Source organism: Vigna radiata, chromosome 10 (genome assembly GCF_000741045.1).
Source record: "Vigna radiata var. radiata cultivar VC1973A chromosome 10, Vradiata_ver6, whole genome shotgun sequence".
Taxonomy (NCBI): domain Eukaryota; kingdom Viridiplantae; phylum Streptophyta; class Magnoliopsida; order Fabales; family Fabaceae; genus Vigna; species Vigna radiata.
The window spans coordinates 6,006,260-6,069,948 of record NC_028360.1 but is presented as its reverse complement, the minus strand read 5'-3'; the positions used below and the strand labels follow the sequence as shown (position 1 = coordinate 6,069,948).

The following is a 63,689-nucleotide window of genomic DNA, read 5'->3' as shown; positions in this document are numbered from 1 at the left end:
ATATATATATATATATATATATATATATATATATAAAATCCATATTTGATAAAAGAATCAAGTTAATGGTTATCCTTTAATACAATTAATTAGTTATATTGTAATTTTTCAACCAACACATTATTAATCTTCATAATACTAAGCATAGTTTCTTTAAATACTAAACTTAGTTAACAACATAATTAATCAACACTCCATACCAATATCATAGTTAAAAAAAATCTACAAATTTTCATATTCATGTAAAGAACTTACTTTCACAAGAAAAAAAGTAATGATAATAAGCATTATGAACAACTTGTTTCTTTTTGAAACAGTTCAGAAGAAAACAAGTTTTTCCATACTTTTTTGCTTCAATAATTTTTCATTATAATAATAATAATTTAAAATGATACATGGTTTAAGTTTTAGACGAATATGATTTGTGAATTTTATTTTAAAATTTAATTATTTTAAAGATTAATATATCTAATTTTAGGTCATTATAAGAGAGTAAAAGATTCTTCTAAAGAAATTATAGACAAAAATAATGCAAAAGGTTGGAGTGTAGTCCTTTCGGTTTTGTTACTTGGAATCATGGTTTCAAAAGCAACTACTGCACTAAATATTATTAATATTATATATATATATGAGATGTTTTTCAGTTGATATATTTTAGCAATGTGTACCGGATTATAATAGACAAAAATACTCTCATATATTATGGATTTAAAGTCAAAGATATTTATCTAATTTTATCTAATTTTCACAAGCATAATGACATAGGAAAGAATTGGTAATTCGCTTGGAAAAAAAAATAGAAACACTCGCTATTAAACAATTTCTTACAAAAAATGATTTTATAATGAGTTTTCATTTTATAATTTGTCTTATCTAATAATTTTATCTAATTTTCACAAGCATTATGACATTAGAAGGAATTGATAATTGGCCCGAAAGTTTTTTAAAAGATGATGATTCAACCTCTGCAGATGATGAAATTAGAGAGGTTAGTGAAAATGATGAAATTGAAGAGATTTTGAATGAAGCTTTGCTTGAAAACGAATATGCCAATGACTGTAAATTGTTTAACTACGAGTATTTTTCAGTTGGATCTACCATAGGATGACAAAGAAAATGTTAGAGTGAGAGAGATGAAAGAGAAATGGTTGAGAGAAATGAGGGAAGTAAATAAAGGTTTGGTTTTTTTTTTTTTTTTTTTACTTTTGAGAAAGAAAATTATTTAAATATCCTTGACTTTAAAACTTAGAATTCATAATATATGAGGGTATTTTTATCTACTATAATTCGGTAAACATTGCTAAAATGTACCAATACATTTTAGCAATGTGTACCGGATTTCAATAGACAAAAATACCCTTATATCATGAATTCTAAGTTTTAAGGTTAAGGATATTTTAATAATTTTCATTCTCAAAAATAAAAAAAAATAAAAAAAAAACCTCTCAAACCCTTACTCACCTCTCTCATTCCTCTCAACCCTTTTTCTTTCATCTCTTTTACTCCAAACCTTTTCTCTGTCATCCCTACTCTAACCTCAATTGAAAAAAATCAGAAACATTTGCCTTATTTTAATAATTTTCATTCTCAAAACTAAAAAAAAAAAACCAAACTCTTACTCACCTCCTTCATTCCTCTGAACCCTTTCTCCTTCATCTCTCTTACTGAAACATTTTCTCTGTCATTTCTGCAGTAGCCCCAACTAAAAAAATATTCATTATTAAATAAAATGGTTAGAGAAAAAACAATACTTACATAAATAAAAAAATTAAAGCACCTAATTTTTTCTTTATATAATTTTAAATAAAGTTTCAAAATTTAGAATTTTTATTGTTTGATTTTATCGTTGAGAATTTTATTGTATTTTGATTTGTTTTTTCTTTAGTAAAGGAAAACAAGTTAATGAATTTCTACCAAAAAAATTAAATGGCCACGGAGCAAACCCAGTAGTCTCAGAATGTAAAGGAAGGATGCTCATAAGTCTTGGTGCAAGTTGTGCCCGTCAGTTGTAATATATATAGTGAAGATAATGAAATTAAAGAAATTATGAATGAACTTTTCTCGGAAAGTGAATATGTCAATGACTCAACTCTTTCAAAAGTAAATTGTTTAATAATGAGTGTTTTTTTAGTTGGAGCTAGTGCAGAGATGACACAGAAAATGTTTGAGTGAGAGAGATGAAGGAGAAAGGGTTGAGAGGAATGAAGGACGTGGGTAAGGGTTTGGGGTTTCTTTTTTTAGTTTTGAGAATGAAAATTATTAAAATAAGGCAAGTGTTTCTGATTTTTTTCAATTGGGGCTAGAGTAAGGGATGACAGAGAAAAGGTTGGGGTGAAAGAGATGAAAAAGAAAGGGTTGAGAGGAATGAGAGACGTGGATAAGGGTTTGGGGGTTTCTTTTTTTATTTTTTTAATTTTGAGAAGGAAAATTATTAAAATATCCTTAACCTTAAAACTTAGAATTCATGATATATAAAGGTATTTTTGTCTACTGAAATCCGGTACACATTGGTAAAATGTACCAACTGAAAAACAGGCGTACGCAAATTAGCAAACCCCATATATATATATATATATATATATATATGAGATGTTTTATTATTAAACTAATCCTATTTATTATAAATTAAAGTAATTTAAATCGAAAACAAACTTTAAATTCGTATTTTTTTAAAAAAAATAAAAATAAAACTAGTTTGAATTGTTATAAATCAAAGTCTAAATAATTAGATTTAAATTTATACTTTTTGAAATCAAATAATTTAAATATTTATAAGCCAATTTTGATATTAATTTCAAAACTGTGTAGATATAAAACAAGTTAAAATTAAGAAGGGTTAAATATGTTTTAAGTCCTTATATTTTGTGGCGATTTTGTTTTTAGTCCCTCCTTTAAACGAAGGTACAATTTAGTCTTTCAACTTTAGAAAACTCTGGTTTTAGTCCTTTTTACCAAATTTTTTTAACTTTATTTGCTGTTTTAAGCACGTTTCATTATAGCATTTGGATTGTTTACACTGTTTGACACATTTTTGCTTCAATGTTAACTTAGAAACGTGTTTGAAACAACAAATAAAGTTAAAAAAATTTGATAAAAAGGACTAAAACCAGATTCTAAAGTTGAAGGATTAAATTATACCTTAGTATGAAAGAAGAACTAAAACCAAAATCGCCTCAAAGTATAAGGACTAAAAACATATTTAACCCAATTAAGAATAACAAATATGTTTAGTAGATATTTTATTTAATATAATAATAAGCAAAAAAATATTATGAACATTTAAAAAAATAATGATATTTGTTGTGAAATGTTTATATGAAATTTAAATATATAGCTAAATAGAAAGTATATGTTTGAATATATATATATATATATATATATATATATATATATATATATATATATATAAAAAGTGATTTTTCAATTGGTATATTTTAGAAAAGTGTATCAAATTTTAGATTACAAAAATATCTCTATTTAAAAAAAACATATTTCAAATAAAAGGATACTTTAGTAATTTTAAAATTTAATTTAAATAAAAATGAAGAAAAAGGTAGTTATTCATGAATTGTTTTTTAAAATAAAAAATATTAAGAAAGATAGTTATTTTTCACTATTTAAGAAATATTTTTAATTATAATATTTTAAATAGATATAATATTTATAATTACTTGAACCCTTCTGGGTTTATAGAACCCATATGAGTTAAAAAAACAACTATATTTTATTTTATTTATTTTAAAAAACAACTACCTTTTATTTATTTTAAATTAAATTTTAAAATTATTAAAATACCCTTAGATTTAAAGTTGATCTTCTTTTTTAAGAGAGATATTTTTGTAACCTAAAACTTGGTACACTTTATTAAAATGTACCAACTGAAAAACCTCCTTACGTAAATTAACAAACCCTATATATATATATATATATATATATATATATATATATATATATATATAATATTTTCTCAACTAATTTAAATGGATAATTATAAGCAATATTTGCAACAATATAAAAGAGATGTCTTGTTATATTCTTAATTTATCTTTAACTATATTTAAAAATTAAAAAAATAAAGTTAAATTATCCAAATTGTAAAACTAATTTTACAAACATTTTAACAACATATCACACTCTAAATTACTTACATACCTTAACGGTCAATAAATTTTCTTTATGCAACTACTATTATTAATTTATTTTGATCTAATATATATTTTGGTCCCTCTTTTCAGAGGTTTGTTCAAAGTGGTCATCCTTTTTTTAAAAAATTCACTAAAGTCCTACTTTTTGCAAAAACTGTGCAAGACGCGTTAATTCTGCTAACGATAAAACTGCCAGCTGGCAAATATTTGATGACTTGTACAAATAAAATTCGTTGTAATCCTCATATTGGTTTAAAATTTTTTATCGTGGTCCTCGTGTTGGTTTAAAAATGTTATATTGTGGTCCCCCTTTAAAAATGTTTATTGTGGGTGTTTTAGCATCATGCAACCATGTTGGAATGCTCGATCAAGCGCTCAACTATTTAGAGACAGAAAGCGGCTTCACAAATTTGTCAATGGAAAATGCTCTTGTGGAAATTTTTGTGGTTTTCTCTAAAAACAGCAGCTAAAATTTCATGTGTTGCAATCCAAAACTGATGAGTTCTTTTTTCTCATCTCCACACTTACTAATATAACACGTGAAACTACACTGATAAACTTCAAATTATTGTGATTGTAGTTTCCCAAAAAAGTTAGTGCATGGATTACTAGATCACGCGTAAAATCTTTAACATGTATTAAACAATGTACAAGTGGCTTACCTTTCTAAGATGACATGATGATCTTGGCTCCGCAGAACATGTGAGACATCAGATTTCTTTAGTTTACTGATATGTTTTTTTTAGTAAAAGAAGACCACAATAAACATATTTAAACCACAAGGACCACACTAGACATTTTTAAACCAATATGAGGACTACAACGAATTTTATTTGTACAAGTCATCAAATATTTGGCAGTTGACAATTTTGCCGTTAGCAGAATTAACGTCGTTAGCAAAAAAGACTAACTTACACAGTTTTTGCAAAAAGTAGGACTTTAATGAATTTTTAAAAAAAAGGAGGACCATTGAACAAAACCCCCAAAAAGAGGGACCAAAATAGGTATTAAACCATTTATTTTCTTAAAAGATACTTAAGCGTTGTACCAAACTCTTTAGGTAATTTCTTTGTTGCATTTCTTTGATTTGGTGTGAATAAAAAATATAAAATGAAAATAAAAAAGTATACTTTCATTTTAAGTTTTCTTATATTTCCTTTTTACAACTCTTAATAAAGTTGTATAAAAATCCAAACTCATTTTTAAAAGTATATATATAAATTTAACTTTAATCCAATTATTCTAATTTAGATTAGACTTGGAAATTCAATCCATATCTATCACTGTACACTTTTCAATAACAAATTCTAAAAACTAATACAATTGTCTCTTATTACGAAGTGGTGTTTACTATATATTCAAAGTGACAGATAATTTAAATCTAAAAAAATATAATGAATTAAAAAAAAAATGTTAAGTGTACACGTTGCTGGTTTTAACTATGTGATTTGGTTAAAAGAAGCTTTGAATCTCTATTAAAACTTTCAAACAAGGATATGCTATTAAAATCTACACAGAAAAGAAGGGTTATAAATGACTTAGGATTAAGACATCTAATAATAGGATAAGTTTTTCATGGAAATCGATTTGGAATATACAATCATCTCCTGAGAATTTGAAGATGTTAATCTAGTTAGACTGTCATGATTCTGAATTTGAAGGTGTCATGATTCTAATGCATGATGTACTTGACTCAAAATTATTTCACAAGACACAATCTTGAAGTGAGACCCAACATTTCAAAAGAACAGATAGAAAATTATACAGAGATAGCTACACGTATAACTCGATGAGTTCACCATTAACCACTGATGGAGTAAGAACACCTAAATCAGTGAAAAACAGAGTGAAATACTGAGAAGGAATATAACTACTATTACCATGTTAAACACTAATATTTTGTGTTAAACTCACTCGGTAGTCATAAAAATTACTGTGTTAAACAGTGTATTCTAATCAAATTCTCACTGATCATCATAACTACTATGCATAAGGATGCCAGCAAACGCACCTAGTAGCTTTCAGCAGTCACATAAACTGGCTTGTTCATACTCTTAGCTACCATTGCAATTTGGCAAGTCCGCATCATGTTGATCATACCACCACTTTCAACAACTCCATCCGCCCCAACAAAAACTATGTCAACCTCATCCACGGTATACGCCATTACGTAGTCTATAACAAGCTTCACAGGCACATCATGCTTGGCCAACTCATTGGATGTTAAAAAATAAGATGTATAAATACTGGCTGCCATAAAGTGCTATGATTTGTGACAGACCACCGCGGTGCAAGATAAATCATAATCTATACTCCACAAATTCAACTCTTTGAACCATTTCCTAATTGAATCCAGCTCCATCTCAGTTGACCAGAATACCAACTTTTTATCAACACGAAAAGATTCACTCACGTTACCAGAGCCAATTTTCGTGGCCAAAGAATTCTCATCAACTCTTCTAATCCTCGCACCTTTCTGTTCCAATAATTTTGTAACAATGTGCACAAAGCTTAACCTATAATGGGCTTCGGAATCTTTTCCTGCCAAAGACTCCACCTCAGCTACAATCTTCGAAACAAATCCATCAACCCAGATTTTCTCACTAGAAGATGAGCTTTTAGCATAAAAGAGTTCAAAATTGTTCGCTACAAAGAAGTCGTCATTGGGATTTTCTGACTCAGAAAAGAGGTCTGAAGTGAGAAGCATGTTCCCATCCATAACCCACGTGTTATATTTATTCTCGATACACTTCTTAATTGCATATATCTTTGCCAAAATACTCTTGATGGAATCAGAATTTGAACCTTGCCAAGTATGTTTAGACAATCCGACACTACTTAAAAATTGGTCAACGTTAATTACAGGATGTCCCCTCCTTGCCAGATCAAATAAGGAGTCAGATGGAGGGCCCATAAGTATATAATTCCTGATATTTAGCCTCTCAAAGTGGCAGAGTAAGTTGCTTGCTATAGCATCCGATACCCCAAAAAGATTTACTAAGACACTATCCCGCTTCTGCCGATAGTGAAGCAACAATCCAAGTTCTTCTAGGTTTGTGACAACCTTTCCAGGATGTACTTCTCTAAAACAAAAATCAAACCATTTTAAACTACTCAAAGGTTGCATTTCCAAAATATTGAAGTCCATATATCTTTTCTCAAGTAATTTAGAATCAGGTCCAGCAGTTTTCCCATAGTTTACTCCAGCATCTCTGTAAGAAACACTTAATGCTCTCTCATGCAGAAAATTTGTGTATATATTGAAGTAACCCCGGGACTGAATAAACTTAATGAACCAAGGTGTCCAAATCCTCTCTCCCAATTTCTTATACCATCCCGTAGTCACCTGGAAAATTTTCAGATGTAAAATTAGGAATGAACTGAACTGCTGACATGTATAAAAGAACAAAATTGAGAATTACATGAGTAAAGAACAGGAGATTTTTTTCTCTTTAAAAGCATTTTATTACCATCCCCTCAAGAAAAGGCCGATTGCCCTTTGCCTTGTTTTCTTCATACCACAGCCTGAACTCTTTCCATGGCTTTGGAAAGAGAATTTGACCCCATGTGCCAACTAATTGGTATAAGAAAAGCCTTGTCTTGTCATCCAACTGTAATTTGTTCCCATGTTTACCTGAGGTCAGAAACCAATTATATTATCAATAAACAGTAACAGCGTATTGAATAAGTAGAGTAAAACTACTATGACAACCATATAGCCCACTAAACACGACTACTAGACACACAAATATATATTGAACATTTTTATAAATTATTTAAACTGACAATCAAGATTATATTCAGAAACATCTATAAAAAAGTTAGTCAAATATAACAATCTGAACATATAATTTCCTAATAAAAAAAAAGGATCTAATTCATTTACATAAAATCTAAAAAGTGAAAAGAGAGTCTAATTCATTTTAAGACATTTCAATCCTTGTTGATCATCATCATCAAACAAGACCCTATAAGTTAGCTTCTAAAGAGAAATTTAAATATAGAAGAGGAAAACCAAGATGTAAATGTGAAATAGATAGTTGGTTTTCCAACTTCTTAAAAAATCACTTTGTTTGCCCTCATTAGCATTCAATCGGAACCATATCGGAGCCGTAAACAAATGTTTTTTAAATTCAATACTTTAGGGAAGTACGCGTGTAGTGTGAGTGTTATACACGACACAATAGACACGGCATTGAAGACATATAACACAATAGACATAAGCTCCACGAAGTTGATTTGCAAAGAATTTATGCAAATCTTAAGTTGATCATATCCACTTTCAGAATCATGATAACACACAAGCCAAAGTTGAGATTGGTGGCCCTGGCATTGCTCCTTAACAAAGGCCAGGATCCATTGTTTTATCATGATTATGGTCATAAAGAGTTTCCAGCCATTTCTGAATTCTTCATACCTCAGAAGTTGGTGGGATCAGAATAGGATAGCCAGGATAATTTATAAACTCATGAGGCTAGCAAGTTTTTCGAGTTCCAAATCTGCCAAAGTTGTTCGCCTGGTTGTGCCATGTGGAAGAAAAAATGCATCCAATGGGTCTTTTTATAACATCATCTAACCGAAAAACAATTTATTTCAAATGTGGGAAAAACAGAGAGCAATAATCAACTAACTTTAACCATACATCAAACGGAAACAGCACATGACTTCAATCTATACAAGCAACCAGATTCGCCTACCGAATAAACTAAACCTCACCAGCTACAAAAAACAACTGACGTATATTATTAAAGCAGTGATGAATAAACAAACAAGAGAAATCGGTACCTGGAACAAACCTTGCTCGCTGCAAAGAAACCCCGAAGATGGAAGGGCTATAATTGGAGGCATTGTAGTAGAAATTGAGAATCACCGCCTTAACGAACTGATAGTAAAGCGAGGAAACCTCCAAGTCATCCTCCACCACGAAGGCGAACTCGTGATCGGAAGTGGGCCACCAGGCCTCCAACCACTGGGCCTGCAGGCCAACATTGCCCGTCCTGTAATGCACAACCTTCTCCCCGAACTTCCAATCGAACGCGTCCACGAACTCCAAGATCCGACGTGCCTCCCGGAGTTTAGGGTCCACGCTCGATGCTTTGTCAGAGACGAAGTGGTCGATGTGGAGGTGGAGGTGGATGCGGTCGCCGAGGTAGTCGGCGGCGGCAAGGGAGCGTAAACAACGGGAGAGTGAGGCGAGGCGGTTGAAGGCAAGGACGTTGATAACAAAATTGAATTTGGGATGGATTAGGGTTGGAATCGGGTCTGGGAAAGTGGATCTGTGATTTGATTCAGCAATGGCTGGCGAGAGAGAGAAGTGGTTGAACGTGTAGAAGATGAAGGCGGCGAGGGAGATGAGAATGAGAGGGAGGAAGTGGCGCTTGGGTCCTACCATTGCAATAGTGAAGCAGGGTTTTATACTTCACGGTTGCACAATTCTTGTTCACTGTTTCTCCGGTGTGGTATTCAGATTCTCAAAGAGTCTTCCACATAGCTTCTGCTCTCTCTAAACCATTACAACCTTTTCTTTTCTTTTTTAACTAGTGCCTAAATAGTGAAAATATAATTCACCACTTTAATATCTTAATTGAATTTTTTTTCTAATAAACCCAAATAACACAGCAGAACAATAAACTTAATACTTAATTTCATTCGAATTTTTAAAAATTCTTAGTTTTTTATTTGGTCCTCTCGAATAATTTAGATAATTTTGTTGAGGTAACAATGCAATGTTTAAATATTGTATAGAAATGGAGGATGTGACTTGGTATACATGTTTTTAGGAATGAAGCATCTGAAAGTTGTCTTAATTAAAGGTTCATTATTTTGATTTTAGGGTTTTGATGTTATGATTAAGTCTCTTTCATCTTCATCAACTTTCATTTTAGTGTTTCAGGTTAATTATAGTTAGGTCTCCTTAATCTTTATTTTGTTCATGCAATGGGTCAGGTGAATTATGACAAGGTTTTTTTCATCTTTTTCTTGTTCATGCAATGTATCAGGGATGCAAAATTATAGCATTTTCTCTTGTGGTGTTAGGTCGAGGAATTTTGATGTAATACTTATTTGTAATTACAAAGATTTACTATTTTGAAATAAGAAGATATTCAGTATAAAAGAAAGATGTTAAATTGTTGAAGAAGTTAGTAAATGTGTTCATAGCTATGGTTTGTATTTTTATATAATAAAGGTGATCCTAGTGATAATGTTCATGAGAATTATAAAAAAAAAATTATATAAATGTGAACGAAAAAATTGAAATAATATGTTTCATGTGTAGTATCTAAGTAACTTGTTATGCAATATAGCATATACTAGTTTGAAATCATACATTTTGCTTAGGAATTAAGAGAGTCAAAGGTGGTTTTTGGATATTATGTTTGATTTTCCTTGTTTTGACAAGATGTAACTCGAATTGGATGAATGATATTGAAGTAGGAAGGAGTTGGACTCAAGAAGAGATAGAAAAATGAACAAAAGAAGAATCCTAGCCAGCGTTGAGTGCTAAGCCACCGCTGAGCGCCAGCCTTGCTAAAGAAGACTCTGTCAGACGCTCAAGCGCCAAAGCTGAGGGGAGAAGATAGAATCGCGCTCACTGCTGAGCGTCAGATCCAGTGTTGAGCGCTAGCCTCTTAAGTAAAAGCACTGCCAGATCCCTGGGCGTGAACATTGAGCGTCCATCTTGAGTGTCGCACCTACCACTGAGCGGTGAACCCAACGCTTAGCGCTGTACTTTGGGCGTGGGCCTGTATTTTGTAATTTTTCACAGTGTTTATACATAGATTAGTGCGACCCTTAGAGGTCATCTTTTGGCAGAGGAAACGCAGAAACACCTTTCTTCACCCCTTGGAGGCGAACTTTGGATGCGGAAGCTCCATTCTACAAATCTAGGGTTTTATCTTTTCATTCTTTCATTCAATTTCATCTAGTTTCACCATGTCCATGGTGAACTAAACTCCATTGTTGTTGGGGAAAACAATGTAATCCTTTGATACTCTCATATATTGAATTGTTCTTCATTCACATGCTTGATTTTATTAATAGTTAGAGTTTTTCTCTATTATATTTACATGATTTGGTTTAAGACATTATTCAATTGCATGCTCTTTGATTATATCTATATGGACACGTATGGGTAGATCTAGACCTGGGGAACTCTCTTGGGAGCAATATTACCTAGACATAGGGATAGGAGGACCAATTGCCTTAACACTAGTGGAAAAAGGTGTTTAACGTCACCCCCATAGACGTCGGTTGTTCCGTCAATTGACATTAAACGATGACCGGTGGCAACTTTGTAATTAAGTAGGGCAACTAGACGTTGGGCAAAACTCCAACCGATGAGTGAAGAACTATAGACATCGGGGACCTTCAACTGTGACGTCTAAAGGTCTTCCAGATAAGGTGAAGAGTCGAGCTACAGACGTCACAATGACAAACACCGACGTCTAAAGGTCTCAGAGGTGGTGAACAGTCGCGAAATAGATGTCGGTGGAGACACACAGACGTCTACAGGCTGACAGGTGGTTGAGTCTCATTAATGGTCTTAGACATAGACGTCGGTGCCCCATGGTAACCGACGACTATGTCCTGACAGTTAGGTGAAACTGTCATGATTGTTCTGCTACCTAGACGTCGGTTGCATGGTAACCGACGACTATGTCCAACTAAACGTCAGTTGCTCAGATACCTGACATCTATAATCCGCGCCAATATTAATATTTAAATCATATAGACATCATATTAGTGATAGGACCGACGTCTATAACCTGACAGACGTCAGTCGCGATAGCTAACCGACATCTATAGTAACATAGACTTCAGAACGCGAACCCGTGAGCAGTTACACCACTATTCATCGTCTTCTTCCTCGCGCTTTCTGTTGCGGCATAGCTTTCAGGTTCATTTTCTCGCTTTTACACCGTTTAAATTCAGTTTTACTCCGATTAAGTTACTCTTTGCTGAGATATCTTCCATTTCAACCGATTAAATTTCGTCTTCGTTGCGTTTTGATGCAGTTTGTGATGTGTTCTTGGGCGACGTTTTTGACCGTTTTTGNCCTNTATTTNTGGGNGTGCAGTCCTCNAATTCCCTCCATTGNTGTTTGAATCTGCTAAGAAGGTTAGCTTCAATGTTTAAAACTTTTATTGTATGTGTGTTATTGTCTTNTGTGTATGCATGTTATTGGCTTTTGCGTTTGNATGTTTTTGGCTTTTAGGTATGCATGTGTTATCGGCTTTTGAATATGTATGTGATAAATTTTAGCTGTGTTATTATAATTGGCATGTTAGATTATAAGTATGAAATCACTGAGCGAAACTTAGTTCCCATTTGAAATTTAACACAAACAATTAATATAGTATGGATCGAAGCTGGATAAATACACGTTGCATCTCTGAAGAATATGAGAAGGGTGTTTCGGTGTTCTTGCAATATGTTAAAGAAAATGCAAAGTCTGTGAACGGGACATATTGTTGTCCTTGTGTTCGTTGTGCTAATCAAATACGACAAGACTTGGGCAATTTGCATGATCATCTATTCATGTTCGGCATAACGAGATCGTATACCGTTTGGACTTGGCATGGAGAAGTACTGGACCAGCCTATGACGTCACGAGGAACAAATTATGTGGAAGAATGGATGAGTGATCATTTAGAGGACATGATACGTGATGTTGGTGAAGATAACTTTAGAAAAGCTAATTTGTACGATTCTCTTATCAATGATTCTGAGCAACCGTTGTACCCAGGCTACACGAACTTTACACGTTTGTCTGCAACTTTGAAGTTGTTTAGTTTAAAAGCAGGGAACAAATGGACCGATAAAAGTTTCACGGAGTTGTTGGAGTTGCTGAAGGAGATGCTTCCAGAAAATAATACTCTTCCTATTCGTAACTACGAGGCCAAAAAAGTTTTATGTCCAATGGTCTTGAATATCAGAAGATACATGCTTGCCCCAATGATTGTGTTTTGTACATCAAAGAGTTTGCTTCACTAAACTATTGTCCAACATGTGGTTTAAGCCATTTTAAAAAGAAATCTGACAAAAACACTGAAAAAGGTAATGATGGTGCACTTGGTAAGGTCATGTGGTATTTGCCTATAATACCTAGGTTCAAACGTATGTTCTCTATTAAGGAGGATGCAAAGAACCTTAAATGGCACGTTTTAGGAAGAAAGTGCGATAATCTTCTTCGACACCCAACAGACTCACCATAATGGAAGAAGATTGATGAAACATTTCCAGAATTTAGTGCAGATCCAAGAAACTTAAGACTTGCACTTGCAACTGATGGTATGAATCCGTATGGGAATTTAAGTAGCAAACACAGTTCATGGTCAGTTATGTTGATGATATACAATCTTTCTCCATTGTTATGCATGAAGAGAAAATATGTCATGTTGTCAATGATGATATTTGGTCCTAAACAAACTGGCAATGACATTGATGTTTACTTGAAACCTTTAATTGATGATTTGAAATTGTTGTGGGAAGAAGGTGCCGAATTGTTTGATTCAGATGTTGAAGAGAAATTCCGTTTGCGTGCAATGTTGTTTTGGACTATAAATTATTTCCCAGCCTATGGAAACTTGAGCGGTTATAGTGTTAAAGGACATTTTGCATGTCCGATTTGTGAAGAAAACACTAGTTTCCTTCAATTGAAGCATGGTTAGAAGACAGTTTATACAAGACATCGGAAATTCCTTCCTCGCAATCACCCTTATCGTAGATTGAAAAAAAATTCAATGGAAGTGCCGAGGATGAGGTTGTGTGCAGACCCCGCAATGGTAAAGAGGTGTATAACGAAGTCAAAAACATTAACATTGTATTTGGAAAACATCGTAAAAGTACCTATGCAAAAAATGTTTGGAAGAAACGATCAATATTTTTTAATCTTCCATATTGGTCTATACTTGATGTTCGACATTGTATTGATGTGATGCACGTAGAAAAAAATGTTTGTTACAGTGTCATCGGAACTTTATTAAACGTGAAAGGGAAGACCAAAGATGGGATAAAAGCAAGACAAGATTTGGCTGACATGGGAATTCGAACAGAGTTACATCCACAGACAATAGGTAGACGCACTTATTTGCCCCGAGCCTGTCATACTCTTTCTAAAAAAGAAAAACAAAGTTTTTGTAAGTCTTTAAGAAGTGTGAAGGTTCCACGAGGTTATTCTTCTAATATTAGTAATCTTGTTTCTATGCAAGAGCTGAAGTTAGTAGGTTTAAAGTCTCATGATTGTCATATATTGATGCAACAATTGTTAGGGGTTGTTATTCGAGGCATATTACCTCCTTCTGTTAGGGGTATTCTGACACGTCTGTGTTTGTTTTTTAATGCCATTTGCAAGAAAGTTGTTGACCCTCGATGTTTAGATAAATTGGAAAATGAAGGAATAAGACTACTATGTGAATTGGAAATGTATTTTCCACCTTCTTGTTTTGATATCATGGTTCATTTGATTGTTCATCTAGTTCGAGAAATTCGAATATGTGGGCTGGTTTACCTAAGGTGGATGTATCCTGTTGAAAGATACATGAAAATCTTAAAGGGATATGTCAAGAATCAGTATAGACCAGAAGCTTCAATCATACAGTGATACATTGCAGAAGAAGCCATTGAATTTTGTTTAGCTTACATGCCAAGTTGTGAACCAGTCGGTCTACCTGAGAGCATAAATGAAGGAAGATGTGAAGGTAAGGGTCGTGGTGTGAGGATTCAATGTGTGAGTAGAGAAGAAGTTGATCAAGCTCATTTGTACATCTTAAACAACACTGGTGATGTTATTCCTTACATTTCTGAACACGTTAATGAAATAAAGGCAATACACCCAAGAATGAGTGAAAAATGGCAGCTTNATGAACATGTCAAAACCTTCTTACCATGGTTTAAGAAAAAGATTTATGCGACTCCAAATGTTTCTGAAACTCTATTAAGGCTATCTCGGGGGCCGAACACAGAAGTCATTAAATATGGTGGGTACTATATTAACAATATCTCTTTTCAAACAAAGGAAGAAGATGATAAAAGTAGAGTTCAAAATGGTGGGGTTATACTAAAAGCTAAGTCAGTGCACTTCTGTAGTTCTAAAGACAAAAATCTAATCACTGCAACAATTAGTTATTTTGGAGTAATACAAGAAATATGGGAGGTGGATTATGTCAGGTTTAGAGTCCCTGTTTTCAAGTGTAAATGGGTTGATNTAAATTCTGGAATCATTACAGATGGCTCTGGTTTCACATTGGTAGATCTGACAAAGATGAGTTTCACTGATGAACGATTTATTATGGCAAGTCAAGCAAGGCAAATATTCTACGTCAGCGATCCAGCGAATGAAAAATGGTCAGTGGTTTTGGAAGGGAAAAACATGCACGGTTTTGATGATAAAGAATCTCTTGATATTCTTGAGACAACATGTAGCACATCAAGACCCATTGAAGACTCTATTGATGACGTTGCCGATGACATACATGCAATTCGTAGTGATCATGATGAAGGTTTCTGGGAGAAAAGAATATCTTAATAAGTAACGTCTTTATTTTTGTTTAGACTTTATATGAATTTTTATTTTGATGAATATTTCAATTTCAATTCATACTAACCTTGTATATATTTTTCAGGTATGTGGACCTCAGACTCAACATCAGCACCCACAGACGTACACGAGGAGCGACACGTTTGCCAGAAGCGGCATTCGGACAGGTTCCTGGGCAGAGGATACATGTTCATCTTGACCCAAGAACCGGTGTGGCATCCTGGCCAAATGCTGATAGATTTAAAAGTCATCTAGGTAAGATAGCCAAAAATTATGTTTCTATCCTTCATCCAACTTGGGATCACGTCCTAGAGGTGGAGAAGAACCTCTTATGGCAAGATGCTCAGGTATATATACTTACTTCAAAAAAAATTGATGTATTCATTTCTTTGATCTTATTATGTTACTAACATTTTTCTTGTTTTAAACAGCTAAAATATGATATTCTAGATATAGTTTAGATGAGGAGGAAAATCTTAACACAGATATGTAAGATGTGGAGAGATTTCAAGACAAGGCTAACAAATCTGTATGTATTTGGAGACAGACAACATGAGAATCCATCTAAGAAATATTCATTCACAGAAGAAGAATGGGTTCAGTTTCGTAAAACTAAAGAGACTGAGGAATGAAAGGTATTTATCTTAACCAACAACGTCTTCAAAGCAGTTTTTATTATTATATAGTTATGCATAAAAATTGTTTTACAGGGTAAAAGGTTAGCCGCACAAGAAAGGCAAAGGCTAAATGATGCACCACACGTGTTATCACGAGGTGGTTATGCGAAACTGGAGGAGAAACTTAAGAAGAGTCGAGCGGATGAGTTGGGGCTTGAGTCCCTGGACCTAGCACCTCCACCTATAAGGTACGAGATGTGGAAGGCTTCTCGTACGAAATCTGATGGGAACATGACATCTACCTCAGCCGTAGCGATCTCACAGAGAATTGTAAGTTCAAATTTTAAACATTACTTTATTATATTTTATTCATATCTTGCAATTTAAGTAACATAACATTTTTAATGTGCAGGATGAGTTGGTTGAGCAGCAGACGAAGGGAACATTTACTCCCTAAGGTAGGGAGGACATATTAACAACGACCATTGGAAAACCAGAGCACCCAGCACGTGTACGTGCAGTTCCTGGGTCCATTGGTCTTCGTGAGTACTTTGGTCCTGTACAAAAAACAACTCAAACACCACAACCAACAAATCAGGAGGCATTAAGGCAGATGGATCTTCAGTGGGAAGAAAGATTTCGTTAAATGGAGCAACGATTCAATGAGCAGATACAAGAACAAAAACAAATACAAAGAGCGCTTGAAGAGAAGCTGCAATCCATGACGCAGGGCACCCTGGGTGTGCCAACTGAAACTCCTACACCCCCTCCTGCCAACACCAAAGGATCCTGCTCTATTGTTGAACCTACTGACTACAGTGGTCAGTATGACTTGTTGGTTGAAGGGGATCCCGCACGCATTGTGGCTGTTGGACGAGTAGTTGAGGGAGGAGTCACTATTCATGGTGTTCCCATAGCGCCCCAGCACGTGCATGTCATGATTGATGAGGTTCGGGATCCCCAGGCTCAGGTTCCTGTACCCACTCCAGAAGTTCAATTTGTGGGAGAGGCCGTGGGAACTTTTTTAGCTTGGCCTAGAGCATTGGTTGTCACACACATTGGGACACAACAGGTATAATATTTGTATCATTGGCTATTTTATATTATAATTTCAAAATATTTGTTAATAACTTTGAAAATGTTATCTTCAGTTCACACGTCCTCAAAAGAAGCCGATGAATGAGGTACCAATACCTGAATATGATGATGCTGATGACATGGCTGAAGTGGAGGATGATCCCATATCAAAACTAATGGCAAGATGTCCCAGGTTTACCAAAGGATCAGTAGAAATATACTGGGATTTAAGAGTATTTGTTCTTCCTCCCACTTGCTAGTATATATCACATTCAATGATGTATCAGAGATCATTTCGAGAGACAAGTGGTTGAATATTTCCGTTATTCAACTCTGGTGCATGTAAGACAGTTAATTTTGTGTACCATATTATTTTAATTTAGATGCCTACTTTGTAATAAGTTAACTTTGTTGTTATAGGTACATGGACACAATCATTGTAGATCAAGGTCGGTCTTCCGTTTACGGATTTGTTGAACCTCAGACCACCCAACGTTGTGGTAACACAGATGAAGTGAAACAAAATTATTTGCAAACGTGGATGCCTGAGTCAAACAGAGACATATACCTTATGCCATACATTGACGGGTATGCCTTGTTTTATGTAAAAGGTAATTAAAGTTTACTTAATTAGGTTACTAACTATTTATGATGTTCCAAACAGGGCTCACTGGCAACTGATAGTCCTCATTCCCAAAAAAAAATACAGTTGTCTTCTTATGTTCGCTGCATAAGAAGATGAAAGATGATTTGAAAGTCCTGCTTCAAGGGTAAGTGTTTCGCTAAAAATGACTTTTAATTTCATGTTGGCCTTAATTTTTAATGATTTCATACTTAAATTAATATTACTTTCTGTTTTAATGTAAATAGAGTAATGGGTACATCTCGAGGTCAGCTAAATAAAGTTTTGTATCCCAAGGTTTGGTGCATTTATAGTTTTAATTCATTTACTTTGTTTTTCAATGATCTTAATTCTTGACTACATTTACTTTGTCATTTTAGTCTAACAAACAACTTGATTCATGGGAATGTGGGTACTATGTAATGTCTTGAATTAAGACCATCATTCGAGCTGCCATTACAGATAAGTGGAATGAGGTAATAATCAGGCTTACTTTGAAAACATCAAAAAATCAATTAATTCTTTTGAACATATATCAAACCATAATCAATATTTTTTAATTGTGCAGAACTTCAACAATTCATCTACTCTAACCGAAGGCATGATAAGGCAGATAAGGGAAGAGTGGGCAACTTATGTTATTCAAAACTGGAACTAGAGCAAGACTTATTTTTGTTGTTTTCAATTACTTAGGTTTAGTTTAAGTTTATAATTTTTTTTTATTGATTTTGGATTGAATTATATTTATTTATAGCTCAAACAAACAATAATTTATTATAAACAATTGTTCTGGGAAATTTTTCTGATTTTCAGGTGTGGTTATATTTGAAAAATAAATATTTATTAAAAAAAAATTGCCCAGTAGATGTCGGTTAAGGCAAAATCTGACGTCCACAGACATCAGTCAATGCACAAAGCGACGCCAATAAGTAACAGTGCACAAAACGATCCAGCACGTTCATACGTCTATTTTGTTGACCATTAACGTCTATGGTAAAGTCTATTGTTACTTCGCGTGACGTCTAATTGGATGTCGGTTGTGTTCAAAACCGACGTCTATATAAACGTCTGTCATTACCTGACTCATGCAAAGTAACATCACTGGAATAGACGTCGGTTACGAAACTGACGTTAAAAGCCCAAATTAGCCGACGTTAAACAACGTTTTTGCACTAGTGTAAGCTTCTGTGCGAATTAATGTAATTGATGATCAATTGCTAGGGAGATTAGACATAGTAAACTAGTAATTAAGAGTAGACTCTTTTCACCAAGACATTGGGATTAGGGTAAATTAGAAAGTGGTATAAATATTAATGAAAGAGTAGAATTCATAAAGATATATGAGAGTGGATTAGGAGGAGTCGGAAACCCCAACAACACAATTCATCCATACCATTTAACTCCATTTATCCTTTGCTCAATTTCTACATGCATATTTGATTTTTGTTCTTTGCATTTAAAAACCCTAATTTTCGTTCTACAAGTCTTATATAATCAACAAATCACATGAAATTCTAGAACTTTGAGTCTCTTGGGAAACGATACTCGGTCTTACCGTTTATATTACTTGATAGGATTGGTTACACTTGTTGGAGTCTTAACTAGTTTTTAGCACCGTTGCTAGGGACTCGTGGTTTAACTATTCAAGTGGTGTGATTATTGATTAACTTTAACTTAATTTTGTTTTATTTTAGTTTTTTTTTTATATAAAAAATTGCTTTTTAGGGTTTTGTTTCTTGTGTATGCAGGATAACATTAGGACTAGAAGCAAGAAAACATCGAAACCTCTTCTTGACGATTTGAGTGAAAGTAGACGGAGAAGGAAAAATCGAATTTCTAGAGAACTATTTCCTCCTCCGGAGACATTGTTACAACCCTCACCAGAAAGAGATAACCAGAGTACAGAAGAGATGGTTGAGGAAAACAATAACAGGAGACGTACTCTAGCGGATGCCACTAATATTGTTGGCCTTCAACACTTTAACAACATAGCAATACTGAGGGTCACAACTGCAAATATGGAGGTCAAGCCGGCTTTGATACAATTGGTGAAGAGTCATCAATTCAATGGGCTATCTAATGAAAGTCCATATGAGCATCTCACCACATTCAATGAGATATGCAACACGGTGAAGCTCAACGGTGTGTCGGATGACACAATCAGGCTAAGCTTGTTTCCTTTCTCATTGAGAGGCAATGCCAAGCTTTGGTTGAACTCTTTCCCAGAAGGAAGCTTTATTGACTAGAATTTTGTGGTCTTAAAGTTTTTGAGCAAATATTTCCCTCAATCCAAGGTCAACAAGGGAAAGCAGGAGATTTCTTCTGTTAGGCACGACATGGAGGAAACCCTAGGTCAGGCTTGGGATAGGTACAAAAGCTTGCTGAGAAAGACACCTATGCATGGTTTTGATGACACATCAATGGTCTTGAAATTCCTTGCAGGACTTGGTGCACAAACCAAGCTTATGCTAGATGCCTCAGCTGGAGGTAACATTAAATGCAAGACTGCAGAAGAAGCCTATGAGTTGATAAAGAACATGGCGGTTAATGATAATGAAACTCATAGTGAAAGAGGCGTGTTAACCCAACAAAAGGTAGTGCTTCAATTGCCTACTCAAGATGCCTTGCTTGCTCAAAACAAGCTTATAACTCAACAGTTGGAGAGTTTAACAAAGGTTCTTACTCAACTCCCTATGCAATTGAAAAGTATTTCACAAGTACAGCAGCAACTCCGTGAAAGCTGTGGTGGTGACCATATCAATGGTCAATGTGCTTATTCAGAGGAGGCCCAAGAAGAAGTCAAATACATGGGCAATCAATTCCAATTCCGCCAAGGCAATTACAACCAAGGGTGGAACCCTAACCCTAACTTGGGTGAAGGTCAAACTGGACAATCTGGAGGTGTAGGAAGCCAATTCAATAGATCACAACAGCAGCAAGTACCACTATGGCAACAAGTATCTGCGTTAAATAGTAGGAATAACAGGTTGGAAGATATGTTCCAAAATTTTTTGGAAGATAATGAATCTACAAGGAAGAGGAATGATGCTAGCTTTAGAAACTTGGTGATGTAGATAAGCTAACTAGCTAAAAGGTTGGAAGATAGGGCAAAAAATCAATTAGGGGCTAATACTGAAGTTAAACCTAAAGAGGATTGTAAGGCCATAGTGAGTGTTAAGGAAGGGAAAGTAAGAGATGAAAAGGAAAATGTTGAGTTAGAGGGGGGAGAAAAAGAAGAAGAGAAAAATTGTGAGGGTGAGTTGAAAGAAAAAGAAAAAGAGAAGGGGGGAGAAGAAAAAAATAAGAAAATTGAAAAAGAAAGAGGTGAGGATAATCTTCCTTATCCTAGGGGGCATGGAGTAGGAAGAAGGTGTGAGAGCTTTAGAGAAATCATCGATCAATTGGAGATTACATTACCGTTGATTGAAGCACTTCAACAAATCCCTATCTATGCTAGGCGGATAAAGCAATATCTTGGAGAAAAGGTTGACCTAGATGAAAAAGTTAATGATGAACAGGAAGGTTGCAGTGACTTGTTGAAGACATCATGTCCTCTTGAAGCCAAAGAAGATATCTTTACTCATGGCGGATGGATCATCAAAGAAGCCCTATGGTGTGGTGGAGCATGTGATGGTTTGAATAAATAGACTAAAATTCCTGGTGGATTTTGTAATCTTGGAGATGAAGGAGGACGAAAAGATCTCTATCATTCTTGAAAGGTCGTTCATGAAGGCGGCTACGGTGATCATCAATGTGGATGATGGATTAATCACGCTCAAAGACCAAGAAGAGGAAGTGATCTACGATGTCTCTAAAGATAAGCAGATCTGAGTCAAAAAGATAAGTCACAAAACTTCAAGGAAGGATGCATCAGTGGCTAAACCTAAATCTGTGTTGGGGCAAATCGGCAAGTGTACCGAGTCACACAAGTAATATAAAATGGTAAGACCAAGTATCGTATCCCAGAGGACTCTCGGCGCTGAACAATTGTGTGACAACAAGATTAATTGAGACTTAAAAATAAAAAGAGATCATTGGGTTTGAAGGCAAAAATAATACAATAAAATAAAATAAAAGTGATCAATGGCAAATGAGCACAAATATGAATGAAGGTTGATTTATATGAGACAAATATGTTGTTGGGGTTAGATTTCACCAAGTTCGCTCTCATGTATATAAGAATTCTTCTTTATGCATTAATGCCAACATCCCTCACTAAATCACTTAAACCTGATCCCTCGGTATATAAGTTTATCCCTAATTACCAGTTCATACAATTCCTAACATTCCTGATAAAAAGATGTGAGGATCAAGAGGTTAAGATGACCAAGACTCATACCCTCATCCCTGAGAAATATAACCCTTAGGAGTAATTCAACAAGAACCTGAACTGTAAGGAACCTCCTGGGACTCATGTAATTCATAAATCATGCTATTGTATAAGAAAGAATAAAAGAAGATGAATTAATCTAACAATTAATGAAAAAGCATATGGAATTAAGAATCAATTCAAATACATGAGAGTTTACAAGGTTCCATCATTCCCCAACAACAAATAGAAATTAGTTCCCTATAGACATGGGGGAACTCTATGAACAATGGAAGAAAGAATGAGAGTGGAAGCCTAAGAATTGGGAAAAGAGTGTATTGTTATGCTCTTGTCTGCCAGGGATGCAAACCTAGAGCCCCAAGGTCCTTTAAATAGTGTTAAAGGCATCCCAGAACGAGGTCCGGTCCAAAAGAATCAAAACAGAGTAGAAACAGGGCCCGATTCACGAAAGTTGTCGCTCAAGCGTCAAAGGAGGTTGCCCGGGCAAGAATTGAGCCTCATGTAAGGCCTGGGCGTCGAATTTGGCCGCCCAAGCTACGAAGGGCCGCTTCCCGGGCTACGAGGGTCGTCGCCCTGGCGGCGGACGTCGATATTGCTTGCTTAGTTTGCGGTCCTAGACACCTAAGCTTCGCGTTTTCCCTCCTTCTAGTACCTTTTTAGCCTGTTCTAAGCTCCATCTTCTTGGATCTTCATCTCTCCTTCTAGTATTACCTCAATCTCTGTCAAAACAAGAGGAATTTGTTATAAAACCATTGAAATCAACCTCAACTCTCTTATTCACATAATTTATTGAAAAAGCATGAGTCCAAGCAAGTTTCTAAGTGAAAAAGGGTGCTTTTAGTATCAAAATCACATAACAAATAACGGTGTTTTAAACCGTTATCAATCTGCAAGGCCAATCAACAAGGGTAAGAATTATGTTCTTATGCAAGTTAAGGAAGAGGAGATTGACAAAGGAGGCACGGTTCACAATGACTCAAAGGACCCATAATTCAAGCTTGGAACTCCAGTAAAATACAAGAAGAAGCTTTGGGTTGTGAAGGGATTCAAAGAAAAAGGAGTCATAGAGATTGAAGCTCCATATTCTAGGAGAGTTAAAAAGGTGGATTGAAAGCAACTGATGAGTTGGTGTGATGAAGGAAGGAAAGACATCAACCCTAAAGATGGAACATGAGCTTTATTAGGTCAAGCTAGTGACGTAAAAAGAGCGCTTACTGGGAGGCGCCCCAGTGATCCAAGAACATTATTTTTGTGTTTTAATCTTTAAATCTTGGTGATGTAATTTTGAACAATTTTTAAACATTGTGTATTGGGTAGCTTCTACTAAGGGACGCTAAAAGTTTTATGTATTCACTGAAGGATACATGAAGTACACCTATTGAAGGGTGTTAGTAAGGATGCACTTACTGACAAGTGCTAGAAAGGTTTGGGTCAGGCTCGTGACGTTAAATAAGCGCTACCTAGGAGGCAACCCAGTTGATTCTCTATCTTTATTTTAATTCTGTTCTAGTTGCATTTTAGGGCTTAACTATTGCATATGTGAGGGGAATTGCATGAAAAATTGAAAATTGAGAGTTGAAATCGAGTGATACAGGTCTAATAACGATCAGGCAAGCCAAAAAGGGGAAAAATTCAAAACCACGCCTACCGCTCAGCAGTGGCCCAACACTAAGTGGTGGCGTCACAGAAGGCTTTTTGGGCTTCTATAAAGGGCTCAGCATTGGAGGCCCATTTGCACAATTTAACTACCCCTTAGGTTTCGCTCAAGTGTCACAATTCGACTCACACTTTCCTTCTATACTCTCATAAGCTTTCCAAAGGTTTCTCCTCACTTTTCCCTTTACCCACTCTCTCAAAACCCTTTGTTCATCATCTTTGCATCATTCCATCATTAAAGTTTGGGGGTTTTGTGAGAGCACTGCATTTGGGGTACAGTCATCATCATCCAAAGAACTTTGCAAGCATTTAAGGCCCCTCCACCCAAGAATGGCATCCTCGTCCGGAAAGAGGATCAAGACGCAAGGAAACAAGAGGAAAGAACCAGAAAGGTTTTATTCCAATAGGTTCCTCACCAGGAGACATGAACAACATTATCTTATTGTACAAGAAAGACGTCTATTGATGGAAAGGAAAACAGGGTGGATCCTAGATTTGGCTCCACAATTTGGAGTAGAGATAGAAAGCAGGAATTGGGAGAAAATGGCTACATACCCTGCGCCTGCCAACATAGTAGTTGTAAAAGAATTCTATACAAAGGCCAAGTCAATGGGATCTCATAGTCAAGAATACATGAGCTATGCCCGGGGGAGAATTATCAGGTATGATCCCGAAACAATTGACAGATTTCTAAACACGGAGTGGGCAGCTGAATAGTGCCAGTACTCATTGAATGTGCAAGAAGGCGTTGACTTTGAGGACATAGAAAATGTGCTTTGTTTGCTAGGAGGGCACTTTCACAGGAATCCAAATGGTGTGACTATTCATATCAAGAGAGTTGATCTGACACCATTGGCCAAGTATTGGATGGCATTTTCCCATGCCAACATCTAACCCTACTCTCATGTTTCAAACATCACTGCTTACAGGTCTATGTTCATCTATTGCATGTTGAGAGGATTAAATGTGAACATAGGATAGGTCATTGCAAATGAGATCCAGAGTTGTGCTACCATTGTGAGCAACAAAGCACCCCTTGGGCACCCTTCTTTGATCACGCACCTATGTCATCAAGCTGGGGTGGACATTTCGACTCTACCATTTGAGAGGCCCGGGAAGGCCATTGATGCAGCCTATTATCGGCAATACTATGGAGGAGATGAGGCAGCTAGGCCAGTGCCTCAGAGACGCCCCAAGAGAGGACCACCACAAGATGGCCCAGCACATCATGCAGAGCCTTTCCAGATGAGGGACATGTATATCTCCATGATGGAGGCCAAACTAGAGTCCATTCATAGAGGGCAGGTGACCACAACTTAGATGATAGTGTGGATGTATGATACACCTCCCGCACACAGGTGGACTATGGACGAGTTCCATAATGTGGTGCCAAGGCCGAAGGAGCAGGCACATGGCAGTGGAGTTGGAGCAGTTGAAGCTCCAGCCATAGAGGATGATGAGGATGATGATGATTTCGAGGATGCAGAGGTTGGAGAGGAGGATGACTCTGATGGTTGCATGGGTTGAGGAGTTGAAATGGCATTTACTAATGAATGTCAATTGCACTAGAGCAGAAGTTTATTTTATGTCTTTGGATTTGTAATGTTGAACTATATTTGCTTTTGTTGAGTAGTGTAGGTTTTTATTGTACTTGGTTCGAACACCTTATCTGATGATGGTTTAACTTTTTGATTGCATGATGAGTGTGCTTGATGATGCTCGATTTAAATGATGTTGAGATTGCTTTACATGTTTATATATAGGTGAAGTGTTCACAAGCTATGTGAACAGATGCATGATGATATTATTATTGTGATTATGATGCTAAGCAGGGTGTATGATTATGATATTTGGAATGTTGAGTGAGCCTATATCTAAGGTTTTGAATTTTCTAGAGTTTTTTGATTGATATGATTGCTATCTACTTGAAAGCATGAATGATTTTGCCTAAGTTTCTGTGATTGATTGAATTGCATGAATGTGACATATGATCAAGGCCATTTTTGGAAGCCCTCAGTTAGCCAAATTTTCGTCCCAAAGTGAAGAGAACAATGTGTTCTACCTTCTTTGAACCCAAGCCTTAAACACTTTATGTGAAACTCTTTTTGAAAATCTTTGCCTTGAGTTAAGTCGAGAAATATTGTGTGGTATTGATAAGGGTTCAAGTTTGGGGTTGTTGGGAGAACTGAAAAGCTAAGAAAAGCATTGAGCTAAAATGTTGAAAGTATGAAAAAGATATAAAAGATAGAATAGAAGGAAAGGCTCAATGCAAAAGAAAAAGGGAAAGTTGGGAATGAGTGAGATTGGTAAAAAGAGAGTGTTTTTGCTTGAAATATGAATGTTGAAAAGCTCTCTTAACTCAAGGATTTTGTGATCTAGAAAAAACCAATTCTTCTTGTTAACCCAACCTCACTATAAGCCTTCAAAAGTCCTTGTGATGGCATGTATGTGTGAGAATTTTAATTGTGGTAAATGAAGGGCAATTTTATTCTATGTGACATGTGGATAGTAGAGGGAAGGAGTGACCTCTTGAAACACTTAAGAGATTGAGTGAAACACATACCTAGTGAGGATAGATTCCATAAATTCATGATTACATTTTTGCTTGGTTAATTGATCATTCATGAGAAAAGCATTTGTTGGGGATTATATGATTGTGTGAACACCATGATGAGTTATTATGAATTGAAGCATGTGTTCATCTTGATTAGATTTTATTGATAAGCTGAATTGAGTGATTACTTGTTGTGAATGAAAGATTTTGGAATATGTTGAACCATTTTGATAATAGGTGGAAGGCTGAGTATTGTTTTGTTTGCTTGAGGGCAAGTAAAGTTCTAAGTTTGGGGTTGTGATAACGATTCAAAAACTGTTATTTTCATACTTAATTTTGATATAAAACACACCCTTTATGACTTAGAAACTAGCTTGAAATCATGCATTTTGCTTTAGTTAGGAATTAAGAGAGTCAAAGGTGGTTTTATGGATATTATGCTTGATGTTCCTTGTTTTGACAGGATGTAACTTGAATTGGATGAGGGATATTGAAGTAGGAAGGAGTTGGACTCAAGAAGAGATATAAAAATGCACAAAAGAAGAATCACAGTCAGCGCTGAGCGCTAAGCCACCATTGAGCGCGAACCTTGCTGAAGAATACTATAATAGCTGCTCAAGCGCCAACACTGAGGGGAGAAGATAGAACCGCTCTCATCGTTGAGTGCCAGATCCAGTGCTGAGCGCTCGCCTCTTCAGTAAAAACACTTCCAAACACCTGGGCGTGAACGCTGAGTGTCCATCTTGAATGTCGCACCTACCGCTGAGCGGTGAACCTAGTGTTGAGCGTTGTACTTTGGGCTTGGGCCTGTTTTCTGTAATTTTTCACAGTTTATACATAGATTAGTGCGACCCTTAGAGGTCATCTTTTGGCAGAGGAAACGTAGAAACACCTTTCTTCACCCCTTGGAGGCGGATTTTGGATGCGCAAGCTCCACTATACAAATCTAGGGTTTTACCGTTTCATTCTTTCATTCAATTTCATCTAGTTTCACCATGTCCATTATGAACTAAACTCCATCGTTGTTAGGAAAAACAATGTAATCCTTTGATACTCTCATATATTGAATTGTTCTTCATTCACATGCTTGATTTCAGTAATAGTTAGAGTTTTCCTCTATTATATTTACATGCTTTGGTTTAAGACATTATTCAATTGCATGCTCTTTGATTATATCTATATGGACACGTATTGGTAGATCTAGACCTGGGGAATTCTCTTGGGAGCAATATTACCTAGACATAGGTATAAGAGGACCAATTACCTTAAGCTTCTGTGCGAATTAATGTAATGCATGATCAATTGCTAAGGAGACTAGACATAGTAAACTAGTAATTAGGAGGTAGGCTCTTTTCACCAAGACATTGGGATTAGGGTAAATTAGGAAGTGGCATTACCATTAATGAAAGAGTAGAATTCCTAAAGATATTGTTGACTCTCTAGCAAGTGTACCAGATTGTTTCAAGTAATATAATTGGTAAAACCCAATATCGTTCTTCCCAAGAGACTCGAAAGCCTTATCGTTCGTGCAAATTGAAATCGTAAGACTTGTAAAGAAAATTAATTGGTGGGAATGCAAGAACACAAAATAAACATGCAAATGCAGTTGATTCAATTGACGAGAAAAAGACTATGGATGAATAGAGTTGTTGGGGGTTTACAATTTCATCTTATCTGCTCTCTCTTATCTACTCCTCTTATTTAATTTGCTTTGTTATCTAATTGTCATGCAAACTTTCTTGGTCTACCCTTAACCTGATCCATCGGCGAAAAGAGCCTATTACTAATTACTGGCTTGCTATCCCTAGCCTCCCCTAGTAATTAATAATGCTTTAAGAACATAAGCAAAAACAATTGATCGTCCTACCCCCTATCCCTAGGTGGCATTGCTTAATCAAGAAATTTCTTACCAGTTCATGACAGTACCGTACGTTCCCGTATCAATAAAGACAAACAACAGTTATCGAATGAGTTAAACGATAAAAGCTTTAAGTGCAAATGAGAACCCAACAATTGATAATCAAAGCATACAACAAGCATATAAATAAACAAGAGTTTCAATAAAAGAGAGTTTCAAAAGATTACATTTTTCCCCCAATAAGAAAAGGGTTTAGTTCACCATTTTTAGATGAAAAATGATGGAAGAATGGAAAAGAAAACCCTAGATTGGATAAAAAGGAGCCTAAGCATCCAAGAGATCTTCATCCAAGAGATCTTCGTTTCTTCAGTTTTCTTCCTCTTTCTTGAGTCTAAGACCTTCATCTTCAATCCCCTTCTTCACTTTCATCAAAAATACTACAAAACAATGCAAAACATGCATAATATCGCTAAAAACAACTTTTGACTCTCAACTGACTCACTTTATGTGTTTTGCTTGATTCTAAGTTCATTCTAAGTCTTAAAGGGTGTAATTTGGCCTCAAATGACATGAAAATAATTGTTTTTCAACCGTTATCAGATATATGAGAGTGGCTTAGGAGGAGTTGGAAACCCCAACAACACCATTCATCCATACCATTTAACTGGGTTTATCCTTTGGTCAATTGATCAATTTCTACATGCATATTTGATTTTTGTTCTTTGCATTTAAAAACCTTAATTTTCATTCTACAGGTCTTATATAATCAACAAATCACATGAAAGTCTAGGCCTTTGAGTCTCTTGGGAAACGATACTCGGTCTTACCGTTTATATTACTTGATAAGATTCGGCACACTTGTCAGAATCTTAACATATTTTAAGATGTATATGTCTCTGATATGAAAATAAATTGTGTCTAGTTGGTAATAGGGATTCATCCCTACTAGAAAGATATTAAAAATCATTATCTAACTCTTATATCGAAAACATAACACTTATAACATTGATATCACTATTTAAACAAAATTAAAAATGAATTTATTCATCCAGTAATAAGAGAGATGCATGTCTGATTCAAAAAATGTAAAATTGATATCTTAATGAAATGTTTACAAATGAAAAGAACTTATTTTTCTAAAAATACTAAAAACAACTAAGGAAAAAACTCTCGCAAGAATTGCCCACATAACACTTCTAAATGTTGTGCATATTTTTCAACACTTGTACTATCGTTGCTCTAGCAATAAATCACGATCATTGCACTCAAACACAAACATAACACATAGAAGAGTAAGATATAAAAACACATAACCTACATGTTGAAACTACAACATATACTTTATTATTACAATTTATCCACAAAATTTACTTTGTTTCTAGTATCCACAGTAACACATATACATTAGCAAACATTATCTTAACATAAGGTCTCTAACGCATATAGAGTCACAAGTTCACATAATATCCCACCAACATATACGTAGCTTCCAACTCATACAGAGTTACCATATATCCTACTTATGTGAAGGTGTTTGTTATAACACTCTCAGAGTTTTCATACTTTCCCTCACACTGATTTTATTCACTATCTTACTCACATAGAGTTTCCAAACATGCTTTTTCACACAACTTAAGATATCTCAACCCATACAGGGTTACCAATTGTATCACTCACATAGAGTTTACCAATCATTCATTCATACATAACCAAAAATCATGCTCACATAGATACTTACAAAGTTCACTCATCCACAAAGAGTTAAAATGTCCACAAGATACTACTATCCACATAGGGCTACTCACACAAAGCCCACCTTTTGTTGAGACAATAACACATCATTCATATAACCATACCTCACATACAAATAAAATCAATGTTTAAAAGAGTTGTTTATAACATATATAAACTAGTGAACATACATATTATATTTAAACAAGAATATAATTCACCCATATCAATCAATATTCCTTAGCTCCCCTTAGAATCTAAAATTATTTTACATCTGTACGGTATGATATCTTTACGGTCGGTTATAACGACCATATACTAGTAACAAATGATCGGTTACACGAAACAGTGGATTGGTCATCACACTGGGCCGAAATTGGGCCAACTCTAATTATTATTGGGCTCATAGTCCACAGATTTAAAAGGTATCTGATAAGCTGTCATTAGAGCTATCAAATTAATACTACTTTTCAAGGCAACTTCAGTATTGTCAAGTAGTATTCATGAAAATAGATAGGGCTAAAGTAACCCTGAGTCGTCTCCCAATGAACATGGGATTTCTTTTGAATATCTGACTCTTATGAATGTTATGCAATGCTTATGAATAAAAGTGAGAATGTTTAAAAAATGTTGTAGAACAAAGAAGAAACTTAAAAACAATTATGAAGAAACAGGCTAATTCCATTGCTTTTCCAAAATAGATTCATCATTAGTTATTCACAGATCATTGTTCAGTTGATTATTGTTTAAGTTTCAAATTAATTAAAGTACATTCTTAATTAATTTGAGGGCAGTCATGCAGTTAATCAAAGTTCATTCTCAATCAAATGCAAAACCTTTCTAGATTATTCATAATAAATTCAACCAAAGTACATTCTCAATCAATTTTATTGTGTTTAATCATGTCTATTCTTAAATCTCCTAGCCAAATTAAAAGTTAACCAATCAAAGTAAATTCTCAATTGATTATAGTTGAAATTATTACTACCAACCAAAGTANATTCTCAATTGATAGTAAAAACCATTTAATCATATGAAAGTTCCTAAATTCAATCAAAGTAGATTCTCAATTAAACTTAGAAACCCTAAAACTCATATAATTACTATGCATGTAGATTCAAACACATTTTGATGCAAAAATCTTTGCTTTTAATATAATAGAGAGATGAAAGACATAGAGAGAGAACAACTTAAATCAATAATCAAAATAAACAATTTCATTAATTCACTTAACCTTAGAATCCATAATGAAATTACAGTAGAATAGCCCTAGATGGTTAGCTCTCCATGAATGGAGTAGAATACATGATGGAATAAGAGAGAGGAGTGGTGTGTGAATGAAGTCCCCCTGGGTCTCTTTATATAGGACTTGATTGGGCTTGGACTTTGAATATTCAGTTGACAAAATCTATTATCTTATATCTTCCAAATAATTAAAAGATTTAGATAATTATAACATTATTTGGAAGATATTTTCTTTTGATGTTTCCAAATTAAATTAATTCAACAACTGAATTTTATCTTCTAGCTTTTCTGACTTTCCAAAATTACACAAAAGTCTCTGAAATTCCTCTATCTACGATTTAGCCCCTTCCTTTCTTTTAAAATTTGCAGAAAAACCCCTCAAATGACCATATTCAAACAACATTGACCAGCTTGACTCAAGATGAGGCGCCAATGGGGTCTCACCACATGTCAGCTCCCTTCCTCCCAAAATTAGGGTTTGGAATTGGGGGTAAACGAATATGAAGGCTTCATTCTGCCTCCTGCGTCGCGAGATGGAATTGTAGAAAGACTTCCAGCGCCGCCGTTCTCGCCGGAAACATGGATGCTCGAGAATGTCGAAGCTGGCATGCGCGAGATTGATGATGGAAGTGTGATTTTTGGGTGTTGTTTTTTGTTTGCAGGTCTATTCATGGTTATGGAGAATGGTTAACCTCATGGTGGTGCGATGCAGGACAAACTCGCACAATTTCTTTCAAAGAGGATTGATGGCGCGATAGGGTTTTCTGATACCACTGGGTTTATTGTGTTCTTTGCAGGTTGCAAAGACAGTATGAATCATGCTTGGTGGCGGAGGACGAAGGAATCCTGATTCTGGCGAGGAAGATGGAGGCCGATTGGAGATGGTTGCAGCAGCAAGGTGACGGTGGTGATGAACGGCGCGATTCTTGGTTATGGCCATGGAATCTCGCAACGGCGTGGTGGATTTGCTAGTTGTCTTTACGTTTCTAGTTCGCAAGTTGCGATTTGCTGGATTTGTAGGTGCGTCGAGACGACTTCTTCAAGGCGCAACAAGGTGGCACGACAGAAGGGTGATGTGCGAGGACGACTTCTCCTGCGTGTTTGATGATATCTTGCGTGAGATGGAGGAGAGTGATGGAGGCTTGTGGCGCGAATAGCGGCAGCGTCTTCCCAATGGCTTCACGATGGCATGGTGGTTGGTCGGCCCAGCATGGTGATATGACGGAAGTAGAACGGCGGCTAGGGTTTCTGGATTGGGCATTAGGGTTTTTGTGAAGAAGATGATGATGACGTGTCCAAGGTGGTTATGTGGAAAAATCTGGTTGGCTATCTGGGTTAGTGATGGACTGCCACGTGGCACAATCGGGTGGTTTTTAGTTAGGAGGGGTGTGCATAGGAAATTAGGGGTTATAGGACAAAAAAGGATTAGTGTTTGGGCCTGGTTGTTGGTCTGTTTCAGAAATAGGAGTGTATGTAGGGGTTTTAGGAGGTGCAGGGGTAAAGATTATCTGTTTGGCCCATCTGGACATTATTTTCCTAATAAAATTTGATTTTGGGTCTTAAATTGCAATTTGGACCAATAAAACTCTAATTTCAGCTGCACAAATAAATATTAGAACATCCAAGAATAATTTATGCAATTAAAATCACTTTTTAAGTCCTTTTTATTTCCAAACACGCTAAATCCAATAATAAAAAATTCTCTACTAATAAATCATTTAAGCACAAATATCCCATCAAAACTTTATTTTTTAAAGCAAAAATGTGGGCATAAATATGCTCTCATCAGTATCTTATTAAAGATAAATAGAACCAAATAATATAATGGGTAACTTATTGAGAATCAAATAATATCATTAAAGATATACATAAAGTTGTTTATGAGTAACGAAGTAAGTTTGTTTATATTTTATTCTGTTTATATTTTATTGGGCTTATGATAATTCAAGGTTTATGAGACAAATTATAAATAGAGAGCCAAAGACACAAGCCAGGTACGTTCTAATCACGCTTACCCACACTCTAATCACACAAAAATTCTGCTATCAACTCTCTCACACTGAGAATCATTCTAATAAGAACTGAGGTTCTTCCACCCTACATGCCTAACTTGAGCATCGGAGTGCCTTTGCAGGTACCTCCCCCCTCGGTCAAAGAAGAAGAACGTTGAACAACCTAAACAAAAGGAGAGCGAGCGGTCGGAATACAGAAGCGAGTAAACCCGTCCATCCAAGTGCCAAAAAGTAGGAAAGTCACGTCATCCAGGTTAGCGTCTCGGTCCCTAAAATTTACACCGAAACATTTTTGCGCCCACTGTGGGGCCGAGGCTTGAAGACTCGCAATGGTTACCATGAGGAACATGGAAAACAACAACTCCATAGACATGATCAGAGAGTTGCAGGCACAGTTAGAAGCCCAAGCTGCGCAAATGGCGACACAAGCAAAGCAAATGGAAGAGCAGGCTCAGATCATTCGCCGACAACAAGAGTTGCAGCAAAAGCAGGCTGAAGAGATTGCCCAACTACGGGCGTAGTGTCCCCCACCTGAAATGTCTGAACACCAGGGAAGCCAGAACGGTGACCAAAGCATGCATACGCCCCCGCGAACCGTCCGGTCACCCAATCTGTTGTTGTTTATAGAAGCTATTATGCAAGCCCTGATGCCTGATCGGCCCCCTCCACCGATAGAAAAGTTTGACGGTACCTCGGATCCGGAACATCACATCCGGAACTTCGTAGATTCTATGGCCTTTTATTCCAAAAGCGACCCAGTCAAATGCAGATCCTTTTCCCTGTCCCTAAAGGGTGAGGCACTAGAATGGTATTACACTCTTCCCCCTAATTCAATAGATAACTTCCATACCGTCATCAATCTGTTTAAAAGGCAATATGTGATCAACCAGAAGGAGAGGTAACTCCTGCCGAGCTTGTCAACATTAAACAGGGGAATGATAAGACCCTAAGAGCATTCGTACAAAGATACAACGAAGGGACAAGACGAGTGAAGGGGGTCAACCATACGTTCATCATCAGCAACCTACCCAACTGCCTAAAGCCAGGGTACATTTCTGAACATCTATATGCCAAACTGCCCAACACGATGGAGGAACTCCAGGAGAAATTAACCAAATTCATTAAGCAAGAAGACCAGAGGAATTCTCACAACTGTCTGAAGTCTCCAAACACGAAAGCAAAAAAGAAGTAAAGCGACCACGAGAAGGAGAGAGGGCTCGAGGACTCCCTAGAAGAGACCTACAGATACCCCTGGGTCCCCGATACGATCACTACGCAAACCTCAACACCCTAAGGGAGAGAGTGTTCGAAATGGCCCTACAGGCCAACCTCGTCTTCGCCCATAAGCGAGATACACCCAGAAACGCAGATAATACTAAAGTCTGTTGATATTACGGCAATCGGGGACACACTACAGAAGGTTGTCAAGGGCTAAAAGATGAGTTAGAAAGGCTTATCCATGCAGGATACCTTCAGGAATTCGTTCAAGAAGAAACAAACCAAGAAAGACGCTCCCCAGAAGGGAGATGAGACGTAGAAGTCCGTAACGATCCTAGAAGAGAAACGATCGGTCGAAAGATCGATCGAGAAGTCGCTCCCGAGGGCGAGAACCTGACCGGTTGGCTAGGGGCCGAATCGACACTACATCTGGAGGTTTTGCCGGAGGAGGAACCACTTCCTCCGCCCCGGAAGAGACATTTGAGAAATCTACGAAGTGTCCACACCGTAAGTCATGACTATTTGTCAATGGCGGACATCACCTTCACTAATGCGGACTTCACATTCGAGGATACCTGGACCTGCGAACACGGCTAGGAACAAGTATAGAAACAAAGGAGTTACGAGTACGATTCTTATTGGTGGAGGCAAACACCTTCTACAATGCCCTTCTCGGACGGCCTTGCTTGAACGCTTTTGGAGCGATCGTGTATACCCCCCACCTAGCAATGAAGTTCCCCTCGGTGAAAGGTGTCATTTGCACAGTAAGAGCAGACCCGAAAACGGCACGACAATGTTATGTCGCCGATTTAAAGATTGCACCTTTTGTCTCCCAAAATGGAGCGAAGCGGCCGGAAACCATTCTGGTTGACCTGGATCCCAGGACTAATACAGACGATTGAATACAACCCCAAGGCGAGGTGAAGTCGTTCGTGCATGGGAGAAACGAGGAGCAAACAACCACCATCGGTGTCGGTCTTCAACCGGACGATGAATGAAACTTGATAGAATTATTGAAAGCCAACTCCAACCTATTTGCATGGAGTGCTGCCGACATGCCAGGAATTAATCCGAGCGTTATGACGCATAAGTTATCGATTTTCAAAGAAGCCCGACTGGTGGCCCAGAAGAAGCGGAGATTTGGAGATGAGAAAAGAGAAGCCGTACGAGAAGAAGTCAACAAGCTGGTTAAAGAGAAAGTCATCCGTGAAATCCCCTATACAACTTGGTTGGCGACCGTCGTAATGGAAAATGTGTGTTGACTTCACCGACCTTAATAAAGCATGCCCTAAAGATTCTTATCCCCTCCCCAGTGTTGATCGGCTGGTGGATGAAGCCTCGGGACACGCAATGTTAAGCTTCTTAGTTGCATACTCGGGGTATAACTAGATCCCGATGTACGGTCCAGACCAAGAGAAAACAACGTTTATAACCGAACGTGCAAACTACTCCTATCAGGTGATGTCGTTCGGCCTAAAAAATGTGGGGGCTACCTACCAACGTGTTATGGATAAAATTTTCCATCATCAAATAGGGAGATGCATGGAAGTATATGTAGATGATATGGTCATACGAAGTCACTCATTCCAACAACACCTCCAGGACCTGGCAGAGGTTTTTCAGCAAATAAGACACTACAATATGCGCCTTAATCCTTCGAAGTGCACCTTTGGAGTACCGGCCGGGAAATTAATAGGATTTATGCTAACACAGAGAGGAATTGAGGCCAATCCAGACAAGTGTCATGCAGTACTTGAGATGCCAACCCCCACCAAACTGAAAGAGGTACAACGACTAGTCGGACGGCTCGCCGCCCTGTCACGATTCATACCGAAACTCGCGGACCATATCAAACCAATCCTGAAAAACATGAAGAAAGATGTCCCACAACATTGGGACAACCAGTGTGAAGAAGCCTTCTCTACCATCAAAACTATCCTTACCAGCCCTCCGGTCATGGCTCGTCCAACGGAAGGGTTTGACCTACAAATATATTTGGCCGCGACAAACCACTCGGTAAGTGCCGCCCTTATCTAGGAGATGCCAGACTTTAAACTAATATATTTCGTCAGCAGAACTTTGCAGGGAGCAGAGGAGCGATACTCACAGGTAGAAAAGATGGCCCTTGCCCTCCTAACTACGGCTCGACGTCTCTGACCCTACTTTCAAAGCCATCAAGTGGTCGTACGCACGAATCATCCGGTCGCTAAGATTCTCAGAAAGCCAGACCTTGCCGGGCGGATTGTCGCATGGTCGGTGGAACTGTCTGAATTTGGATTACGTTTTGAGCTGCAAGGCTTTGTTAAAGGACAACGTTTGGCAAATTTCATTGTTGAACTGCCGTAGTCGATTGACGCACCCACATGGTATCTTAATGTTGACGGTTCCTCGGAAAGACGAGACGGAGGAGCAGGTATCGTACTAAAAGGCCCTAATAATCTCATCATCGAAGAGGCAGTCTCTTTCAATTTTCGACTCAGCAACAATCAAGCAAAGTATGAAGCCCTCATAGCCGGGGTAACTCTGGCTCGAGAATTCGAAATCGAGCGCCTCAAATGCAGGATGAACTCCTAGTTGGTGGTCGGCCATTTGAACGGAACGTTCCAAGTCAAGGATAATCACTTATTGCGTTACTACCATAAGGTTAGTGATATGAAAAAATCCTTTTCCAGTTTTATCATCACACATTTGCCCAGATCACAGAATTCCAGAGTGGATCTCCTATCCAAATTGGCACATGCCCGAGAGAAAACGCAACTCTCTTCGGTAATCAAAACCACTCTTGATAGATCAACATTAGAAATGTTCACCACCAACATGGCAACGCCAAGAACCGATTGGCGTCAGGACATACTACACTTAATGGAACAGTAAGAACAAGGAGGGCAGGTCAGCTCGACCGATTCCAATCGAATCGCTCGCTTTACGTTCGTAGGCGACGACCTATACAGACGAGGATACACCACACCTTTGTTGAAGTGCCTGTCCGATGACGAGGCTAAGTACGTAATGTAGGAATTACACCATGGTACATGCGGGGCTCATTCAGGCAAATGAATGTTAAGGGCCAAAATACTATGAGGCGGGTATTATTGGCCGACCATGGAAAGCGATTGCGCCGACTTTGTTCGCAAGTGTATCTCATATCAATCACACGGGAACAATTTTCGGATCCCTCCAGAAAAGCTACAAGAGATAATCTTGCCATGGTCGTTCGACAATGGGGAATGGACATAGCAGGACCGTTACCGGCCGGTAAAGCATAGTGTAAATACCTCCTTGTAGCGATCAATTACTTCACTAAGTGGATAGAAGCAGAAGCCTTAGTAGTAATTAGTGCTCAAAAAGTACAAAAGTTTATTTGGCAGCTCATATGCCCATTTGGTATCCCCCAAAAAATTATAACTAACAACGTGTGGCAATTCATCGAGCGAAAATTAGAAGATTTTCTCGTAAGTATAGGGATCCAATGTTGAGATTGTTCACAACACAAACTCTAGATCAGACTAGTTTTTGATGATGACAACTCAGTGCTTAATAACAGTATATATGTTACAATATTACATGTTCTTATTCTGTAATGTTTGTCATATCTGCTGAACATGTTTTGATTGAATTCCATTGTATGTTTGATTAAGTGTTATATTTGTGGAACATGCTTGTAATGAAATGTGAGATAAAATGTTTTTGATCATTACACAATTCTGCAAGAAAAGTCCACAAGCACCTTTTGAACTTATAAGTGTTGTGACAAAGTTCTAGTTTAGTCGAATACACTCTTAATGGATTCGACTATGTTAAAATATTTGTATAAATCTTGTGAACAAGTGTTGTGTGAGATTTTGAGTTGAAAATATTTTCAAAGTGATTTTTCATGTGTCAGTCGACATTGTGAAATCCATATTCGACTGTGTTTCTGTTCTGTTTGGAATTTTGTTAAGCCCACAAGCTCCAATGGCTATATTTTCAAAAGTTAGTTAAAAGTGTATGACCTGGTCAACTGTAATAAATGTGTCTTGATTTTGTTGACTGAGGAGCCTTTATGTTGATTGTCTGTTATAACTGTTTTAATACAGTCGACTGTATTAGTAGGCTATTCGACTATGAATCAATCTGATGAAACAGAAAGGTATAAATAGACAGAACGCGAATTGTTCTGTGACTCTTGTGATCTGACATTTTTATTTTCCTGTTTCAGATTGAATTCATTAGAAGCTCCAAGAATTCTCCAAGAAGACGGTGGTGATCTTGCTTGAGAGGAATTCAGAAGGAGAAGTCATTGTTCTCACTATTTGATCAATACCTCAACAAAGAAGGTGCTTCTGGTTTGATCTTGATAGGCTTGACATCCTGTGAAGACTGTTGTTTTTTACTGAAGGCTTGACAACCTGTGAAGTCTGCTGGGATAGGCTTGGCAACTTGTGAAGTTTGTTGTGATAGGCTTGGCATCCTGTGAAGAGTGTTGGTGACACGTTGAGGATTGTTCGATGTGGGTGTAGATTGCAGGAGAGGGATTCTTGCTGCAATTCTGGTTTTTGTGTGCGGCTATATTTGGTTTTGGGTTAGAGAGGAGATTTATATTTTTGCGTGGTGCTTCTATAAATTCCTTTTTGTAAAAACCGCAACCATTATAGTGCATTTGCTTCCAAGGTTGGAATGACACTGAATGTAGGCATTGTTCGCTGAACGAGTATAAACACAGTGTTTGAATTTTCTTATCCCTACACTCTTTACTTTCCAGTCGACTATATCTGCTAGTCAGTCAATTGCATTTCAAGGAAAGATCAAAAGTTTCGAACTTTTCATACCAAGATTGCGAAAAGATTTTAATTTTGAATTAACACCAATTCACCCCCCCCCCCTCTTGGTGTAAAAAGAAGCCAACCTGTTTCATAACAATTGTCACCAGAGTTGGTTTTCATAAGATATTTGAAAATTCAGTCGACTTTGTTTTTATTCTATTCGACTGTAAAACTTGGGGATGCCTTCAAATTTTCAAACTTTTGGTGAAGGTGCTTCAACAAACAAACTACCTTTCTTTGCTGGTGAAAATTATCCTTTTTGGAAATTTTGCATGCAGATCTTTCTTGAATCGCAAGATAAAGGAATTTTGGGTGCTACTTTAAATGGTCCATTTGTACGTACTAAAACTATTGATACTAAAACTGTTTTGAAAAGTTTTACTGAGTGGACTGTTGATGAAAATAGAAAAGCTCAATATGATGTTAAAGCTAGGAATATTATTGCCTTTGTACTAACTATTGATGAATTTTTTAGGATATCCCAATGCAAGTCCGAAAGGAAATGTGAGATGTTCTAGAGGTAACACATAAAGGTATAGATGAAGTCAAGAAAGCCAGGAAGAATTCATTGATACAAGAATATGAGTTGTTTAGAATGAAGGCTGGTGAAAGCATCTATGATGTCCATAAACGGTTCACTCATATCGTAAATCACCTGATGGCTCTTGGTAAAGTTTTTGACAAAGAAGATATCAACATAAAGATTTTGAAAAGTCTGAATAGGAACTGGCAACCAAAAGTCATTGCAATCTCTGAATCCAAAGACCTTACAACGATGAATATGGCTACGTTGTTTGGCAAGTTACGGGAACATGTGTTTGAACTTGGTAGACTGAAAGATGAAGAGGAGATTGAAGAAAAGAAGTCCACAGCTCTGAAAGCTTCAAGCAAGAACAACATAGAAATAGAGATGGACGACAAAGAACTGATGACCTTGATGGTAAGAAAATTTAGTCAACTTATACAAAATGATAGTCAATTGTCTAACCATGCAGGTCTAAGCAAAAAGAAGAGCTTCAACATGAATGTTGTCCAATGCTATGAATGTGGAAAAGAAGGCCACATCAAGCCTGAATGCCCTAAATTACAGCCAAAGCAGAAAGGGAAGAAAAGATTTCCTCAAGGCAGAAACATGAAAAATAAAGGAGCTTACGTTGCTTGGGAAAACTCAGACTCAAAAAGCTTAAGTGATGAAGATGCTGACCAGGAGGAGAAATCCAACATATGTCACATGGCTGGAACAACAAAGAGTGATTGTGACAGTGATGAAGAATTTGAGAAGTTTCCTATAGAAGAGAAATATCAGCAACTGGTTGAGACATACATGTTAGGAAACAGGTTGGCTTCGTTTTACACCAAGAGGGGGGTGAATTGGTGTTAGTTCATATTTAAAATCTTTTCGCAATCTTGGTATGAAAATTCAGAGCTTTTGATCTTTCCTTGAAATGCAAGTTATTGAAAAATGTAATGTAGCAGAAAAACGTAGTTGACTGCTAAACAGGTATAGTCGACTGAATTTAAAGAGTGCAGGGATAGAGAATATCAAACACTGATTTTTATACTGGTTCGGCCAACAATGCCTACATCCAGTGTCCTTCCACTTGGAAGCAAATGCACTATAACGGTTGCGGTTTTTACAGCAAGGAATTTATAGAAGAACCATGCAAAAATATAAATCTTCTCTTTAACCTAAAACCAAATATAGTTGCACACAAAATAAGAATTGCAGTAAGAATACCCTTTCCTACAATCTGCACCCACGTTGAACAATCCTCAACGTGTCACCAACACTCTTCACAAGATGCCTAGCCTATCACAGCACGCTTCATAGGTTGCCAAGCCTATCACAGCACACTTCACAGGTTGCCAAGCCTTCAGTCAAATGCAGCAGTCTTCACAGGATGTCAAGCCTTCAAGATCAAACCAGAAGCACCTTTTTTGTGCAGATGTTGATCAAACAGTAAGTGCAAATGACTCCTCAATCTGAATCTCTCTCAAGAAAGATCACCACTGTTTTCATGGAGAATTTTTGGAGCTTCTGAAACTGAGAGCTTTCTCTAAAACAGGACAATGAAAATGTTAGATCACAAAAGTCTTAGAACAATTCGTGTTCTGTTTCTATTTATAGTTTTCCTGTCAGTCTCAGTCGAATAGCTCACTAATACAGTCGACTGTATTAAAGCTATAACGGACAGTCAACACACAGGCTCCTCAATCAACAAAATCAATACACATTTATGACTGTTGACCCAGTTAGTTAATCCTAACTAACTTTTGAAAATCTAGCCATTGGAGCAAGTAGGCAAAACAAAATTCCAAATAAAACAGTAATACAGTCGAATAATTGATTCACATTGTCGACTGACTCATGAAAAAACACTTTGAAATTCTTTTCATCTCAAAATCTTATCAAGTACATGTGCACAAAATCTGTACAAAGATTTTAGCTTAGTCGACTCCATTACTAGTGTAGTCGACTGAACTGGACCTTTGTCACAACAAATATAAGTTCAAAAAAGTACTTGTGAGCTTTTCTTCAGAAATGTGTAAAAGTAATCAAAATCATTTTAGCACACATTTCAATACAAGCATGTTCTAAACATATAACACATAGTCAATCATAGGAACATCCATGCAAAATAACAAAACATGTTGAATAAAGGTATTGTTCAAAACAGTATATCACATCAATTGAACATGTAGCACTGGAACATATGTACTGTTATTAGGTAGTGTATTGTCATCATCAAAAACCAGTTTGATATACAGTTTGTGTTGTCAACAATCTCAACAATCTCCCCCTTTTTTGATGATGCACAACCATGATTAATAACTCAACCATGTTTGCACAATACCACAAATAATAGAGTAATAACAGATTTCAAAATCAGTTCAGATCATTTATTTACTCTGCAAATACAGCACAAATATTATCAAGCAGATAAAGTATGATATAGCAAATCTCCCCATATAGACTTGTAAACATACACTCATTAAAACTCTCCCCCTTTGTGCATTAACAAAAAAGGAATGCTTGACATTTATGCATATTTTAAATCAGAGAAACATCAAACAAGTATTCATATTCAAAATAGTAATGATGCTCTCTCAATCACAATTTCATCCCAATAATATTTGTAAACTCCCCCTGAAATGTAGGTGTGTGTGATGAAACATTGTGTAAAGAAGTGATACTCCCCCTGTCATTATGCATGAGTTTCAAAAACAGTTTGATGCACAATGTAGAATATCACAAATTTATCTTCAGTTTAAGCACAAATTTGTATCATTGGTACACAATTCAAGTACATACATATATGCAATGACACAAATATCAACAATCTCACAATATTATCTCAATTAAGATATGAAATCAGGTAAAGAACATAGATAATATCAGATTATAAATAATTTAAGCAGTCAGTAAGAATATAAACAAATTCCAGTCTTAGAATTTTTAACCCAGTTTAGACGCAGTCGAATGCATTAAATCATCAGTCGAATGCATTGTTTTGCCAAATGTTGAATTCCAATTGTATATGTCCAAAGCAATGTCCTTCCTCCAAAACCTTTCAACAACCTTTTCTAGATCAAGTATAGTCGTTATGCAAGAATAATATTTCATCATATCTGAAGTCAATGTAAAAGAATGCATGACAGTTATATCACAATTGAATTCATTCATAACTCAGTCGAATCAATCAACCAGTAAAGCAGTTATTCAAACAGATTAGCAAACAATTGGATTAATTCAAACTGCAAATTTTCATTTCCTTGAATAAGAGATATTACAATCGGTGGGTGTCTTCAAGGAAAGACAAAACAAAGCACACCAGGACACATAAAAGGTGGCGTTATATGCCATTTTAAAAGATGAAATGAACTAATTTTAGGACACCATTTGACTAAGAGACAGATGGCTAACACAACTCAGATTCACACTACTAAACCAATCATCCCCCTTTTACCCACGAGAATACATAGTATTTTCATGATTGTCTTCATCTTTCAATCTTCTGTTGATTAACATATCAACTTTTTCTTCAATCTGATTGAGTTTATTTTCAATATTCTGAAGTTGATGTGTAACAAAATTTCTCTGTCCAAGAGGGTCAAAGGTATTGTTGTACAGATGTAAATTTTCTTCATCTTTGAAGAACCACCCTTGTAATGTTCTAGTCAGTCCAAACGACACAAGAGTGTTCTGATTAATCATGTTTTTGCGGTTACACCTGGATTTTCTTTCACCTTCTATACAGACCCCATACTCTTCAAGAATCTTACTTATTAGTAGTGCATAAGGCAAATAAATTGATTCGTTCAGTGCACATTCGTAGATAGGGTCTTTCAGCACTTTTATCCAATTAGTAGGGATATTGTTCTTAAGTAAGTGTAGCAGAAATATGTTACCAATAAGGAGTATTGGTAAAACCTGAAGATGAGTTTTGATGATGCTGCAACTTGTAGATTTTGGATGTAGTAGGAAAATATTTAAAAAGAACCTTGTATATTTTGAATGTAGTAGGAAAATATTGAAATATTGTAATTCTTACTGGTATAATCGATTATGGTCAAGCTATAATCGATTATCACATGTTTTTGTACTAGAATAATCAATTATCATGAAGCAATAATCGATTATCACAAGTCATACTTGAATAATCGATTATCACTTCATATAATCGATTATCACTTTTTGAAAACTCTGTAACGGACTTGAATAATCGATTATCACTTTTTGAAAACTCTGTAACGGACTTGAATAATCGATTATCACTTACAATAATCGATTATTCATGGCAGTTGGGAGCTAACCTTTGACATTCAGTGTACTTGGCTATATATTTGGATTTTGAGAATTCAGAAAGCAACGTTTTTGAACTGAGAAAGCTTGTTAGAACACTGTGTGTCAGAGGAACGTTCTTAGAGAGCTTTTGTTCATTGTTCCCTTGCTTGGTCTTGTGAAAGGAGAGGCTCGCGTATCGTGTGTCAATAATCGGAGCTGTTAGAGTGACCTTTATATCTGACAGGTTTTCTGAAATCATTAAGCTTTCTAGCATTGGTTCTGTTAGAGTGACCTTTATATCCAATTCCTTGTCTATTCTTACTTCTTCTAGATGAATTCAATACAACATCTAAATTGTCACTAACTTGAGAAAAGTTTGCTAGCTTGCCAGTCAAGTAATTTATCTTTTCAATATGTATAGGACAATTTTCACAAACTTTTTCAACAATAACAATTTTGGTTTCAATATTTCTGGCAAATGACAAAGCTTCTTTTAACTCTTTTTCTAATCTATCATTCTCAGTAATAAGGTTATCAATTCTTTTTTCAAAATCTCTTCTTTCAGAGCACAGTTGATTTACCTTGTATTCCAGTCGCATTGCTTCAGCATGTAATTCTCTGTATTGTTGAGATTGTTGACAACACAAACTCTACATCAAACTGGTTTTTGATGATGACAACACACTGCTTAATAACATTACATATGTTCCAGTGCTACATGTTCAGTTAATTTGATATACTGTTTTGAACAATACCTTTATTCAATATGTTTTGTTATTTTGCATAGATGTTCCTATGATTGACTATGTGTTATATGTTCGGAACATGCTTGTATTGAAATGTGTGTTAAAATGATTTTGATTACTTTTACACATTTCTGAAGAAAAGCTCACAAGTACTTTTATGAACTTATATTTCTTGTGACAAACGTCCAGTTCAGTCGACTACACTTATGTACAGATTTTGTGCATGTGTACTTGATGAGAATTTGAGATGAAAAGAATTTCAAAGTGTTTTTTCATGAGTCAGTCGACAATGTGAATCACTTATTCGACTGTATTACTGTTTTATTTGGAATTTTGTTTTGCCTACTTGCTCCAACGACTATATTTTCAAAAGTTAGTTAGGATTAACTAAGTGGGTCAACTGTCATAAATGTGCATTGATTTTGTTGACTGAGGAACTTATGTGTTGACTGTCCGTTATAACTGATTTAATACAGTCGACAGTATTAGTAGGCTATTCGACTGAGACTGACAGGAAAAGTATAAATAGAAACAGAACACGAATTATTCTAAGAATTTTGTGATCTAACATTTTCATTGTCCTGTTTTAGAGAAAGCACTCAGTTTCAGAAGCTCCAAGAATTCTCCAAGAAGACGGTGATGATCTTTCTTGAGAGAGATTCAGATTGAGGAGTCATTTGCGCTTACTGTTTGATCAACATCTGCATAAAGAAGGTGCTTCTGGTTTGATCTTGAAGGCTTGGCATCCTGTGAAGACTGCTGCATTTGACTGAAGGCTTGGCAACCTGTGAAGTGTGCTATGATAGGCTTGGCAACCTGTGAAGCGTGTTGTGATAGGCTTAGTATCCTGTGAAGCGTGCTGTGATAGGCTTAGTATCCTGTGAAGAGTGCTGGTGACACGTTGAGGATTGTTCAACGTGGGTGCAGATTGCAAGAGAGGGGATTCTTGCTGCAATTCTGGTTTTTGTGTGCAGCTATATTTGGTTTTTTGTTAGAGAGGAGATTTATATTTTTGCATGGTGCTTCTATAAATTCCTTGCTGTAAAAACCGCAACCGTTATAGTGCATTTGCTTCCAAGGTTGGAAGGACACTGGATGTAGGCATTGTTGGCCGAACCAGTATAAAAATCAGTGTTTGATATTCTCTATCCCTGCACTCTTTAAATTCAGTCGACTATACCTGTTTAGCAGTCAACTACGTTTTTCTGCTACATTACATTTTTCAATAACTTGCATTTCAAGGAAAGATCAAAAGCTCTGAATTTTCATACCAAGATTGCGAAAAGATTTTAAATTTGAACTAACACCAATTCACCCCCCTCTTGGTGTAAAACGAAGCCAACATGTTTCCTAACAATTGGTATCAGAGCTGGTTTTCATAAGATATTTGAAAATTCAGTCGACTCTATTTTTAGTCTATTCGACTGTAAAACCTGGCGATGACTTCAAATTTTCAAACTTTTGGTGAAGGTGCATCAACAAACAGATGACCTCTGTTTGCTGGTGAAAATTATCCCTTTTGGAAAATTCGCATGCAAATCTTCCTTGAATCGCAAGATAGAGGCGTCTTGTTTGCAACTCTAAATGGTCCATTTGTACCTACAAAAACTGTTGATAGTAAAACTGTTTTGAAACCTTTTATTGAGTGGACTGTAGATGAGAATAGGAAAGCTCAGTATGATGTTAAAGCTAGGAATATTATTGCCTCAGCGTTGACTATTGATGAATTTTTCAGGATATCCCAGTGCAAGTGTGCTAAGGAGATGTGGGATGTTTTAGAGGTAACACTTGAAGGTACAGATGAAGTCAAGAGAGCCAAGAAGAATTCATTGATTCAAGAATATGAGTTGTTCAGAATGAAAGCTGGTGAGAACATGTATGATGTCCAGAAACGGTTCACTCATATTGTAAACCACCTGATGGCTCTTGGCAAAGCCTTTGATAAAGAAGAGATCAACATCAAGATTTTGAAAAGTCTGAACAGGAACCGGCAACCAAAAGACACTGCAATCTCTGAATCCAAAGATCTTACAACTATGAATATGGCTACCTTGTTTGGCAAGCTACGTGAACATGAGTTAGAACTTGGTAGACTGAAGGATGAAGAGGAGATTGAAGAAAAGAAGTTCATTGCTCTGAAAGCTTCAAGCAAGAACATCACAGAAATAGAGATGGACGACAAAGAATTGATGACCTTAATGGTAAGAAAATTTAGTCGACTTATGCAAAATGATAGTCAACTGTCTAACCATGCAGGTCAAAGCAAGAAGAAAAGCTTCAGCACAAACATTGTCTAGTGCTATGAATGTGGAAAAGAAGGCCACATCAAGCCTGAATGTCCTGAGTTACAGCCGAAGCAGAAAGAGGAGAAAAAATTTCCTTAAAGCAGAAACATGAAGAAGAAAGGAGCCTACATTGCTTGGGAGAATTCTGAATCTGAAAGCTCAAGTGATGAGGAAGCTGATCAAGAGGAAAGAACCAATATATGTCACATGGTTGGAACTGCAAAAATTGAGTATGATAGTGATGAAGAATTTGAGAAGCTGCCTATAGAAGAGAAATATCAGCAACTGATTGAAACATTCAGAGAACTACATGAGTATAGAATTATGAGTATAGAATTAATAACCTTGTTACTGAAAATGAAAGATTAGAAAAGGAATTGGAAATAACCTTATCATCTGCTAAGAGTGTTGAAATTAAAATTGTTACTGTGGAAAAAGATTGTGAAAATGGTCCTATACATGTTGAAAAGATTAATTACTTGACTAGCAAGCTAGCTAAGTTTGCTCAAGCTAGTGACAATCTAGATGATGTATTAAATTCCTCTAGCAGAAATAATAATAGGCAGGGAATTGGATTTAAAGGTTACTCTAACAAAACCAATGCTAGAAAGCTTAATGATTTAAGAAAACCTGCTAGAAATGCATGTTTTTACTGTAGATGTGTTGGTCACACTGTTAGAAATTGTTACTATAGACATGTTGTTGTTCCTCAAGGATTATGTGTATGGATACCAAAATTAAATGTGTACCAGCAACCAAAACTTAACTGTTTTGCAGGTTATGCAGCTGATACAGGACAATATCAAGGATGGATCAATTAAGGACAATTTCAAAAACCTTGAGGGTCTACAACTGGTAAAACTGTATCTGACTGTTGCATCATGCATATATTGATTGATTGTTGCTGTATGATTGTTTGGATTGTGTGCTTAATTGCTTGATTGATTGAAGTTGCTTGAAATGGATTTTTACGAATCACAGTCGACTCAAATCTTAATTCAATCGACTACATCTTTTGAATATTTGAAATGCCCTGTTTTTGAACATTTGAAATTAACTTAGGGCGTAAACAATATCCTTAGTTTGTATTTTCTGCGTTATAAGAGTAAGATGTCTAACACCAACTCAATATCATACATCTATACCTAAGTCTTTGTCAACTGTGGAAAGTTATCCATCTGAAATGGCTACATCGCCATCAAAACAACTCAAAGGCTTTTCAACTGCAGAAAGAGTAGCTGATCCAAAAGGTTGGATAAGCGATGAAGAGGTTAGGGAAAAGTTCATTCATGGAAAAATAAAAATTATCTCTACACCAAAGTTCGTTGACCTAAGTCTGTTTGAAAGAGAGTGATTCATATTTCCAAGCTGGCTGCAATCCCATGATCTTTCAACATTTGTTCAACTAAGAGGTTGGTGGTATCCCAACCTCGTGAAAGTATTCTATCATAATCTGAAGATTGTGGAAGGGAATATTCATTCCAGAGTCAAGGGTGTCAACATTGTGATTGATGATAATACCTGGTTTGACACTACTGGTTTAACTGATGACAAAGAAGTCGTTCATCTAATCCTATCTCAGGAAGCGAGCCTATTAAGGAAGGAAGACATTTATAGGGAATGGCTAAGGTCACCCAATGACCATTATGCCATAAGAAATTTCACTCATGAAGGGCTCAAAATTGTGGAGAGAGTAATGGCTCACATCCTAGCCTCTATAATCCTTCCAGGAAGGATGTATGATTCAAGGATGACAACCGAAGATATATTTTGTTGGTATCGGAGGGGGTAATTTTCGAAGAGTATTACGCAGCGGAATAAAACTTATAGAAAGCGGAAAGCGTGTTCAGTCACAGTTAAAACAAAATTGGCCCTTTTTAGCAAAAGTAATTTTCTTTCAGAAAATTAATCAAACAGTTGATATGCGTTAAATAAAATGAGTGTAGGGAATAGAAAAATCACACGAGTATTTTTATACTGGTTCGATTCAACAGAATCTATGTCTAGTCGTTAATCAATACAAAGAGTGATTAACAGTTCCACTAAAAATAGTTTTACAAATTACAATCAAATGAACAGAATATAAAACAAAGAGAACTACTCTACCAACTTGAAGAGAACCGCTCCGGCAATCGACCAAGGATTCGCGAGCTTCTCCTTTCACAAGACCAGGCAGAGTACCTTGCTAACTTAAAGAAAGTCTGCTCCGACTATCGACACACGATACGCGAGCCTACAATGAACAAAAGCTCTCTAAGAACGTTCCTCTGACACACAGTGTTCTAACAAGCTTTCTCAGTTCAAAAACGTTGTTTTCTGAATTCTCAAAATCCAAATATATAGCCAACTACACTGAATGCCAAAGGTTAGCTCCCAACTGCCATGAATAATCGATTATTGTAAGTGATAATCGATTATTCAAGTCCGTTACAGAGTTTTCAAAAAGTGGTAATCGATTATCAAATGTTTTTGTACTAGAATAATCGATTATAGCTTGACCATAATCGATTATACCAGTAAAAATTACAAGGTTTTAATATTTTCCTACTACATTCAAAATCTACAAGTTGCTTTTTAAATATTTTCCTACTACATCCAAAATCTATAAGTTGCAGCATCATCAAAACTCATCTTCAGGTTTTACCAATACTCCTTATTGGTAACAAAAGTAAGCGACCACGAGAGGGAGACCGAGGTCAGAGACCCCCATGTAGACACCTGGTAGCACCCCTGGGCCCTTGATATGACCGTTATGCAAACCTCACTGTCCCGAGGGAGAGAGTACTTGAGAAGGCTCTACAAGCCAATCTGATCTTCCTCCGAAAACGGTTTACACCCAAAGACGCGGATCAAACCAAGGCCTGCCAGTTCCATGACAACCGAGGACACACCACAGAAAGTTTCCAAGTCCTCAAAGACGAAATTGAAATATTGATCCGTGTTGGGCACCTACGAGAGTTTGTGAAAGAAGAAACAAGCCGAGGAGAGCGTTCACCTAAAAAGACACGAAGAAGTCCAGAACGATCGCGTGAGAAGACTGATCGATCAAGAGAGTGCTCCCACAATCGTCCTCGTGAACGAGATATGACCGCAAGGGGCCGAATTGATACTATCTCTAGCGGTTTTGCCGGGGTTGGAGTCTCGTCCTTGGCCCGGAAGAGGCACTTAAGAAACTGATCCACGCCCGACATCACCATCACTTAAGAAACTCGCAACCCCTTGTCAATGCCCGACATCACCTTCACTGATGAGGATTTCCACGCCCTAGATCCTAAGCAGGATGACCCTATGGTTATCACCACTCGAATAGCACAATATGATGTGAGTAAAGTCTTGGTTGATCAAGGAAGTTCGGTCAACATCCTGTACTGGACAACGTTCCAAAGAATGGAGCTCGGAGAAGACACAATAGCACCATTCAACGAACAAATCGTCGGATTCGCAGGAGAAAGGGTAGACACCCGAGGGTACCTCGACCTGAGAACTCGACTAGGAACGGGCGACGAGGCCAAAGAGCTCCGAATATGATTCCTATTAGTAGAAGCGAACACTTCATACAACGCCCTTCTCGGGTGTCCTTGCCCGAATGCCTTCGGAGCAATTGTATCCACTCCCCATTTAGCGATGAAATTTCCATCAGCAAAGGGAACTATTTGCACCATTCGAGCGGACCAAAAGACAGCACGACAGTGTTACGTTGTCGGCTTAAAAGTCACTCCCTACAAAGGAGGGAAGCGGTCAGAAACTATATTAGTCAACCTGGACCCCAGGACCAACACGGATGACCGAATACAACCCCAGGGGGAGATCAAGTCGTTCGTGCTGGGAAAGAATGAAACGCAAACCACCACCATTAGTGCCGACCTTAAGCCTGACGAAGAAAACGATCTGACAGAGTTATTAAAGGCTAACTACGAGTTATTCGCGTGGAGCGCCTCGGATATGTCGGGGATCCATCCCAGTGTCATCACACACAAGCTATCGGGAGGCCCGGCCGGTATCTCAGAAAAAACGATGATTCAGTGACGAGAAGAGGGAAGCCGTACGCAACGAAGTCGACAAACTTGTTAAAGCGAGATTCATCTGGGAAATAACGTACACCACTTTGTTGGTGAACGTTGTCATGGTGAAAAAGGCAAACGGACATTGGAGGATGTGCGTTGATTTCACTGATCTCAACAAATCATGTCCTAAAGACAACTACCCCCTTCCCAGTATTGATCGTTTGGTGGATGGAGCCTCCGGACATACGGTGTTAAGCTTCTTGGATGCATATTCGGGATACAATCAGATCCCGATGTATGCCCCAGACCAAGAAAAAATTGCATTCATAACTGAGCATGCCAATTACTACTATGAGGTAATGTTGTTCGGCCTAAAAATTGCGGGCGCTACATATCAACACCTCATGGATAAAGTCTTCCACGAGCAAATAGGGCGATGCATGGAGGTATATGTGGATGACATGGTGGTCAGAAGCCACTCACATCAACAACACTTGAAAGACCTAGCCGAAGTCTTCCAACAGCTCAAGTGCTACAATCTGCGATTGAACCCCCTGAAATGCACCTTTGGGGTGTCAGCCGGAAAATTCCTAGGTTTCATATTAACGTATCGAGGAATAGAAGCCAATCCAGACAAATGTCGGGCGATATTAGAAATGAGAAGTCCCACCAAATTGAAGGAAGTCCAATGCCTGGTCGGACGCCTTACAGCCTTATCACGATTCATACCAAAACTGTCATATCACATTAAACCTATCTTGCAGAACATGAAGAGGAATGTACCGCGGCACTAGGATGATCAATGCGAAGTGGCTTTCTCCAAAGTCAAAAATATATTAACCAGCCCGCCTGTTATGGTTCGCCCAACCGCAGGATTCGATCTGCAATTATATCTAGCAACGTCCAGCCATTCGATAAGTGTCGCTCTCATCCAAGAGGCACCAAACTTCAAACTCATATATTTCACCAGTAGAACCCTGCAAGGAGCAGAAGAACGGTACTCACAGGTAGAAAAGGTGACGTTGGCCCTGTTAACTACAGCACGACGTCTCCGGCCGTACTTCTAGAGCCACCAAGTGGTTATTCGTACGAACCATTCGATCACTAAGATCCTCATGAAACCTGATTTAGCAGGAAGAATGGTCGCCTGGTCAATAGAGCTATCTGAGTTTGGCTTACGCTTCGAACCGTAGGGCTCCATTAAAGGCCAACATCTGGCCGACTTTGCAGCTGAGCTACCCCACATGGTTGAGTCAACCATATGGCACCTAAATGTAGACGGATCCTCTGATAAAAGGGGAGGCGGAGCAGGCATAGTACTGGAAGGACCGAACGGTCTCCTTGTGGAACAAGCGGTTTCCTTCAACTTTTAACTTAGTAATAATCAGGCGGAATATGAAGCCTTAATCAGTAGGCTACTTCTGGCCAAGGAGCTAGAAATCAACCATATAGAATGTCGAATGGATTCCCAAATGATGGTTGGACATCTTAACGGGACCTTCCAAGTCAAGGACAATCACCTGCTTCGTTATTATCATAAGGTCAGTGATCTAATCAAATCATTTTCCAGTTTTAATATTACTCATGTACCTAGGGCACAAAATTCTCGAGCGGATTCGCTCTCCAAACTGACATATACCTGAGAAAAGTCACAACTTTCCTCGGTAATCAAAACCGCACTTGATAGACCATTGCTGGAAACGTGCGCTACCGACGTCACGACCCCTAAGACCGACTGGCACCAAGATATAATCCAGTTGATGATTCAACAGGAACAGGATGGATGAGTTAGTACGACCGACTCCAAACGAATTGCTCGCTTTACATTTATCGGGGACGACCTGTACAAGCGAGGATACACCACTCTACTGTTAAAATGTTTATCAGACGAGGAGGCCAAATACATCATGCAAGAGCTACATCACGGCATTTGCGGGTCACATTCAGGAAAAAGGATGCTCCGGGCCAAGATATTGCGGGCGGGTTTTTACTGGCCCACGATGGAACAAGATTGCATAGAGTTTGTACGAAAATGCATTTCCTGCCAATCCACGGACATGACACTCGGATTCCTCCAGCGGAACTACATGGAATTGTTTCCCTGTGGTCCTTTGCACAATGGGGAATGGACATTGTCGGACCCTTGCCGGTCGGAAAGGGTCAATGTAAGTACCTTCTTGTAGCGGTCGACTACTTCACCAAGTGGATAGAGGCAGAAGCCTTGGCAATAATAAGCGCCCAAAAGGTACAAAATTTCACCTGGCACTTGATATGCAAATTCGGTATACCACAAAAAATTATAACCGACAACGGATGACAGTTCATAGAGAGGAAATTAGAAGATTTTCTCAAGGGACTGAGCATCGAACACATTACAAGCTCGGTCGAACATCCACAAACGAATGGTCAAGCCGAAGCGGCAAATAAAGCCATAATTTTCGAGTTGAAAAAGCGCCTAGGACAAGCCAAGAGCCTATGGGTAGAAGAATTACCTGAGGTACTATGGGCCTACAGATGCACACCGCACGGTTCAACAAGAGAGATCCCTTTATATCTCACCTATGGTACAGATGTTATGTTGCCTGTCGAGGTGGGTGAACCATCCATACGACGACATATACAAGATATGAATCTTAATGATGAACAACTGAGGGTAAATCTGGATATGTTACCCGAACGATGGGAGATAGCCATGATCAAAAATGCGGCTCAAAAACGATTAATTGTAAGGCGCTTCAACACCAAAGTCAAACCCCGAAGTTTCACCGAAGGGGACCTTGTTTGGCACAAAAAAGGAAACGCTCGTAAAGATAAAGCGCACGGCAAACTAGCAGACAACTGGGAGGCACCCTTTCGCATTTTGCAGAACTTGAAGAACGGGGCATACCGACTAGAATACCTTGATGGGAAGGTCATCCCAAACACATGGAATGCAACACATTTAAAGTTCTACTACAGTTAGAATTTCCTTATTATTTCATGCTATTTTGTTATTATTTATCTGCAAACACTTTTACCTCTTCAGATTTATTTGAATGAAATGTTACCGTTTATATATAACAAATTATCTCTGCTGAATGCGTCCACTGAACCATCGAGTCGAAACACGCTAAGGACCAACGTGTCCACCGGACCATCGAGTCCAAACACGCTAAGGACCAACGTGTCCACCGAATCAACGAGTCCAAACACGCTAAGGACCAACGTGTCCACTAGACCATCGAGTCCAAACATGCTAAGGACCAACGTATCCACTAGACCATCGAGTCCAAACACGCTGGGGAACAACGCGTCCATTGGACCATCGAGTCTGAACACGCTAAGGATTAACATGTCCAATTGAAAATTAACGAGTCACTCAAAAACACCGCCCGGCCCTACTAAAGTCGTACGCTATATAAATCATTTCGTCAATACCAGCGCAAGCAAGTTTTGTCAAACGATTACAGTCTAAGTTATTCTCTATAGATAGAAGTATACTTGTTATACTTACCCAATTTTTATTCCTTAAAGACATGCATAGAATTACCATACCAAAAAACATAGGTGACGACGTTCCACAAACAAAGAAATTCAACAACCATAATGATGAGGTTATCCAAGTCAAAACATATCAACCAAGTGTACCAAAAGCAAAAAGTTCAAAAAAACTTTTACAATAAAAGACAAGTTAAGCAGTCAAGGAATCTGGAATCTCTTCAGCAACAACAACGTTAGGATCGGCCTCTTCCGCAGTCGTTCCCTCCGCTTCTACAACCGGATCACCTTCAGCAGTAAACGTACCGTCGGGAATATCATCAATAGGCATCATTTTCCCTTGATACATATCTTGCTCAATATCAAAGCCTAACCCTTCAGGCGACACCTTGGCCAAGTGAACCATTTGCCTCAACGCCTTCTTAAAGCCCTTGGTGTGCTCTTGGCCGATGGCCTCTAACATCTCCGCCTCCGTCTCTTTGCACTTCTCAATAGACAGTTGCAAGTCATCCCTCTATCTCCGAAGATCATCCTTTTCCTTCTAGAGATCACCTAAGGTAGCAATGGTCTTCCTCGTCGCTTCCATATCCCTCAATAGACCATCTCTTTCATTCTTGAGCTCTAGGCCGGCTCTCTTCATGTTTTCCACCAGCAAATGGCCGTCTGCTATCACCTTGGCCGCTTCGGCAGCCTTTTCAACACATCCAGCATGGGCAGCAATGGCCTCTTCCAGCTGCTTTTTCAAATGCTCTACCTCGACGCGCATGTTTCCTCTATTGGAGGCATAGGCAATTTTGAAAGTCGCAGCCGACCCATGAAGCAAAGTATCAAGCAAGAATTCAACCATTTGCTGCTCCGATATCTCGGACATTACCTTCTCCTTCGCGGTGTCGAAGTTGAATTCGATCTTGTGCCGAAGGTCAAAACCGAGATCCCATATTCCCAATGGAAGGGAACGCTCCACGACCGAATCCGCCGGCTCAGTCACAGTCTTTTTCCCTCTCTGAGCAGCGCTCGGTATCCCCTCCACCCTACTGGCCTTCCTTTTCCGGGTCAGTATCTGCTCAGGAGAAGGAGGGGGTTCATCTACACACACAACCGGAACATTGGTCGCTGTGATAACAGGACGAGCGAGGACGTTGGAAGGACGAACGAGGACGGGGGGAGCGCCCACTTCTTTGTTGGCGGTTCGGGAAAGCTTAAGCTAGTCACGGCCACCCTTTTGCCCCATAACTTCTGCAAAAATTATCAACAAACACAAATCAAGATCCACAAAATAAGATGTCAAAGTATTCAGCCAGAGAACATACCAAACACCCTCGACTTGAAGTTATTGTATTTATGGCAGTTGACTATCTTCCGTGAGGAAAACGGACGAGGCAACTCGACCAGTACGTCCAAATCCCTCCGTTCAATGTCGGTCATATCCTTTAGAGACCAGGAAGTTATTGTTCGAGGTTCTTTGGTCCAATATAATGGAAACTTAGGACTCCCGTCATCGCACAGAAACAACAGTCGACCCAAATCGGTGATAGAGATTTTAAAAAATTGATTTTTGAAATCTTTATATGACTCGGCAAATAGTTGAAAGATGGCATTTTTAGAAACAGAACTTAGGGACACCCAACCCCTCTTAGCGTTAAGACGTGTTTTAAAGAAATACAAAAATAATTTAGCCGTCAGTTCGATACCTAAAGCCTGACATAACACACCGAACGCTTGAATGTAACCCCAACTATTCGGATGTAATTGAGAAGGGGCTACATTCAAGACCCATAAGACATCCATTTGGAACCTAGTGAAGGGCAATCTAACATAAAGATCATAAAACAAGCATAGATAAAAATAAAAGCAGTTCCCACCCGCTATACCTTCCCCATGGAAAACCCTTTCGTCCTCTCTACAAGTACTCATTCGACTATTTATCTTAATACTTGCTATGTGGTAGGATATCTCCAACGGTCGGTCATAACGACAGAACGACCGGTTATAGAAGATACTAAATCAACCATCATACTGGGCCATAATTGGGTCAACCCTTATTATTGGGCTCGTAGCCCATCAATTAAAGATGCTGAGAATCAAATAACATCATATTACGAATCAAATAATATCTAATTAGAGATATAAAGGAAGTTGTTTATCTGTTTATAGGTAATCAAGTAAGTTTGTTTATATTTTATTCTGTTAATCTTATATCAACTCAAGGCCTATAAATAGATAACTAAGGATACCAAACAAGGTACGCTTACATTCTTCGCATTCTCCTCTTCCATCATAATCACACTGCAATTCTACTACCAACTCTCTCACTCTGAGCATCACTTTGCTGAGAACTGAGAACACCCTATTATAGATGCCTAACTTGAGCGTCGGAGTGCCTTTGCAGGTATCCCCCACTTGGTCAATGGACGGTTCAAAGAACGTGTGGCTGAAACATTGAAGGAACCCGAGATCCAGCGCCAAGAAGAAGCAGAGTTACGTCATCAAGGTTAGTCCTTTCGGTCCCTAAAATTTATACAGAAACACTTGCTCTATTTTTTAACATAAAAATATTTTTTAATATCAATATAACATTTAATTTATTTAATTTCTTGACTCTTTAAAAAATATATATTTTGAAAAGAATGCATGAGAATGCAAAATAAAACATATCCTAGAATTGTGCTTTTAAATTAGAATGTCGACGTTGTGATATTGTTTGGATAAAGGAAAAGTAAATAAAATTAAGAGAAAAATTTGCAACTGAATTTTTTATTAATAGTATTAATTATTTATTTTATTATAATAAAGAAAAAGATTAAATATATTTTATTTCTTTAACTTTATCAAATTAGAATTAATTTTTGTCACAAATTTTAATACAAATTTCAAACTTAAAAAATGAACATTCAATTAGCATAATCCAATTGATTTGAATTTTTATCTCAAAATATAAATTTGACGCTATTTGATAAAATGTAAATTTGAAACATCGTTTAACACAGAAAAAATTAATATCATTGGATTAAAAGGATTATATATCTATCCATTTTTTAAATTTGAAGACAAAAATATGTTAAAGTTTAAAATAGTGACTAATACCATTTTTACTTTCAAATTTAGGGATTATAAATATATTTATCTCTAAATAAAAACTTAAATATTTATGAAACAAATCGAGACATAATCAATTATATACATCTCTATTCAAATTTTCGTGTATATATATAATTTTAAGCACGTGGTTACAATTTTATATAAAAGAAACTTAGTGTCATTTTATGAATTAAGTAATTTAAAATATATTTTACTACATTAATTAAATCACTCAAAGTTTTTTAAGTTTTTTCTTACTCATAACAATTACATTTTTTTTTTCACTTTTTTCTATCTTTGTTTCTTGATCTATTTCACCCTCTAACTTTCTCCTCTTCGTCCAAACACAACGTTATTTTGTGTGTTTATTTTTAACTTTATGTGTTTGTTTTTAGCTTTATTTAGGTTAAACAAATTTTGAAGTAACTCCTAGTTTCCCCTATCTATCCTTTCATTTTCCCAATATTATGAAATTTCCTTTCCTTTTTCTAATATTATGAAATTGATCCATGGAAAAGAAGAAAAGTTGGAAAAAATAAAAAAGAGACATGACCTGCTTTTGAAAAATAAATTAAAATTGGGCACTTATCCATTCTCTCTTTACCATGTTCTTTCCTTTTTGTAGGTGACTTTTGCCAACATGCTATCCATAGTTGATTCATGATTGATAAACAGCAGAAAAGAAAAAGTTAGAGTTCTTGCAAAGAAGTCAAATGTAACAAAAGAAAGAAAAACTCATGCATGATGAAAATAATATATTAGAGATGAAAAAGATAGTGAGTTTCAAATTTAAAGGACTTAAAAAAGTATAAATATCGATTAATTAATTCACTCATTTTACTCATCTAAAAACATATTTAAGTCAAATTATTACCTAATCTAAGATAGTTATCAAGTGATTAACAACAACCTGAGCTTTACGCACTTATAAAAAAGTATTCATGACGTGAAAAATCTTACCATAACCATGTTTTTATTCTATGCAGAAAGTTTGAACTTACGAATAGTTTTTTTCTTTTTTGGAAAATTGAATGAAAGCAAAGATATGAGTTAGCAAAAGTAATATATAATAAATAAAATTAAGATTAAATATGTCTTTTGGTCTTTATATTTGTATTCGATTCTCAACGAGATTATCATATTTTTTTTTGTCTTAATTGGGTCTATAAACTTGTAAAATCGAGTGAATTAAACTTTTTTCATTAAGTTTATAGGCTTAATACCGCTTTTGGTCCCTAGTTTGGGAGGGTTTGTTCAATATAGTCCTATCTTTTTTTTTCATAACAATTGATCACACCTTTTGAAAAAACTGTTCAATTGAGTCCTTTTTGTTTATAGTGGTCCCATATTCAAGTTTAAATTGTTTATTACAGTCCTTATTGTATACGATGATGACATGATTTTTAACATAACATTATGTCAGGACTGTTAAAATAACATTTGGATAGGTGAATGCATCAAAGAACTTATTGACGTCGTAACCGTGGGATCAATTGTTACTAAAAAAAAGGTAGGACCATATTGAACAAAACCTCTCAAACTAGAAACCAAAAGTGGTATTAAGCCAAGTTTTTACTAACGCTGTTGAGTGTGATGATGTGGTGCACGGTGATAGAGTTAAATAATCCTTGGAGATGAAATTAAAAAAATAAAGAAAAAGAAAAAAAGAAAGCAGGTGCATGTGTACTTGGTTTGCAAATTTCAAGTAATAAAAAGTGTAAGAAAAGGAAGCATGTGCTTACCCATGTCCCAAAATAGTGAAAAGCTATAACCCTAAAAGACCAAAACATTGGCCCTACCACACACCACTGTTACTCTTTTCTTATTCTCTTCTGTCTTTTTCTGTCTTCACCACATGCATGGGTCACCTTTTTCTTCTGGTCACTTCTTAGTAGAGTGCTTATATGGGGTAGAAAAAAAACTCAACCTCCCTATCTTGTCATTAGATATATTATTTTATTTTAAAAAAAAAAATCTTCAAATTTAATGTCAAGAAATATGTTCTTGGTGATTAAAGAAAGTAAAATTATTATTACACATAGTCTATTAACGAGCAAGATTAAGTACGAGAAGTTTGTCTATGCTACCATCTAACACGTAAATAATTTACTAGTTTTAGATGAATATTAGATAATTTAGTTTGAATATATTATTTTATCTTTTTTAAAAAATTATTAATCAAGATCAACGACCAATTAGACTTATACATGTAATTCAAGTGTTAGTTCATTTACAAATTAAATAAAAATAAAAATAAAAAGTTAATAATTTTCTACGAAAAAATAGATATAAAATTGATTTGGTGATAAAATTAAAAAAGATTATAAAAAATAGTTTTTTTCAATTTTGTATGCTAATACTTAAAAATTATAAAATTAATTTGAAGAGTTAAAAAAAACTAAATAAATTATGAATTTAACTTTCTTAACTAATAGTAACAAGTAAGTGACATTACATATAAAAAAAAGACCATGTTAATAATTTTTTTATTTTTTTAATAATTTTTTATAATAAATTGTGTGTTACAATTTTATTAGTCTATATATTTAAAACAGACCAATTACGAGTTATTATATAAATTATTATAAAATTATTATAGAAAAAGCTATTAAAAAAATTATTTTTCGTAAAAAACTCTGGAAAAAGTAATTCTCACAGTACACATAACCAAACAAAACAACAACTGAACTTGATTACCAAAACCAAGAGATCCAAGACAAAGCAACATCGTGGCTTCGATATTTGATCCCTCAAATTTTGTTGTCGTCGTCGTTGTTTGTCTCACAACTTTTTTGGTCATGCGGTACATCATGAAATCTTCAGAGATATTCACTCAACTTTTCCTCCCTTCAAGATGCTGGCCCTCTACATGCAATACACTATAAAGAATATCTATAAATTACTCACAAACTATGAAATCAAAAGTACTTTTAACCCTTCTGCATCACATCGATCTTACACATCATTACAATGTTGACTCCATCTTAATGTAGTTCCTTCCCACCCCACCACAAGTGCACACTTATTTTACAAAGAAAAAAGAAAATAAAAGTTTAAACTCGTTTTTTAAAATTAATGTTTGGATACACCGTAGCCTATTAAGAAAGTAGTTGAAGACTTTATGTACAAAAAATAATTCACATAATTAGTATGTTAAAACTCATACATCGACTAGAGATAATACTAATTTAGAGTATATAAATGAATGCAAACTTCATTTTATAAATTAGTTTTGTATGGTTGAGTTAGACTTAAAATTTACTTCTTAACAACTAGATCATTATTTTTATAAAATATACTTTTTTTAGTAAAGATAATATTAGAAATCTCACATTAATTAAAAATAGAAATTAAATATGTTTTTACTTTTGATATAAAATTAGAATTTATTTTTATTTTAAACTTTGATAGATTTTGATTCTTAAACTTAAAAATGAATAGATATAACATTTATTACATATTTGAGTTGAAATGTATCAAACTATGTAAACAACTCAGATGTTAATTTGAAACATGTTTGAGGTGTCAAAAAATTAACATAATTTGATTAAAAAATTATATTCATTCATCTGTAAATTTTGTAATTAAAAAACGGTTATATTTGTATTGCGAAAAGTCTTCCGAAAAGGTTGAGAAACGTTGTTGAATAAACGTTTCTCTCTCTCCTTCATCAAATATCCTTCCGCAAGGCTCAGGAATTGGTTTGGATATTATCTTCTGTGAAGATCTTTCCCCGCAAGGCACGCTCCCAACGTTCTTATTTTGTTTCAACGTTTCTTTTATTAAAAAAAAAAGTAATTTTCACTTGCATATATTTTGGATCATGGGCCTGGTCCATCAACTCTATAAATAGAGCATTTGTTTCACTCCAAAATACACCAAAACATTTTCTCTCATCCTCTCTTTCTCTCATTCTCTCTTTCTTCCTAAGAAAATCCTGATTTATTTTATACTCTTTTTAAGATCCTTGGTAGTTCTAAGATCCTCAGAAATTTTTGGAAAGTTCATGTTGTATCCTGGGGGCTTGCGCAATACTCCACGGATAAGTCCTTAAGGACAGTAATCTATATTGACATATTTTACTTAATGCATTTTCTAACGGTTTGTTCATGTGTATTATTCCTATAAGGAGGTGAAAGACATTTGGGGTTCATTGATTCTCAAATACACTGCTGAAGATATCGTTAGAGAAAGGTTCATTATTGGGAATTATTATCGCTGGAAAATGGTTGAAAACAAGGACATAAAGTCACATATCAATGTGTACCACAAGTTGCTCGAAGATATTAAAGCGGAGAATGTTCTTCTTCCAAATGAATTTTTTTCAGAACTTCTAATCGAGAAATTGCCGCCTTCCGAAACTAATTACAAGCAACAACTGAAACACAGACACAAGCAAATGCCACTTTCAAAGTTGATCACTCACATAATTATTGAAGATACCAACAGGAAAAAGTGTGTTGCTACGAGAGCCAAAGCTTTGTCTACAAAAGCAAACATGGTAGAAGACAAACCTGCTCCAAAAAGGTACGAACATAAACCTGATCACAATAGGAAAATTAATTTTCAAAAATCTCGTCCCAACGCATCTAACCCCACCTTTAAGAAGAAAGGAAATTGCTTTGTATGTGGGAAGTCGGGCCACCATGCACCATAGTGTAGGCGTAGAGCAAGAAACGACAACCCTCCTAGGGCAAATATAACTAAAGGAGATGACATTATTGTTACAGTGATTTCTCAAGTAAATCTGATGACCAATGTGAGCAAGTGAGTGGTAGACTCTGGTGCTACCAGGCATATCTGTGCAAACAGATGTGCCTTTACCTCTTATATTAATGTAGGGGATGGAGAAGAACACATTTACCTCAGCGATTCCAGGACCACTCTTGTTTTGGGCAAAGGGAAAGTTCTTCTCAAGCTCACATCTGGAAAGACTCTAGCCTTGAGTGATGTGCTACATGTGCCATCAATTAGAGTTAATTTAATCTCTGTAGCACTACTGGGAAAATGGGGGTTAAAGTGTCATTCGAGTCTGACAAGATTGTAATGACAAAAAATAATGTTTTGTGGGGAAGGGATATTGTGATCAAGGTCTTATTGTACTTAACATTTCTGAAAATATTAATGAATCGTCTTCTTCTGCTTATATTGTTAACTCATATGATATATGGCATGCTATATTAGGACATATGAATTCTTTCTATGTTATGAAATTAGAACGACTGGGATTAATTAACATGCATGATAAATAGAGTAGTAAATGTGATATATCTGTAGAATCTAAAATAACCAAGAAAAAATGTTATTTTTTAGATCGTCAAACTAAATTGTTAGGGTTATTCATACTGATCTAGCTTATTTAAAACAAAGCATATCTAGAGGAGGTAAAAATTATTTTATAACTTTTATAGACGATTATTCTAGATATAGTAAAGTGTATTTAATAAAATATAAAGATGAAGCCTTTGATGTGTTTCTAACCTATAAAGCAGAAGTAAAAAATCAATTAAATAAGAAAATTAAGATGATTAGATCAGATAGAGGTGGTGAATATGTATTGTTTAATGAATTTTGTGTTAAAGAAGGTATCATCCATGAAGTAACCCCACCATAATCACCTGAGTCTAATGGAGTAGATGAGAGAAAGAATATAACTCTTAAGGAGATGATGAATGTTATGCTTATTAGTTCTAGTGCACTTGATAACCTTTAGGGAGAAACCTTGCTTACTGCGTGTTTTTTACAAAATAGAATACCTCATAAGAAAACTGGTAAAACTCCCTATGAGTTGTGGAGAGGTTATCAACCTAACCTTAAATATCTAAGAGTGTGGGGGTGCTTAGCAAAGGTGATGTTACCCAATTCTATGAAAAGGAAAATACGTTCTAAAAGCTCTAATTGCATGTT

General features: G+C 36.6%; 1 protein-coding gene across 1 annotated transcript; it reads right to left on the bottom strand.

Moving 5' to 3' along the window:
- Positions 1-5,864: 5,864 nt before the first annotated feature.
- LOC106774428 lies at positions 5,865-9,682 on the bottom strand. The gene is made up of 3 exons (XM_014661421.2): positions 8,931-9,682; positions 7,616-7,779; positions 5,865-7,491 (listed from the first exon to the last, which is right to left on the bottom strand). The coding sequence occupies exons 1-3, from the start codon at positions 9,535-9,537 to the stop codon at positions 6,409-6,411; spliced, it is 1,854 nt and encodes a 617-aa protein (XP_014516907.1). The 5' UTR covers positions 9,538-9,682; the 3' UTR covers positions 5,865-6,408.
- Between the last annotated feature and the right edge of the window lie 54,007 nt (positions 9,683-63,689).

Excerpts from the sequence above, each read along its gene's own strand:
- LOC106774428 (XM_014661421.2), bottom strand. The coding sequence starts at position 9,537 with ATGGTAGGACCCAAGCGCCACTTCCTCCCTCTCATTCTCATCTCCCTC. Across the intron at positions 7,780-8,930 it reads GCGAGCAAGGTTTGTTCCAG|GTAAACATGGGAACAAATTA; the intron begins GTACCGATTTCT and ends TTCTGACCTCAG. Across the intron at positions 7,492-7,615 it reads GGCCTTTTCTTGAGGGGATG|GTGACTACGGGATGGTATAA; the intron begins GTAATAAAATGC and ends AAAATTTTCCAG.